Raw genomic sequence first — 72,089 nt, 5'->3', positions numbered from 1 at the left:
GTACGGACTGGAACCGAAGGGGCTTTTAGGAGCCAATCGTCCAGGTAAGGAATTATGGTCAGCCCTTGAAGCCTCAAAGCTGCCACCACCGAAACCACCACCTTGGTGAAGGTGATAGAAGCAAAGGAAATCCCGAAGGATAAGGCGACGAACTGAAGGTGCCTGAGGACCCCCGAGACCTGGACCGCAATCCTGAGATACCTTCGGGAAACAGGATGGATGGGGATATGAAGATATGCATCCTTGAGGTCCAGGATAGCCATCACATCTCCTGGGTTGAGAACGTGGATCACAGACCTAATAGTTTCCATGCGAAACTTTGCCTTCCTTATAAATCGATTGAAAAATCTCAAATCGATGATCATCCGGAGATCTCCAGATTTTTGGGGTACTAGAAAAACTGGAGAATAGATCGCTAAGCCCCGCTCTCCTGCCGGAACCTCCTCCAGAGCACCCTTTAGGATGTAGTCCTGGATATAGGCCTCCAGAATCTCCTGTTTGGCGGGAAGTAAGTGCTGATTGATGACAAATCGGTCTGGGGGAGGAGACTTGAGATTTATAAGGTAGCCCTCGGTTATGACTTTTAGGACCCATGGGTCCGGAATTTCCTGGTCACTAAATTCTTTGAAATGGGCGAGACGCCCCCCGACGGGCACAAGGGGCAAGGTACTTGAAAAACTTCCGGAAGTATGGCAGGAGTAGCGGGAATTAACCAAGAGCTTCTGGGAAGCCCATAGTCAGGAGGGCTTAGCCTCCCTAGCAACTCTGCGAGGGCACTTCGAATTTCTTCGCTGTGCCCCCAGTCTCTACGTGCTCTGGCTTGTTGGCCCGATCTACCGCCACGATCTTGTCTACCCAGTCCCCGAAAGGGCTGCTGGGGAAGACTCTTCCCTTTCTTATCAGAGAGGCCCTCCATAATTTTGTCTAACTCTGATCCGAACAGGCGGTCCGGCTCAAAGGGGAGACTGCACAGGTTATATTTCGATGCATTTTCCGCGACCCATGGTTTAAGCCATAAGGGCCTGTGGGCTGCGGAGACTAGGGCCATAGACTTGGCTGCCAACTTCAGTTGTAACTGTGCAGTGTCGCACAAAAAGTCAGTCGCTAATTTGCCGTTTTTAAATGCGGCCAGGATGTTGTCCCGAGAAACCCTCTGATCAACATCCGTCTGAATTTGATTTAGACGGGAACGGAGGAAGGACGAAACTTCCGTGGCTGCGATAGCGGTAGACGCAGAGGCTGCAGCAACAGAGTATCCTCTTCTTAATGTGCACTCTGCCCTCCTATCAAGGGGGTCTTGCAGACTAGACCCATCGTCTGCTGGGACCAGAGTGCGTTTGGACAATTTGGCAATAGCCATGTCCACCTTGGGAATGAAACCCCACGATTGCACCAAGGAGCTAGCCATGGGAAACATGGTCCTGAATTTCTTAGTCAGAACTGGACCCTTCTCAGGCTTCTTCCATTCCATCCGCATAATGGTAAGAAGGGTCTCATCCACCTTAAAGACATGCTGTGCCCGACCAGCAGGATCGGAAGACTACCCAGGGTCAACATCATGGTCCCCCGACTTGATGGATTTTAACAATTTCTGTGTTTTTTCTGGAGGAAAAAAACATGATGTTAACTCCTCTTCATCCGAAGAGAAAGAGAGCAAGGAAATTGCAGCGGGTCTCTCAACGGGCGCGGAGGTATCCATGGAGGCCTGAGTAGGAGCAGGAAGCCTCTCATCCAGCAGGTTAACCACGCCTTTGATCAATTTGTCCACATATCCCTTGACCCACCTGGTACATCCCTTGCATGGTGGGTTCCGTGGCCGACTGGGATCTACGGCAACCCTCGCATCTTGAATAGGAACAATTGTCGTCCAGCGGCGTGCTGCAGACAAAACAGGCCAGGTGTTTCCTCTTAGAGGCTGATTTACGGGACTCTGGGTCCTTAGGTGAAGCCATCGATTGCAAAAAACAAAGAATTAGTAAATTCTGACAAGGAAAAAAACATCAAAGAAAGGGATGTAGGCATAAGCCCACCGAAGTGGCGCGGCAGGAAGAAAACCGAAATGGAGTCAGCAGGACGCGAAGTACCGAGTACTAACAGGGCTCTGGGAGCTAGCTTAAAAAGCGTGTGCTGCCAGAGGAAGAATGAGAGCAAAGTGGCTGCTTAAATAGGCAGAGCTCCGCCGGAGAGGCCAACGTCACTTCCGGTGATGGCGGCGCCCAGGCAGAGACCGGAGCGCCGCATTCAAGAAATCCGCCGCTGGAAGAAAGGGGAAGGAAGGAAGGTAAATAGTAACAAGAGCCCCGCATTAGTAAAATAAGCGGGGCTATGCAGTATGAAAGAAACAAAAGAAAAAAATCTTCCCCCAAAGGAGGAGGGGGAACCGCCAGTCCACCTGTCCGGAGGACAGAAAGAACACAGTGGGCTGGGGGGTGTCCTCTCCTTTTGTAGAGGTGTAAATCTTTATTATTGGTTCTTGGCCTCATTAAAATTCTGCCGGTCCTACTAGTCCACGGGGGGTAGTTAACCCCATCTGTGCTGCTGGTAGGACGTAAGGGAACAAGTAGTAAGGGGCAGATGGAAATGAGTATAGCTGCAGTGTCAGACAACACAGTGTTTATTTGTGGTCTGTTACCATGGGGACAGATAAGTCTTTAGAGGCGTTGTAAATATAAACCTGCAGGATATTTTATATGAAGACTATTTGCAAAGTAACTTACTTGTTTTAAAAATGTTAGATACAAACTATAAAACAACTGGTTGCAAAGTTGTTATTCTTAGTTCATTTCACTTTCTTGCACTAACCATGATATGGCTGCAGGATTGGTGTCTAGTTAGTGAGGGTTTAATCTTTGGGCCGTCCATCTATTAGGAGAATGAGAGCCCGTGATCCCCATTTGCTGATGTAAGGTAACCACCAGAAGCTACTTGTTTCAGTAGCTTTAACAGTATGGCCAGAAAGTCAAGTTTCTGCATGCAGTTTTGGAAGCCAAGATCAGAAGTGGATCATAAAAGGAGAGAACAGATCCAAGTTCTTCTCTTTTTTAATTTATTCCAGGTCTTGGCTTCCAAAACTGCGTACAGAAACCTGGCCGTACCCTAAGGGCAGGGGAGGGCTGGGAACCTAAAGTGGCCCTGGAAAAAAAAAAAAAAGTGGCCTCATGTTGTAGGCGGGTCCTTATTGACAGAAAGTGGGAGAACAGAAGTAGGTGGGGCCAGCAATACCATAGTGCAGGACAAACTAGTACCCCAGGACAACCAAATACCACAGAGCAGCACAATATATGGCCCTAGCAGAAGCAGTATACCACAGTGCAGCACAAAATACTGCCATCCACCCCACAGTATGAAGATGTATTATCGTCCTGAGGACGGCAATATCATTGAATTCAGAAGGGCACCTGTGGCCACTGGCCAGCTGCATAAGTGCCTGATGCTCCTACATTAGTTAGGTACCATTATGTACCTTGCTGATGGCCAAGAGGATTAAGTGGCTGCTTGGGCATTGGCCCACCAGGAGATTTCCCTGTAGGGTTTATGGCCAATCAGCCCATGCCTAAGAGTGCCTGCACATGGTGCAGATTCATGTGCAGAAAACCTGCACCAAAACCTTGCAGATTTGGTGCGTTGTTTGGTGCAGATTTTAGTGTGGATTTTTTTGTTTGTGTAAGGGTACTTTCACACTAGTGTTATTCTTTTCCGGCATTGAGTTCCATCCTAAGGGCTCTATACCGGAAAAGAACTGATCAGTTTTATCCTAATGCATTCTGAATGGAGAGCAATCCGTTCATGATGCATCAGGATGTCTTCAGTTCAGTCTTTTTGTCTTTTCAGAACGGAGAGTTTTATCTTCGTCCAAAATTCCGGAACACTTGTCGGAATGCTGGATCCGGCATTTTTTCCAACTGAAATGCATTAATGCCGAATCCGGCAAAACTAATCTGTTTTTGCCGTCTGCACATGCTCAGACCGCAAAAAATGTGAAAAAAATAAATGCCGGATCCGTTTTTCCAGATGACACCGGAGAGACGGATCCGGAATTTCACTGCATTTGTCAGACGGATCAGGATCCTGATCCGTCTGACCAATGCCATCAGTTTGAATACGTTTTGACGGATCCGGCAGGCAGTTCTAGCAACGAAACTGCCTGCCGGAATCCTCCGCCGCAAGTGTGAAAATACCCTAAAAAACCCCTTTGAATTCTATGGGGAAAACCACTCTACAGAAGGTGTGGAATTGCACGAACAATCGACATGTTGCGGATTTTAAAATCAGTACAAGAGGTCAATTTCCGCACCTAAGGAAAAAAGCAAAGTGTGCATGAGATTTTTCAAGTCTCATTCACTTTGCTGGTACTGTAGTAGGGTCCATTCAGACATCCATAAGTGTTTTACCGTCCACAAATTGCGGATCCACAAAACATGGATTGCAGACCCGCTATGCAAAATTGCGGACCAAGAACTATGGATGTGTGAACCCTTATGCTGCAGTTTTTCCACAGAAAATCTGTGCAGAAAAGCCATGCATAATCCGCACTGTGTACAGGCACCCTTACAGGTGTTCATTTCTGTCCTCCTATGGGGGTTACACAAAGAGCAAAGCAAGCAGCACTTGGGGGGAGAAAGAATGCAAGTGCGACCTCCTCTTCATTGAAGCCAAGCGCAGGAATCGTAGTAATCAGTATCTATAGGGCTGATGGAAACAGCTGAATCTTGTACTCCAAATGTTAGACCCGCTGTCTTTGAGTGTATATATGTATGTATGTGTGTAAATCTGTATACTGACTGTTCATACAATTGTCACATAAAAGCTGGATAAAATAGACTTTCACTGAGAGCCTGCCCTACAATCCTTCCAATTCTGGAAGTATCCCTTTTTTTTGTATTTTAGCCAATGAACACTTGACCTTTATTTTGGCAGTCAATATCCTTTAGTAAGTGTTCCAGACCTATTGCTGAGAATACTTTTTAAGAATTTCATTCTTGTGATGCTTTAAAGATGTTTTTTTAATCTCGTGGAGGTCGCTTCAGCTGATAAATACTAAAGAAAACACCAAACAAGGAAACTGCACAAATAGGAAACAATTCTCCTTTTTTACATCCAAGTAAACAGTGATTCTCTGTTAGGGACACCAAATGCACTGCTATGGAAACACCCGATATATTAGACATTGTACTGACAGCTGAAATAATAGAAATATGCAGATAATAGAAAATTACTTAATTATGTCTACATTTACATAGTATTCTAATCGCTGTATATTCACGGTAATTGTGTGATTAACATTTAATCCAAATGTGCAGTGCTAATAGTTTCTTTATCAGTGAAACTATTGAAAGAAATGCTAAATGTACAAAATACACAATAGAACCCACCATTTATTCTTCCCTTACATGGTCAGTTTTTGGGCCAATTTCATAGGAACTCTCATTCACAATAATTGCCCTGTGTATATGTTACACCGATCATCTGGTAAATTAATAAAGGACCTCCAGGCACCCAGCACCTACATTTTTTGTCTGCAGCACACTGTCCTCTTTCCAAAAAACAACAAATCTATATGGAGACGACTGACGAATGATCGCAGTAGCAATAGTACATCCCCATACAGAAGGGGTGATATCTGCATGTAAATGCAGCTTTAATGAGTTGGCAAAGATCAGAAAAGAACAGTTCTTCCCAATCATTGCCCTTTGTATCACCCAATGTAAATGGGTCATTATTCATTAAAGAGAACTGGTCACCATGAAATGCAGTGCAATCTGCAGGCAGCATGTGATAGAGCAGAAGGAGCTGAGCAGAATGATATATAGTTTTCTGGGAAATACGTTTTCACCATGTACACAGATCCCTCTGGTTTGTTTCCATCCTGTATGTAGCATTTCCTGTTGGTGTATCCAACCTACCCCATGATGCTCTTCTCTTTCCTCTTCCACAGCTCCAGCACCGCCCCCGACAATGCAATGCTAATTTATAGCTCCTCCCACCCTAATAGTTACATAGACACCCCCTATCGCTGCCCCAGTTGGCACTTTGACATGTCCATGGATATGACATCACAGGAAATAAGAGCTGCATGGACATGGTCATGTGATCACAGCCCAGAAAGGGAGATAGGAGCCATAAAGGCAAATAAACATAACAAAATACAGCTACCTTCATAAATGATTATTTTAAAGGATGTTGATGCAACCTAGAAGCCCTTTAAGTAAAACAAATAATCCATACCCCAGCTTGCCATAAATGTCCCAAAAACTGTTTATAAATGCCTCTTCCAGAATCCACACCATGGCACCTAAAAAACGGACACAACTGTATGTGAAAGAAGCGGAAGGATTCTGTCACAGTTTTTTTGCATTGCCTTTATTTGTCAAAAAATGCATCGAAAAGTGTTTTTTGTTGTTGTTGTTTTTGCGGCAGTTTTGACCAAATAGTGTGTTTGAGCACATACAATTTGAATGTTTTTTTGTTTTGTTTTTTGGGAGCCATGCGTTTTTTATATAGAAAAGTATGTACTTCCTGTAATGTCACTTTCTATCTAGAGCAGTATAGAAAAAATACAAAAGATGTCATCCAAAAACACCATTAAAAATGCAAAACATTACTAATGGATTTCAAAGGAACAAAAACACCAGCAAATGAGGAAAAAACACGATACCCGCAGAATGCTGCGATTTAAAAAAAAATACAGAAGGCACACGGCCGCACTGACGGGGAACAGCAATCACGCTGAACCCGATCATTTAACCCCTCAGATGCTGCTATCAACATTGATCTGTGAGGCAAGGCAGAGGGATGTGGGGCTCCGATCGGTTACCATGGCAGCCTGAACACTTCTGAAGCTTACCAGGCTGCCATTGTAGGCTCCCTGCTAAGCTGTGCACGAAGCACAGCTCAGCATGGAGCACGTCAATATCCTATTCGCCCTAATAGCTCTCTATTAGGCCCCTTTCACACGGGCGAGAATTCCGTGCGAGTGCAATGCGTGAGGTGAACTCATTGCACCCGCACTTATCTTCATTCAGCAGGACCTGCGCTCACAACACGTGAGCGCAATTACGTCATCAAAGGTCCTTTGGCAGGTCCTGAAAGAAGAAGAAAGAAGATGATGCTGGCTGCGCGAACAACAGGATAAGGTGAGTTAATTTTTTTTTAAAATTTAACCCCTAAAGCCACAATTTAGTAAGCATTCTGTATTAAGAATGCTATTATTTTCCCTTATAACCATGTTATAAGGGAAAATAATAAAATATACAGAACACCTAACCCAAACCCAAACTTCAGTGAAGAAGTCCGGGTTCGGGTCTGGGTACCACATCGGAACGCAATCGCAGTCAAAACTGACTGCAATTGCGTACCTACTCGCACGATTTTCCTTGATCGCAGATGCAACGCATCTGGACCTAATCCGGACACGCTCGTCTGCAAGGGGCCTTTGGGTGAACAGGACAAGGGATCAAAAGATCTCGGGTTCTAGCCCCCTAAAGGGGGTTAAAGGTTATTATTGTAAAAAAATAAAGTTTAAATTACTCCCCTTTCCCAATTTGTCATATAAAAATATATTAACAATAAAAAATTTAGATCCAAAAGTGTCTGAACTATTAAAATATTTTGAAAAAATTTATGTGCGGTGAATGCTGTAACGGAAAAAAAATGAAAACCACATGATTTGCCATTTTTTTGGTCACCTTTCCCTCCCCCCAAAAAATGGAATAACAGTGAAAAAAAAGTCGTACGTACTACAGAAATGGTACTAATAAAAATTATAGTTCGTTCTGCAAAAAACAAGCCCTTGTACAGCTCTCTACACTGAAGTATAAGAAAGTTATGGCTGTCAGAAAATGGCAATGCAAAGAAAATGTGTATTTTTTTTAAAAAGTTTATATTTTTTTTAAAGTAGTAAAACAAAAATAAAACTATACAAATTTGATAATGCCATACTCGTATTGAGCCTCAGAATATGGATGTCATTTTTAGCGCACAGTGAACGCATTGATGCAAAAACCCCAAAAACCTTGGCGGAATTGTGTTTTTTTTTTTAAATTTAACCCCACAATTTTTTCCCGCTTTCCAATAACAGACAAGGTAAATTAAATGCCTTTAAAATATACAACTTAGGGACCATTCACACGGCCGTTCAGCCGTTCCTTGCATTGGGGGACGCAATTTGAATGGGTCAGTGATCTGTCCACGGCGAGAAAAAATAGAACATGGTCTATTTTTTTGCAGTGCAGAGGCACAGAGAGGAAACCCCCATGGAAGCACTCCATTTCGCACCGACCTTCCGGATTGCGGACCCATTAAAGTGATGCGTTGGTGCAAGCGGCTATTGCCCGCATTTTGCGAGCCGCAATACGGGCACAGCCGAAGAACAGCCATGTGAATGAGCACTTATCCTGCAAGTGGCTATATGGACGAAAATTTAAAAAAGTTATGGCTATTGGAACGTGGAGAGGAAAAAATAAAAATGCAAAACAAAAAATGGGCCCGATACTTAAGGGGTTGAAGGGATTGTCCCATTTATAAGATGACTCCCCCAGTGCCCCCAAATGTGATAAAATAATAAAAGAATATATACTCACAACTTCTAGCGTTGCAGCTCCAATCGTCACCTCTGGTTCAGTTTACAGGCTCAATCCCTTGAAGTGTTAAAAATACAATGACTAATGCAAATGAAAAAAAACTATTTCAGTAGAGCAAATCCACATGCAGATCTGCTGGCCAGTCTCTAGCAGAAATCTATGTCCAGGAGTGGGAAATATGGCCTAGTACTTTGTTTCTGTTTAGGCCTCTTGCACACGAACATATTTTCTTTCCGTGTCCGTTCCGTTTTTTTTGCAGACCGTATACGGAACCATTCATTTCAATGGGTCCGCAAAAAAAACGGAAGGTACTCCGTGTGCATTCCGTATCCGTATGTCCGTATTTCCGTTCCGCCAGAAAATAGAACATGTCCTATTATTGTCCGCATTACGGACAAGGATAGTACTGTTCTCCAAGGGGCCAGCTGTTCCGTTCCGCAAAATATGGAATGCACACGGACGTCATCTGTATTTTTTGCGGATCCGTTTTTTGCGGACCGCAAAATACATACCGTCATGTGCAAGAGGCCTTAGGATCAACTCTTGGTTTAGGTAAAAAAGAACAGCTTGCAACTGTGTCAAGAAAACTGCATTGTGTGAAAAAGGCTTTCGCTTAGCATAGAATAGGACTAAACACTGTGCTTACAATAATGAAAACAGACTGAAATAAGCTGCCATATGAGTCTATTCTCATTACCTTGTAAAACATCAAGGAAATTGAATTGTCAACTGGGATGTCATGATGCCTCATCAGACATTGGTACTTAGGCTACATGCACACGTACACACTGTCAGTTTTTCATGGCCTTTTAGCATCAGTGTGTGCATCCATTTTCTGGCCGTGTGTCCGTTTTTAATGTCCGTTTTGCATCAGTTATTTCTAGACCCACCCTTCTGAGAACACCCACAGAATGGTAGGCCCCCAGCTAAAATAATGTTCCCCATCGTGTAGGATTTTTTTTTAATGCTGCCCCCAGCTTTAATAATGCCCCCATGTAGGCCCCTAGCTTAAATTATTTCCCCCATAGTGTAAGAATTTTTTTTTTTTTACTGTCCCCAGCTTTAATAATAATGCCCCCAATGTAGTCCCCCATCTTAAATAATGTCTCCCATAGTGTAGGAATAATTTTTTTCATGTCCCCAGGTTTAATAATGCCCCCAATGTAGGGCCCCCTCTTGAATAATTTCCCCCGTGGTTTAAATAATGCCCCATAATGGCCAACCACAGTTTTGTTTTGTTTTTGTTGATTTTACCTCACCTTATTCACTTGCTCGCGCTGCAGAAGTCTCTTCTCTCTTCACTGAACGGGACCTGCCGAAGGAGCGCGATGATGTCACTGCGTGCTCCCAAGTGGTTGCGTGCTCCCACGTGGTTACGTCACCACGCATTTCGTAGGTCCTGCTCAATGAAAGAAGAGACTGCCGCACCGTGCACCGTGTACCTGTTTTTAACGGTCGTTAGACGGGTGCACTCCTGTTAATCGGCCGTTAAAAACGGTCCCATTGATTTCAATGGGTCCGTCTGACCGTGAAAACCGCCAAAAATAGGACATGTCCTATTTATGGATGTACGCTATTCCCTGGCCATTAAAGAACGACCATGTTAATAGTCCCATAGACTTTCATTGGTGCCACTGTCGTGTGCATGAGGCCTTAGGCTACTTTCACACTAGCGTTTTTGCTGGATCCGGCAGGGTTCAGCAAAAACGCTTCTGTTACTGATAATACAACCATCTGCATCCGTTATGAACTGATCCGGTTGTATTATCTTTAACATTGCCAAGACGGATCCGTCGTGAACTCCATTGAAAGTCAATGGGGAACGGATTCGTTTTCTATTGTGTCAGATAGTATCAAAGAAAACTGATCCGTTCCCATTGACTTACATTGTGACTCATGACGGATCCATCTTGCTCCGCATCCCAGGATGGAATGCAAACCGCAGCATGCTGCGGTTTGCTCTCCGGTATGAGAACAGAACGGAATGCTTTTTGGAGCATTCCGTTCTGTTCAGTTACGTTTTGTCCCCATTGACAATGAATGGGGACAAAAAGGAAGCATTTTTTCCCGGTATTGAGACCCTATGACGGATCTCAATACTTAAAAATATTAACAGTAATATTAAAAATATTTATTTTTAACCTCTTAAGGACATAGGGCGTACAGGTACGCCCTTGTGCCCTGGTACTTAAGGACACAGGGCGTACATGTACGCCCTGTGTATTTTCGATCACTGCCGTGCAGCTGGCAGTGATCGGAACCCGGTGCCTGCTCAAATCATTGAGCAGGCACCTAGGCTAAATGCGCGGGGGGGTCCCATGACCCCCCCATGTCGGCGATCGCGGCAAACCGCAGGTCAATTCAGACCTGCGGTTTGCTGCGATTTCTGCAGTTTCTGGTCCCCGCGGTCCCTGACCGCGGGGATCAGATACTTTATATGCCTAAAAAAACGTTTTATTCACCCCCCCCCCTGCACCCCCGAATGATTTTATGGTGGCGGGAGGTGCAGGGGGAGGGTTGCGGGCGGTGTGGGCGGTGCGGGAGGCGGGCGGTGCGGCAGGCGGGATCGCGATCCCCCGCCCGCCTCCCCTTGTATAATCGTTGGTTTCTAGTGGGTATACCAGGGTGCCAGCACATTGCTGGCACCCTGGTATAAACGGCCGACATCTGCGATGCGATGTCAGCCGTTTAACCCTTTCCATACAGCGGTCCGTACGCTGGAAAAGGTTAACAGCGCAGGGAGCTCCTTCCCTCTCCCATCGGGGGGCTGCTGTGCCTTTGCAGCCCCCCGATGGAGAGGGAGAGAGCCCCCAGACAGCCGCCCGAGAGATCCCCTCCTTACCCTTCCCCGTCTGCGAAGTTCTGAGCAGACGGGGAAGGTTCCCATGGCAACAGGATGCCTCTCAGGCGTCCTGCTGTCCATGGTGCTGAACAGATCTGTGCTAAAAGGCATAGATCTGTTCAGTGTAAGTAAAATACAGTGCAGTACAATATATATTGTACTGTACTGTATTATACAGACATCAGACCCACTGGATCTTCAAGAACCAAGTGGGTCTGGGTCAAAAAAAAAGTGAAAAAAAGTGAAAAAAAAAGGAAAAATCAAAAAACACATTTATCACTGATAAAAAATGAAAAAAATAAAATTCCCTACACATGTTTGGTATCGCCGCGTCCGTAACGACCTGATCTATAAAACGGTCATGTTACTTTACCCGAACAGTGAACACCATAAAAATAAAAAATAAAAAACTATGATGAAATTGAAATTTTGCCCACCTTACTTCCCAAAAAAGGTAATAAAAGTGATCAAAAAAGTCGCATGTACGCCAAAATTGTAACAATCAAACCGTCATCTCATCCCGCAAAAATCATACCCTACCCAAGATAATCGCCCAAAAACTGAAAAAACTATGGCTCTTAGACTATGAAAACACTAAAACATGATTTTTTTTGTTTCAAAAATGAAATCATTGTGTAAAACTTACATAAATAAAAAAAAAGTATACATATTAGGTATCGCCGCGTCCGTATCGCCCGGCTCTATAAAAATATCACATGATCTAACCCCTCAGATGACCACCGTAAAAAAATAAAAATAAAAACGGTGTAAAAAAAGCCATTTTTTGTCATCTTACGTCACAAAAAGTGTAATAGCAAGCAATCAAAAAGTCATATGCACCCCAAAATAGATGCCAATCAAACCGCCATCTCATCCCGCAAAAAATGAGACCCTACTTAAGATAATCTCCCAAAAACTGAAAAAACTATGGCTCTTAGACTATGGAGACACTAAAACATTTTTTTTGTTTTAAAAATGAAATCATTGTGTAAAACTTACATAAATAAAAAAAATTGTATACATATTGAGTATCGCCTCGTCCGTGACAACCTGCTCTATAAAATTACCACATGATCTAACCTGTCAGATGAATGTTGTAAATAACAAAAAAAAAACGGTGCCAAAAAAGCTATTTCTTGTTACCTTGCCGCACAAAAAGTGTAATATAGAGCAACCAAAAATCATATGTACCCTAAACTAGTACCAACAAAACTGCCAACCTATCCCGTAGTTTCTAAAATGGGGTCACTTTTTTGGAGTTTCTACTCTACGGGTGCATCAGGGGGGCTTCAAATGGGACATGGTGTAAAAAAAAACTGTCCAGCAAAACCTGCCTTCCAAAAACCGTATGGCATTCCTTTCCTTCTGCGCCCTGCCGTGTGCCCGTACAGTAGTTTACGGCCACATATGGGGTGTTTCTGTAAACTACAGAATTAGGGCCATAAATAATGAGTTTTGTTTGGCTGTTAACCCTTGCTTTGTAACTGGAAAAAAATATTAAAATGGAAAATCTGCCAAAAAAGTGAAATTTTGAAATTGTATCTCTATTTTCCATTAAATCTTGTGCAACACCTAAAGGGTTAACAAAGTTTGTAAAATCAGTTTTGAATACCTTGAGGGGTGTAGTTTCTTAGATGGGGTCACTTTTATGGAGTTTATAATCTAGGGGTGCATCAGGGGGGCTTCAAATGGGACATGGTGTCAAAAAACCAGTCCAGCAAAATCTGGCTTCCAAAAATCGTATGGCATTCCTTTCCTTCTGCGCCCTGCCGTGTGCCTGTACAGTAGTTTACGGCCACATATGGGGTGTTTCTGTAAACTACAGAATTAGGGCCATAAATAATGAGTTTTGTTTGTCTGTTAACCCTTGCTTTGTAACTGGAAAAAAATATTAAAATGGAAAATCTGCCAAAAAAGTGAAATTTTGAAATTGTATCTCTATTTTCCATTAAATCTTGTGCAACACCTAAAGGGTTAACAAAGTTTGTAAAATCAGTTTTGAATACCTTGAGGGGTGTAGTTTCTTAGATGGGGTCACTTTTATGGAGTTTATTATCTAGGGGTGCATCAGGGGGGCTTCAAATGGGACATGGTGCCAAAAAAACAGTCCAGCAAAATCAGCCCTCCAAAAACCAAACGGCGCACCTTTCACTCTACGCCCCGCTGTGTGCCCGTACAGTAGTTTACGGCCACATATGGGGTGTTTCTGTAAACAGCAGAGTCAGGGCAATAAAGATACAGTCTTGTTTGGCTGTTAACCCTTGCTTTGTTAGTGGAAAAAATGGGTTAAAATGGAAAATTAGGCAAAAAAATGAAATTCTCAAATTTCATTGCCATTTGCCAATAACTCTTGTGCAACACCTAAAGGGTTAACGACGTATGTAAAATCAGTTTTGAATACCTTGAGGGGTGTAGTTTCTTAGATGGGGTCACTTTTAGGGAGTTTCTCCTCTAGGGGTGCATCAGGGGGCTTCAAATGGGACATGGTGTAAATAAACCAGTCCATAAAAATCAGCCTTCCAAAAACCAAACGGCGCACCTTTCCCTCTACGCCCCGCTGTGTGGCCGTACAGTAGTTTACGGCCACATATTGGGTGTTTCTGTAAACGGCAGAGTCAGGGCAATAAAGATACAGTCTTGTTTGGCTGTTAACCCTTGGTTTGTTAGTGGAAAAAATGGGTTAAAATGAAAAATTAGACAAAAAAATGAAATTCTCAAATTTCCTCCCCATTTGCCAATAACTCTTGTGCAACACCTAAAGGGTTAACAACGTATGCAAAATCAGTTTTGAATACCTTGAGGGGTGTAGTTTCTTAGATGGGGTCATTTTTGGGTGGTTTCTATAATGTAAGCCTCGCAAAGTGACTTGAGACCTGAACTGGTCCCTAAAAATTGAGTTTTTGTAAATTTCTGAAAAATTTCAAGATTTGCTTCTAAACTTCTAAGCCTTATAACATCCCCAAAAAATAAAATATCATTCCCAAAACAATTCAAACATGAAGTAGACATATGGGGAATGTAAAGTCATCACAATTTTTGGGGGTATTACTATGTATTACAGAGGTAGAGAAACTGAAACTTTGAATTTTGCTAATTTTTCCAAATTTTTGTTAAATTAGGTATTTTTTGGTGCAAAAAAAATTATTTTTTTGACTCCATTTTACCAGTGTCATGAAGTACAATATGTGACGAAAAAACAATCTCAGAACGGCCTGGATAAGTCAAAGCGTTTTAAAGTTATCAGCACTTAAAGGGACTCTGGTCAGATTTTCAAAAAATGGCCTGGTCCTAAGGCGTAAAAAGGCTGTGTCCTTAAGGGGTTAATATTTTAAAAATAGTAAAAATATTAATATTAAAGTAGCCTTTATTTTATGCAGCTTGATTATAGCCGTACTTGTAAAACATTAATGTCTTGTCATATGCTTGCAAGCTGTCCTGAAGGTTCGGAGCTACAGCTACATGAACTCCATATATGATAATCATCATGATGCATGCTTGTCTCTGTTACATCCTAAAAAGAACACGTCATCTCTGCTGACATGTCTGGTTTAGGCTGGGTTCACACGGGCGTTGCGGGAAAAGGTGCGGGTGCGTTACGGGAACACCCGCGATCTTTCAAATTTAATGTGGATAAGTGCAAGATAATGCACCTGGGGCGTAAAAACCCAAGGGCAGAATATAGAATATTTGACACAGTCCTGACCTCAGTATCTGAGGAAAGGGATTTAGGAGTAATTATTTCAGAAGACTTAAAGGTGGGAAGACAATGTAATAGAGCAGCACGAAATGCCAGCAGAATGCTTGGATGTATAGGGAGAGGTATAAGCAGTAGAAAGAGTGAAGTGCTTATGCCGCTGTACAGAACACTGGTGAGACCTCACTTGGAGTATTGTGCGCAGTACTGGAGGCCATATCTCCAGAAGGATATAGATACTCTAGAGAGAGTTCAGAGAAGAGCTACTAAACTAGTACATGGATTGCAGGATAAAACTTACCAGGAAAGGTTAAAGGACCTTAATATGTATAGCTTGGAAGAAAGAAGAGACAGAGGGGATATGATAGAAACTTTTAAATACATAAAGGGAATCAACTCGGTAAAGGAAGAGAGCATATTTAAAAGAAGAAAAACTACCACAAGAGGACACAGTTTTAAATTAGAGGGGCAAAGGTTTAAAAGTAATATAAGGAAGTATTACTTTACTGAGAGAGTAGTGGATGCATGGAATAGCCTTCCTGCAGAAGTGGTAGCTGCAAATACAGTGAAGGGGTTTAAGCATGCATGGGATAGGCATAAGGCCATCCTTCATATAAGATAGGGCCGGGGGCTATCCATAGTATTCAGTATATTGGGCAGACTAGATGGGCCAAATGGTTCTTATCTGCCGACACATTCTATGTTTCTATGTTTCTATGTTTCTATGAGTGCAAAACATTGTAATGCGTTTTGCACTCGCGTGAGAAAAATCGTGCATGTTTGGTACCCAAACCCGAACTTCTTCACAGAAGTTCGGGTTTGGGATCAGTGTTCTGTAGATTGTATTATTTTCCCTTATAACATGGTTATAAGGGAAAATAATAGCATTCTGAATACAGAATGCATAGTAAAACAGCGCTGGAGGGGTTAATTTTTTTTTTTTATAATTTAACTCACCTTAGTCCACTTGATCGCGCAGACCGTCATCTCCTTCTGTCTCCTTTGCTGAACAGGACCTGTGGTGAGCATTCATTACATGAACAGGACCTTTGGTGATGTCACTCCGGTCATCACATGATCCATCACCATGGTAAAAGATCATGTGATGGATCATGTGATGACCAGAGTGATGTCACCAAAGGTCCTTTTCATGTAATGAATGCTCACCACAGGTCCTGTTCAGCAAAGGAGACAGAAGGAGATGCCGGTCTGCGTGATCAAGTGGACTAAGGTGAGTTAAATTATTATTATTTTTTAACCCCTCCAGCGCTGTTTTACTATGCATTCTGTATTCAGAATGCTATTATTTTCCCTTATAACCATGTTATAAGGGAAAATAATAATGATCGGGTCTCCATCCCGATCGTCTCCTAGCAATCGTGCGTGAAAATCGCACCGCATCCGCACTTGCTTGCGGATGCTTGCGATTTTCACGCAACCCCATTCACTTCTATGGGGCCTGCGTTGGGTGAAAAACGAAGAATATAGAGCATGCTGCGATTTTCACGCAACGCACAAGTGATGCGTGAAAATCACCACTCATCTGAACAGCCCCATGAAATGAATGGGTCGGGTTTAAGTGCGGGTGCAATGCATTCACCTACCGCATTGCACCCACGCAGAAATCTCGCCCGTGTGAACGCAGCCTTAGGCTGGTTTCACACGGGCGTTGCGGGAAAATGTGCGGGTGCGTTGCGGGAACACCCGTGATTTTTCCCGTGATACATTGTAATGCGTTTTGCACTCGCGTGAGAAAAATCGCGCATGTTTGGTACCCAAACCCGAACTTCTTCACAGAAGTTCGGGCTTGGGATCGGTGTTCTGTAGATTGTATTATTTTCCCTTATAACATGGTTATAAGGAAAAATAATAGCATTCTGAATACAGAATGCAAAGTAAAACATCGCTGGAGGGGTTAAAATAATAATAATAATTTAACTCACCTTAGTCCACTTGATAGCGCAGCCGACATCTCCTTCTGTATTCTTTCTTTAGGACCTGGGTAAAGGACCTTTGATGACGTCACTCCGGTCATCACATGATCCATCACCATGGTAAAAGATCATGTGACGTACCATGTGATGACCGAAGTGACGTCATCAAAGGTCCTTTACCCAGGTCCTAAAGAAAGAATACAGAAGGAGATGCCAGCTGCGCTATCAAGTAGACTAAGGTGAGTTAAATAATTTTTTATTTTTTTTAACCCCTCCAGCGCTAGTTTACTATGCATTCTGTATTCAGAATGCTATTATTTTCCCTTATAACTATGTTATAAGGGAAAATAATAATAATGATCGGGTCTCCATCCCGATCATCTCCTAGCAACCGTGCGTGAAAATCGCACCGCATCCGCACTTGCTTGCGGATGCTTGCAATTTTCAGGCAACCCCATTCACTTCTATGGGGCCTGCGTTGCGTTAAAAACGCAGAATATAGAGCATGCTGCGATTTTCACGCAACGCACAAGTGATGCGTGAAAATCACCGCTCATGTGAACAGCCCCATAGAAATGAATGGGTTGGTATTCAGTGCGGATGCAATGCGTTCAACTCGCGCATCGCATCCGCGCGGAATACTCGCTCGTGTGAAAGGGGCCTTAGTAAATGCATGTGTTCCCCATGAAATAACAAGTCTGGAGCATTTTTCTTATAACTTTGCATTATTCTGTTCCTCTGTTAGGCTGGGTTCACACGGGCGTGACAGATTGGCTTAGGATGCGTTCAGGGTGCGTTCAGTGAAACTCGCACCATTTTGCAAGCAAATTCAGTCAATTTTGTCTGCGATTGCGTTCAGTTTTTCAGTTTTTTCCGCGCGGGTGTAATGCGTTTTGATGTGTTTTTCACGCGCGTGATAAAAAACTGAAGGTTTACAAACAACATCTCTTAGCAACCATCAGTGAAAAACGCATCGCACCAGCACTTGCTTGCGGATGCAATGCATTTTTCACGAAGCCCCATTCACTTCTATGGGGCCAGGGCTGCGTGAAAAACGCAGAATATAGACCATGCTGCGATTTTCACACAACGCAGAAGTGATGCGTGAAAAACAACGCTCATGTACACAGCCCCATTGAAATGAATGGGAAAAAAAAGTTGAAAATACTCCAGACATAAAAAGTGGTTGCAAAAATATCCAAACAATGCAATACCTACGCGTTTCTTTCAACTTCCGTGCCCTTACTCATGGCGGTAGACTGAAATTGCCCAAAACGCATAGGTGTAGTTTGGATCTTTTTGCAACCACTTGTTATGTATTGAATTTCTTAAATAAAGTACAGATTTATGGCTCCTGAAACGCTGGACTATTTTCTGGATTCTGTAGTGTCCGTGCAGCACAGTTCCTGGGAGCACAAAGACGAGACAGCTGGCTACAAACTCTTTTATAATATGTAGGAATAAATTAACAACTGGGTGTTACCATTCACATTGTCAAAGTGGTGTGTCCCTACACAGTCTGGCATCGTCATCCCTGATAGGACATTATCAGACTGTGTATGGACACTCCTCCAGCTGTTAATACCCAGTTGTCAATTTATTCATATATTTCTAGGAAGAATAATAGAGGAACGTACGAACACACAGTTCTAAGAAAAGATGCTCAGGGTTGTTATTTCATGGGGGTTTGCACGTATTTACTAACATGGACATGTCAAGAGCTGTGACGGTTCCCCTTTAAGTCTGACCGGAGATATATATGAAGAATACAGAAGACATAAGTACTCTTTCCTTTCTAAATAGAGAACACCAGAAAATAGTATCCAGATTTCCGCATTATGATTTATATCTGTAGTGAAGGAATGACTACTCCACCTACTACTTGCCATGCACGTGCTAGAAGTCATGGCAGAGCAAAGTTTAAAAATACCAGACTCTCATCACGTAAATTATAACCTTTGAGGCAACACTGTGCCATTATAGCTTTTTATAGACTGTACTATGATTCAATTATACGCCTATGCTTGGCATCATATAAATGTGTGACTATTATAATACTGTAAAAGCTGGTCACATAATAAAGCATTCCAAAAGAAAAATGAAAGTTGCTAATTATTTTCAATGACACGTTTGGTCACGCTTTCTCGCATATCTCTATGACATTTACAGAACTTTCACACTCCGTGGCCTACCACACTGTTTTTAGCACATGCAGTCTTTTGTTTGAAAGCCCAGGGTGGCTGCCCTTCAGTGGCATACATTCAATGAAGGCAGACTGCAACTGCAACAGGACCAGGCGGTAGGGGGTCCTGGTGCTGAGATCCTTCTTCTCCTTCCGATGTGAAAACACTGAATTTCCATGCAGCCACCACTAGGGGAGCTCAGTGCTAACAGATGATTACAGCTTCAATTTCAGTCAATCGTACTAGCATAAATTCCCATGCACTGAGCTCCCCCTAGTGGTGGCTGCTGGCAGCCAGCTTTGTAACTGATGGGAAGCAGGAGATTTATCAGTCTATTTATGCTTGTTTTCTAGCATGAATACATTAAGAAATATGGGGGTCATAATGAGCGCCATATTTATGAACCACTGTTCCACTTTACTGACAAAAAAGTCAGATAAAATGGGTAAGGCCAAGGGTGATTTTTTTTAATTCAAATTTCATTCACTTAAAGAAAAAAAAGTAGATTCATCAAAAATCTAGAGCACTGAGCAGTGATTGACATATGCATACTAAGGAACAGGGTGGGGCAGGGGGTCAATGCTAAGTTTTGCTATGGGGCTCTATGAGATCTGTGAACTCCCCTGCTGCCCTTACTTTTGTTGCATATGTACATGATTCTTCCACAGTGATTTCAACTTCTTCCCCTGTTGTTACGCTGAGCAGTGGGGGACACGAGAACACTGGCATGGATATACCATAAGGCCTCTTTCACACTACCGCATTTTTTCCGTTTTGCGGGGCGTTTTTTGCGTTCCGTATACGGTCCGTATACGGATCCATTCATTTCAGGGGTTCCGCAAAAAAAAACGGAATGTACTCCGTATGCATTCCGTTTCCGTATTTCCGTTTTTCCTTCCGTTGAAAGATAGAACATGTCCTATATTTGGCCGCAAATCACGTTCCGTGGCTCCATTAAAGTCAATGGGTCCGCAAAAAAAACGGAACACATACGGAAATGCATCCGTATGTCTTCCGTATCAGTTCCGTTTTTTGCGGAACCATCAATTGAAAATGTTATGCCCAGCCCAATTTTCTCTATGTAATTACTGTATACTGTATATGCTGAACGGAAAAACGGAACCGAAACGGAAACACAACGGAAACAAAAAAAAACTGAAAAACGGATCCGTGAAAATCGACATACTGTAGTGTGAAAGAGGCCTAAGTCTTTCTCATCACAATAATAGGACGCATGGTCTGTAAAAGTAAAAGTGAGAGTCAGTGGCGTACATAGAGAAGTAAGGGCCCCATAGCAAGAATCAAACCAGGCCCCCCACACAGGACAGAATGGTTTCTGCCTAAACCCTTTTCAATGACCCTTGGGCCAATTTTTTACTGCCTCGTTTGCTAAAAGTTGTTCCTTTAGAGAATAGAGTCGTGACCAAGTTTTCCACCCCAGTAGAAGAGGGGATGATCCCAACTGGGCCCCCTCTTGCCCTGGACCCCATAGCAGTCGCATGGTCTGCCGCTATGGTAGTTAAGCCCATGGTGAGAGCCATATGTGCATAGTCTGCATAAAAGCACACAGAGTTCCTTGTGTGTGGCCCAGGATAATGCCTCTGTATAGTACTTTATTAGAGTATGACCCCATAGAGCGGCTGGCCGCATGTGGTCAAGCCACGCCCACCCACAGCAACCAATGGCCACACAATTTTTGTGTGAAAAATCGTGCAGCCATTGGCTGCTGCAGGGGTGGGTGTGGCTTGGCTGCATGAGGTCAGCCATACCTTGGGATTACACCTTTACAGAGATACTCAATCTGCACAGGAATGTCTCAATAATACGGAATACCATGGCGCATGTCACACATTTTTACGTGGTGAAGTAAGGCAACATAGATGTCTATTGGTGCAATATTACATGTTAAAACTTGGAAATGTTATTGAACTGTAATGTGCTTGTATGCATGAGCCTTAAAGGGGTTGTCCGAGATAAATACAGCGGCAGCGCAGCCCCTTTCACAGCTAATCATGGGGTGATGAATGCTGGACGCATGATAACTCCTTTAAAGGGGTTTTCAATCACCTTCTCACTTTCCCTCAATTTCAGTGCTGCCATTCTGGTTTTTGTTTCTGGGGTTGATAGTGAAGTCATCCCTAACAACCCCATGTGATCTTTGCAGCCAATCACTGGCCTGAGCAGTCACGTGGGGGTTACAGAGACGTCATTGCTGCACAGAGACCTGTGATGTATCAGTGATGTCCCTAACGACCAGACGCGACCACTCAGACCAGTGAATGACTCACATATGGTAGTCAAGGACGTCATCACTGCAGCACCAGAAAGCAGCAGCAATGTGTCAGTTTGGGATTGGACAGGTGGGTACGGCTACGCCCACATCAGTGTTTGGTAAATCCAGTAGTCTGTATCGGCAAGTCATCAGACTACCAGAATGAATGCATCCGGTATAACAGGACATTGTCGTGGCCTGCAAGATCCCTATTCATTATAATGGGATCCTTCAGGAGTCCAGCAAGTACTCCGGCTTTCTGCCGAAAAAAAAAAAAAAAATGCTACATGCAGTGGCCTTTTTCCAGCAAAAAGCAAGCATTCATGCCGGAAACCTGCCGAAAACCCAACATATCCCATTATAGTGAATGATTTAGAATTACCGGATACGGTAATTCCAGTAGTCTGTTCCTCTGCTGGAAAAGACTACCAGATTTACTGAGCACAGATATGAACCTAGCCTTAGCCTTTTTTTTTGTCATCTTTTTTAAAAAAATCCCTGCTTTCAACTTAAATTTTGTGGTCTACTCGGGAAAACCCCTTTAAATGGTGAAATTAATAATTGTACCCTCATCTTTACTATGCAAATAATTTCGTAATAATCTTTTTGAAAACATGAAATATTTTACTGCTGTATAGATATATAGATATGAGATAAATAGATATGAAATGGATAGATAGATAGATAGATAGATAAATAGATAGTGAGATAGATATGAGAGAGATATGATAGATAGATAGATAGATAGATAGATAGATAGATAGATAGATAGATAGATAGATAGATAGATATGAGATGGATAGATAATAGACAGACAGGAGATAGATAGAGATCTAGATAGATAGATTTGAGATAGATAGACAGATAGATATGAGACAGATAGATATGAGATAGATAGATAGATAGATAGATAGATAGATAGATAGATAGATAGATAGATAGATAGATAGATAGATAATAGACAGACAGGGGATATATAGATAGATATGAGCTAGATAGATTTGAGATAGATAGACAGATAGATATGGATAGATAGATATGGATAGATAGATAGATATGGATAGATAGATAGATATGGATAGATAGATAGATAGATAGATAGATAGATATGGATAGATAGATAGATAGATAGATAGATAGATAGATAGATAGATATGGATAGATAGACAGATAGATAGATAGACAGATATTAGATAGATAGATGGATAGATATGGATAGATATAGATGGATATAGATAGATATGAGACAGATAGATAGATAGATAGATAGATAGATAGATAGATAGATAGATAGATAGATAGATAGATAGATAGATATGGATAGATAGAAAGATAGACAGGAGATATATAGATAGATATGAGCTAGATAGATTTTAGATAGATAGATAGATAGAGATAGATAGAAGGATAGATAGATAGATAGATAGATAGATAGATAGATAGATAGATAGATAAATATGAGCTAGATAGACAGATATGAGATAGATATGTGCCAGCAGTGCGACCAGGAGGCCGTGGAGGATGAGGCTCATTTCCTGCTGCAGTGCCCCAAATACTCAGCAGTGAGGGAGACTCACTTCAGGAGACTGTCTGATCTCTGCCCAGACTTCACCTCCATGGAGGAGGAAGAGAGACTCTCCATACTGCTGGGGGAAGAGGAGAACACAGCGGCCACAGCAGCACAATATATTACTGCCTGCCATAGACTGAGAGGAGCCTGATATACCATAGACTCCTCTCCACCCTGGGCGTGTCCCCATCCCCCAAACCTACCCAATTATTTCCCACTTGCTTTGGCAATGCTAAAATGTATTTAGTCCTGCCAATAAAGCTGATTTGATTTGATTTAGATAGATAGATATGAGCTAGATAGACAGATATGAGATAGATATGAGATAGATATGAGATAGATAGATATATATGAGATAGATAGATAGATAGATAGATAGATAGATAGATAGATAGATAGATATGAGAGAGATAGATAGATATGAGAGAGAGAGAGAGAGGGAGAGAGAGAGAGAGATAGATAAGGTTTTGGAGCTAAGAGCCTCAGATGTATAACAAATACCGCAGTAATACACACATAATACTAATCAGACGTCCCCGCCTGGTTCTGCTGCATCTTTGTGTTGTGTTTGCCTTTGCACTGCCATCACAGATTTCCACCTGCCCATATATATCTCACTTTGTCAGGAGGCACTGCCTGCATAACTTTATCTTTTGCATTCTCCTGGCATTCCAGCACTGAGTGGGTTAAACTAGCAATCTGACAGTCTGTCACCACATGCCCCTAGAAGCATGAAGCTAAAGGGCAGTCAATTAACACAAGGTCTGCCCTATCCTCTAGTGCCCCCTCCTCCCTGCCAAGCCATGCCTAAGCCACCCCACCCTTTACCTGCCCCCTCACATCATCATCACCCTCCCCTGACATCTATCCCTGCAAAACCAGTGCCTGCATCCCAACCCCACATCTCCCCTGCAAAGTGCCTGTCTGCCTTCCCCTCCCTAGACAATGAGCACACATCCTGACAGGAGCAGGAGTCATCTGGAAGGCGTCTTGGGAGGTGACTGCAGAAGAGCTGTCACAGGTGGAGAGATGCTGGTGCTGGAGCTCATGTAGAGAAGGGAGGTGTCTTCTGGAAGCAGCTGCCCCTTTCCTTCCAGCTCCTCCACTCTAGCCCAGACTACTGCTGCTGCTGCTGCATTGGGATACACTGTATGACCCACTTACCCACATCGGAGGAGGCTACAGCTCGTCCCAGGGCCTGCCAGGTCCCCATGTGCTAAGCAAGAGACAGCAGGAGGTGGAAGCCATCCCCAGACAGCGCCCAGAGCCCTGTAAGTAAGATGGCCAGCATTCTGTGACTATGTGTGTGACCTCCTCCCTGCAGCCTGGAGCCTGCATTTGCTCCTTCTATTCATCTACACCAATCTCATTATCCAGTGATGGTTCTGTGCTGTGATTTACTTGTAGATGTGTATGGAGAGAGAGAAATGACAGAAATCTAATATCTATCTATCTACAGATGTAGCGGGGTTAACACATAAACTCAACTCAAATGTATTAATTCATTGCCTTCTCTAGAAACAAAAGTCATTGAAAAGCGATTGAAGGTGTTTGCTTAATGCATTTAGTTTAGATAACACGTCTTATAAAGCGTGTGTTAACTCTACTACATCTGTATCTATCCTGCTGTCATGTATTGTATTATCTGTCTGCCTATATATCATTCTATCTATCTATCTATCTATTCTGCTGTCAGGTATTGTATTTTTTGTCTGTCTATAATATCTATCTAACTATCTCTATCTATCTATCTATCTATCTATCTATCTAGCCTTCTGCCATCTATCCTTCTATCTATCCATCATCTACCCTATCTTCTATGTATCTATCTGTCCATCTATATTTCTATCCTGCTGCCATCTATCTATCTATCTTTTATCTATCTATCTATCTATCTATCTATCTATCTATCTATCTATCTATCATACATATGTAGACCATTACATAGCTCTTATCCTTATTGCTATGTGAGATAGAGAACCAGGCTTCTTCCATGTACATACTATGGAGGAGATGCATTATTAGTGTCCTCTCATGGCAGCAGTCTAGGGCATGTTACGGTTTATCTAAGGTGATTCTGATCTGCCATGGCATACAATGCTTTAAACATGTTGTCCAAAAATGTTACTTATGCCATAATGATAGGGTATCTGAGATGCTGAATCATTTTCATTGACTACTAAGTGCCAGGACGATGTGTATTTGGCATTATGACTGCTCCTTGCCTTGAACACACTGCTCTTGGTTTGTCAGTAAAGTGGCATATACAATATGATTGGCATTACACTGTGGACTGTTAACATATGTAAAAATATTGGATCCCTGATTGCCTTTGTTATGTCTATGGTCGAGGATCTGCTTGGGGTAGTAACTGATGTACATAGCATTAGATATTAGCATGCTGTTTGGTGGAAGAATTTCTGTGATTTTATCTACTTTGCACATTGAGCTGAGGTGACAGTGACGCTCATGCATTGCAGATGTTGTAATGACTGTTTAAAGAGCTTCTGCAGGCTGAAAACAGAAGGCAAGGGTTTAGATCTTAGCAGAGCTTTTATCTACTTGCTGAATGGAGCACATGCCTGACAGGCTCCAACTGTCCAGATCTGATGATAGTTCTGTTTTTCTTAGCAAGCTTCAGCATTTTGAGCATTCAAGTGAAAACAGCGACCAATAAAAGGCAGCAGAGTAAAAGAATTCAGCGGCGAATAATGCTGATCCTTGCCATAATTATACTGCAGTGGAAAAGCAAAGGTTCTAGTCTGCTGACTAGATGACTGGCAATGTATGGCATACTGCAATGCGTTGTGCCCTGAACAGCTCAGTATACAGCTGTGCCCTTCACATCTTAATTATGCCACCCTGCATTTTGTAAGAAGGTGTCACTGTGGCTGCCATAGGCATCTTAGTAAGATGATAACATTATTACTTCTCATTTTACTGTACAAACATTGCTCATGAAAGGTGGTGTAATTATCTAGTCTGTGTTTACCAATGTATTAGTAACATTGCATCATTTTCCCAGCTAATAGCAATATAAACGCATAATAGTTACATGGAGGCACATTGCACCTTCCCAACACATCTTAAACTTACTGTATGATAGAATAAATAAAGACACTACAATGCTCCATTATGGGTTACCTTGAATAAATGAACACCACAATAAATTGCCCTAAATAATTAAATAAATATAATAAATTCCACATTAAATAAATAATTAAACCCATAACCATAATTAATTAATGAGAACTAAATCCACCCAGCTACACTGAGTGATTCTGCCCCCACTAACTCAGCAAAGCGACGAGGAACACATTTAGTTTTTATATAAAAAAGGGAGAGGGGGGTGGGGGGGTGGGGGGTGGCCCTCTTCTTCTTGAAACTGGCCCCGAACCTTTGAAGAACCTGCAATATAAAGGCGACAGTATTCCCGCCACAAACATGACAACAAATCCCAGGGCTGGATTTCTCCCCCAGCAACCAATCAGAAATGGATTTCCTGAGCCAGCATTTACAGCCAAACTGGAACCAACCGGTTACCTCAGCACCTCAGCCACAATTCAGGCATCTCTGAAAATTAAAAGAGCAGGAAAAAAAAAAAGGGGGGGGGGAGGCAATACCACAAATATAGGAGGTGCCTGTGCCCCCATGTGTCGCCCAAGCTAAACGCTCTGGAGGACTAACCATTCACTATATATAGATGTTTTTTTTTCTTCCCAGACCACAAGCATGTATGGGTTAAAGCCAATTGGCATAAAGCTTGGGTTGTAGGCAGTTGGCATAATGCTTGAGCTGTAACCAAGTGGCATAAATTTGGGTTGTATCCAACCATCATAAAGCTTGGGTTGTACACAATTGGCATAAAACTTGGGTTGTAGCCAATTTTCATAAAGCTTGGGTTGTAAGTAACCAATTTGCACAAAACTTGGGTTATAGCCAATTGGCATAAATCTTGGGTTGTAACCTATTGTTGTAAAGCTAGGGTTGTAAGTAACCAATAGGCATAAATCTTGGTTTGTGAAAAGCAGAGAAACTTGTGGATGGCTACATGTATATGACCAATAAAGTAAATATAATAACTTATTTCAGAGATATCTGTTGAGGAAGCAACCTATTCCTGGACCTCTATGCATTGCTCAAGATCTTATAGGTCTCTTTAGTGGCCATGAACAGTGAATACATGTTTTAGATTTATCCTTCCACTTCCAACTGGATATGCATGCGCACTTCGCTCGACGATGCCATTACCTGTAGTCCACACGGGCGCAGACTACAGTGTGTAGTGCGCACGCGCAGGATTTCGAACAGGCTCAGGGATTACGTCAGCGCGCCGGCTCTGGAATATATTATATTAGAGGCGGCGCTGGACTTAGGAAGTCGGCGCTGGGCACTGGACCGAGGGGTGCGGCTGGGCACCAAGTTAGGAAAGGACATCCCCTTGGGCACCTTATGTAAGTCATTAGCATATCACTAAAATCGATTTTATAAAGAAATAAAACAAGACTATTAAATAATAAGGGCATCATTTAATACATCTCAGGGAGACCTACAAGTAGATATGTTTTACTGTAGGGGGTAAAATGTGGTGACAGAAACCCTTTAAGTTCACTCCTGGTTTTGGCCTTCAAAACTGCATTAGGAAACCTGAACCTATGGCCGTACCCTCTGAGACAGTTGTCTTTGGCAGTTGCTAGGTCCCTGTCCTACACAGAAATTTGGACCTCTCAGTATTTTAAAAAATATGTGTGTGATGTGGCCACAACACGGGTGATTTTTAATATGGCCATCTGATACCAGCTTAAGAAAACATTTAAAGAAATAGCTGTAGACAGTGGATCAGTATGCCCAGACTCAAAAATGCTTGTTCACATTCGCCAACCATAGACGTAGCGCTGAAACACCCTATTCACCCTATGAAATACAGTAACTTCCTCTCGTATCTGCAGAGTGTTGTTTTGTAATAACAGTTGGCAGACATTAGTCTGTATGCCTTTTATCATTAGGCCGGTGACTTCATGGGTACTATAAACATGTTAATGCAATTATACATGTAATTATTTATTGTGGTAGGAGGGAGGAGTAGGTGTGTGCTGCTGCTAAACAAAAGGGCGGAAGGTAGAAGATGGATTTTAATAATTGTTCATTTACATAGTAACGCTCATCGTCTGAATATTTGCAGTTAATGATATGAGACATAAGAAATGTCTCATCAATGCAAAGACACATGAAAGTTCCCATAATGTGTTTTTATATCACTACTTTCAAAAGATGACACCCAGGCGTGAATTTAATTAAATTAAGTGTTCTTGCAATAATGTGCATAAAGAGCAATTTCCTGAAAGGAGTTGCCCAGCCACATCATTTTTTTTTTAAACAACCGGTCTCTGTTCACCCGCTTCCAGCGATGATGTGTTGGTATGACATGTGACCACTGCAGTGAGTCCACGCCTGCTGCGGTGACATCAGGTCTGTCGACATGTCACCAATGTGGCCACATATTGTGTAGACATGTCATCGCTGGAGCCAGGATTGGTACGGAAGCAGCAGACGATTGGTATGGAGAGTATCACTTTTCTGTTGTTTTATAGCTTTTTAACCTGTTTGTATAACATTGAATGTGGATTGGCATCCCCTTTATATATAAAGCCATACAGCTTATAGACAGGTGTCATATGAGAATAACATCACAGGGCAGAATGGAATTAACATTCTCTACGTGGTGTGAATCTATATGCAGATTGCAGGTTGCCTTTTACAGCAGCCTGTACTCTTTTTTTTTGGAGCAGCAGGTTCTGACTGTCCTAATACAATCAAATCCAGAATTGGAAGGACAGCGGAACTATTATCAATTAAATTCCATCTATTAATGGGATAATTTAGCTATTTTGGGGGATAGCTCTTTATGCATCGACAGGTAGTCTTGTCCTAGTGCAGGCTTCAACTGAAAACTGTTAGAAGACAGCACAGACAAAGGGGGGTTTGTAGGGCATCAAGAACTTTCAGATTTGACCAAAAGATCTGGAGCTAAAAATTGTAAACACCATCAGAAAGTATTATTTTACTGAAAGAGTAAGGCAGATGTGGTTGGAAAATACAGTAAGTGAATATATACATGCACGGAATATCCTATGTTAAAAATAAAAAAGCAAATATAAGTCATCTAGAGGAACCATGTTGTCTTTTTCTGCCGTCGTTCTGCTATGTTTCTACCAGAACTGAACATCTGTAGATTGTAACATTTGCGTAAATCAATGCTGTTTTGTCAAAGTTCAAATAGTCACCAGCATCACTGCAATAATTAAAGCTTTCATGCCTTTATGTGGTGTAAAACATATCGAGTCACATGAAGAAGCACAACAATCATGTGCCAAGCATCACGTAGAAAACATCCCATCAGTAGATGACATCCTCTCTACTGCTTGGTTTATGCAATGCCATAAGCTATTTTTTAAGGCACCAATACCCAACTTATTTGGCAGTCCAACGATGGTAGAACAACTGCGTTTTCTTGAATGATTTCACAGTAATCCACTGATGATGCTTATGTCCACCCATGGATTTTATATGGTCTGACAATTTCTGGATGCTATTGTTTCCTATTATCCATCTATCATGGTTAGAGAACTTTCAGTCTTCAGTTTCGAGCACAGTTATGTGTCATAATGGCTTTTTTTGGTGGGAGGAGGGGCTAATTTATCTAAGCCAATAAGTATTTTGGGCAAATATTGGTAGGTTAGTGAATACCAGTAAAATAATATGTAGAGTATAGCTGTATGTGCATTGTGTTGTGTTCACATACTACTGAAACCAAGGACACATGACGGCACCTGTCACCCAACCTTTATCTCACGATCTACAATATTCTGCTGGGCTCACGGTTCATAGGATGACATTGTTTTTCAGTAAACACGGAGCTTTGTGACCATAACACGGGATTTCCTGACGGATGTTGTTTACTTTAAACAACATCCTGGAGGAACGCTGTGAATGGGAAGTGAGGCTGACGTATCTGAGCCAGCCGGTGACAATGGAATCACACTCACGTCCTTCCTGATTTTACATGTATTATACAAGACCAGCTCTTACCGTCTGCTCCTATATATTGTAACATGGGTGCTATTGTTATATTGATAAATTATTTTTCTATGTCTATGTGGCTCTTCTGATATAAATTTTTATATGCATCATGCGTCATTTTTATGGATATAATGTTTGAGGTATAAATAAAAGCCTGCCATTCAATATGCTTGTTGGGGGGATAGGCCATCATTATCAGATCAGTGGGGTCTCTGACACTCCACGTTCCTGCCGTTCAGTGCTTCCATTCTCTACCATGGGACCATCACTGTGGTTACAAGATCAATCCCCTACGCAATGGACGGAGCTATATAATGATGAATAAGGTGCTTGTAGGTCGTGTGATTGGCTAATATGCTAACACGGCAAGCATAATTTGCATTGGTAGCAGGAAAGTTTTTACTAGTGTTCAGTTTCCCTTGTACTATTAAAGGGGCTCTTTTGATGGCCAAACTTCAAGATTACCTTCTGCACAATGAAGAAGCCATGTTTCTCCTGTGAGCCTTGTGTCCACAAGGACAAGAAACTGTGTCTGTTACTTGAACTTGTCCATTTCAGCCCCGTTCAAGCATATGGAATGATGGAGTGACCTGCAGTCCCAAAAACAAAGCGGCTTATACAGATGGGCCACCAGGGGCGGATTGGCCATAGACCTTACAGGGATGTTACCTCACGGTCAGCCAGTGGATGTTTTTGAGGATGTATTTTGTACTGCTGGCAGTATTTTGTGATGGACTGTGGTATTTGGCTCTGTTGGGGTGGTATAATGTGCGACAGTATGGTTTTGCTAGCCCTAACTCCTTGCTTGTGTTGGCCCAGCCATCCATCAATTTGGACCCGACTACACAACGGGTCCACTTTTAGTATTTTTTCCAAGGCCACTTTAAGTTCCTAGTCTGCCCCTGTGGGCCACTGTGCCTGAGTAAATAGTGTAGTTTGCCTTAACCAAGAAGGGTGATCAGCAAAGCCCCTTTGTTTTGCTTATTGCTGGGGCTCTTGGGGTTTTCACTCCACCTAACCCATTCTAAAAGCCCTTTTCCCTAGTCAGATTACCCAGCCAATTATAGAGAACAAACATACATGCGATCCCTCATTCCTGATAATTGCCACATGTTAATGTGCAGCTGATCACCCAGTAGATGAGCAAAATTATTCATCACCAGTCCATCGCCCTCTCTAAATAGGGATGCACTTCCTGCAAACAATAAATCTGTATGGGGATGAACTATTGTAGTAGTGATCATTCATCCCCATAAGGAGGGGATAATTGCTGTCTCTAAATAAAGCTTAAACAACCTAGCCCGACTATTTCCATACAAATACGTCAACAGAAAGTTGCTGCTTACAATGGCCTGTACCCCGTTCAAAAGCCACCATACACAGTAGTGTTTTTTTCTGCTGAACCTGACAAAAATGGCAGGTTTGGCCAACAGTCTAATATGTGTGAAGAGCTCTCGGGGGGGAAAAAAGGATTCGTAGAAGTGAATATTTTCACCCGTCCTTTTATAACTCTGGGAGTTATGCTACCGCCAGAGGTGTCTGGCAGCGGCTTTCTCCTGTCTTCTCATTGAATACACATATACATGTGGCCAAATCGAACGTGAATACGTATGGGGAAGTCGGGAGAGATAGCTGTTGAATGTCTATGGCAGCTTTAAGGAAAAGCAGTTATGGGCAATCATACAACAGCTTGAGTCTGCTGAAGGTCTAATGTGTAGAAATCTGAGTCTCACTTCCTTCTGGGATTCACATCCCCACCTATCCCTTGGTTAAACTTGATGGACTTATGTCTTTTTTCAACCGTATCAACTATGTAATTATGGAAATGAGGACTATATTACATTATTGCATAACTACTGCTTGTACTTTTAGAGTACTTTCACACTAGCGTTAAAGTTTTCCGGTATTGAGTTTCTGTCATAGGGGCTCAGTACCGGAAAAAAAAACTCTTTAGTTTTGTCCCAATGCATTCTTAATGGAAAGCAATCCGTTCAGTATGCATCAGGATGTCCTCAGTTCAGTCCCTTTTACGGTATTTGGCCAGAGAAAATACCGCAGCATGCTGCGGTATTTTCTCCCGCCATAATTCCGGAACACTTGCCTGCCGGATTCTTCTAATGCTAGTGTAAAAGTACCCTTACGGTTCTAATTTGAAGGAGGTTTGATGTATCTGTTGGTGAACCTACCTTTCACTTTCTCACTATTATACAGACGTGGTGAACTATTGTGCAAGGTTTAACCTTGTTCTATTTGTCATTAATGTTTGGAAATCTAGCAAGCCAGGTCCTAATCGTTAAGTGTTACTTATATAGGGGCAACACCTGGTATTTGTTAATGTTACAAAGCCCATGAGTGAAGGGTCTAGCTAAATCGTTGCGTGTAAAGCTATTATATAAGGAAATTTCACTGGCCACACTTCAGCTATAACACAGTATAACATATCTTGGCTGTGTTACATTGGACATGCTACATTTTCTGTTTGGGACGTTTGCTTGGCTTATCATACATCAAATCTGAGTTTCATTATTTCTTTTTGCAGTGGAGGAATAATGGACTTAATAGTTTATATACATTTTCTAGAAAGTTCTTAATATTCCTGGATTCCTTTCAATTTTTTCTGACAGGATACCTCAAATATAAGTGTACATTTTATCCTCTCGATTTGCTTCAGTTGGATAGCTGAAGCTGAGGTATGTGTGATTGATGGCGAATAAGCTATAGCACTTCATTGGACAATCATATGTTCGATGGGTTTTCCGTGGCTGAGTTTGGCTTATGTACCACCTAACATCATTTAGAATTTGATTATAGTTATGGCATATGTTGGAGACCATTTTTATTAAGTGGTCTACCACTAACTGTGTACAAAAAGATTTATTATGCCAAAAATGTATTTGATTCTGGGATTTTCCTACAATGAATTGAAAAATTGAAAAAAGAAAATCTGATGCAGGGTGAAACATTTTAGACTCTGCGTATTAAAGTATTCCTGAGTGCTCAGGTATACACATGGCTGCTTACTAATAGAGGACAAAGGACTACAGTAGTTGGTTTTGTAGTTGATCCATATTTAATGCTATTGATGATTACCAGAACTGGGGCACCACCATAGGGGGTGCAGTACATGGGGTAGCACCCTGAGAGGGCTCTAAGTCCCTTTGTCCCATAAAACTAACTTAAATTCTGTGATTACTTTGTGAACTGTGTTACAGATTTTAAATCGCCTCTGTAACAAAGCGTAGAGTGCCCCTTAGTCATAAATGAGACTAATGTATGCTCATTACTCTGCTGCCTATCTAGCATTAAAGGGGTTTTCAGACACTGAAATGCCCCACCTATATGCCTCGGCTCCTCACACACAATTTACTTACCTGGCTATCTGACACCCGCATCCTTCCTGGTCCCCTCACAGCCACCACTGAGTGGCCCGGGCATATAGGGGGGGCATTTCAAGGGATGACCCTTTAAGCTGTTATTGAGTGAGAGGGACAGCTGGCAGCTATGAGTTTGTAAATGCAAATGGGAAAAGTGCCATTGGCAGAACTGCACCCACAAATAGTTTTCTTACCCATAATAGAATACAGTAAAGTCTGTAGAATGTATGCAGCAGGTCCCACTGTGCCACTGAAGGAATTTGACTGAGGGTGTTGTCAAGGTGGTCCCCTGGTATTCACTCCTGTACAGGGATTTGGACTTCAGGAGTAGTCTCCGTTCCGAGGTTGCACAGTAATGGCTACCTTTGCAGCTACTACCCATGCTAGGAACCTGTTGGTAGGTACTCTCCCATAGGGAAAGGTGCCATATGTACACCAGGGAGATGGGAGCTGGGGAGATGTTGGCAGATAAGTTCTACCAGAATTATAAATAACTACTTAAAATGTAACCGAGGGGTTGATTGGTTGATAAGAAGCACAATATTCATGATTTCTCCACTGCTTAAAGTCATAACACAGTTTGTGCCAGAATTTTAGGCTAGGTTCACACTAAGTTCAGGCATTACGCGTAGCAAGCATATTTGAAAGGTTTCCTGGATGTAAGCAACAACTATATGCTTACACCTGACATTGGATTTTTTATGAGCATTTTTGGGAGACTTTTTATTGACATATTTTTACATACATTCTTTTCATTCATGAAAAAACACCACACCTACAGCTTACTGGGGTTTAAAAAAAATGCCACTGACCTATATTACATACCTAAAGTGAAGGAAAATGGCCACAAAAACACAATTTCTATTACATTTTATATTTCCTTATGTTAAAATGTTGCAAAAAGATTGTTTTTTTTTCCACAAAAACAAACAAAAAAAACCCCATAGAGTTTATTTGTCAGGATTGGTGTTTCTAACACCAGTTTTGATCTACTAAGGGTACTTTCACACTAGCGTTATTCTTTTCCAGTATTGATTTCCATCCTAGGGGCTCAATACCGGAAAAAAAACTGATCAGTTTTATCCTAATGCATTCTGAATAGAGAGCAATCCGTTCAGTATGCATCAGGATGCAGGATGTCTTCAGTTCAGTCACTCTTGCGGTATTTTGCCGGAGAAAATGCTGCAGCATACTACGGTATTTTCTCCGTCCAAAATTCCAGAACACTTGCCGGAATGCTGTATCCGGAATTATTTTCCATTAAAATGCATTAATGCCGGATCCGGCACCAAGTGTTCCGGCAAAACGGATCCGGTTTTCTGGTCTGCGCATGCGCAGGCCTTTAAAAATGCAAAAAACATAAATACCGGATCTGTTTTTTCCGGATGACACACCGGAGTGACGGATCCGGTGTTTCAATACATTTGTTAGACGGATCCGCATCCGGATCCGTCTAAAAATACTATCCTTTTGCACACGGATTTCCGGATTCGGCAGGCAGGTTTGGCGACGGAACTGCCTGCCGGATCTTCACAACGCAAGTGTGAAAGTACCCTTAGCAATCAATTTACTGCCTGAAAAAGGAACGCTTAAAAATACTTTAATTTAATTAATCAATTTGTTAAAACTAATGTGTGGCTGACGACCCATATATTACAATCTGGCTCAAGTGTGAGAGGGAGGTTATTGTCTCTTTACTCATATACGATCAAACCTTCCTTAACACACCAATAATTGTTGCTTAGTGTGGAGGATATATATAAACAGATACATATTATCACTCAAATGTTGTATGAGTCGAAACTATGTATCCCCATGTAACATTACACTCTCCATCTATCACATCCTAGGTTGTATCTTCCTTAGGGTACTTTCACATTTGCGGCAGAGTGATCCGGCAATCCGTTCCGTCGCTGGAACTGCCTGCCGGATCCGGCAATCTGCATGCAAACTGACACAAATGCATTGCAAGAACGGATCCGTCTGTCCGTTTGTCATACGGACAAACAGATCAGTTTCTATTTTTTTTAAACATTTTTAAAGGTCTGCAAAAGGACGGATGCGGCATTGCGGTATTTTTAATGCCGTATCCGGCACTAATACATTCCTATGGAAAAAAATGCCATATCCAGCATTCAGGCAAGTGTTAAATTTTTTGGGCCGGAGATAAAACCGCAGCATGCTACGGTATTATCTCCGTCCTGAACAGTCAAAAAGACTGAACTGAAGACATCCTGATGCATCCTGAAAGGATTGCTCTCCATTCAGAATGCATGGGGATAAAACTGATCAATTCTTTTTCGGTATAGAGCCCCTAGGACGGAACTCTATGCCGCTAGTGTGAAAGTGCCCTTAGTCTGCTGTAGGAGCATGGAGGAAAACTTTGGGATGATTTATTGCACAGTGAATGTTTTACGGGGTATTGTTATAACCCCCAGTATTTTTCACTACTTAGCAATAATATGAGATGTACCAAAATTAAGGTATAGATGGCTCTTAATAATTTTAGTGCACCTCGACTTCACATGCACATGGCTGTATCCAATTATTCTTCTGCAACAAATGGATCCTTGAGAAACGGGTAGCTTCTGCAAGTATACTATATTTTTTATAACTGCCACCCATAGAAAGGACTATTCTCATCCTCAAAAACTAAAGATCATAGGGTCTGCTGTGAGATTCATGGATCGGGCACATTAATCTGTTAAAAAAACGGATGTGTGAATGTCCCCATTAACTGGTATGGGTCAATGTACAGTCGTGGCCAAAAGTTTTGAGAATTACATAAATATTGGAAATTGGAAAAGTTGCTGCTTAAGTTTTTATAATAGCAATTTGCATATACTCCAGAATGTTATGAAGAGTGATCAGATGAATTGCATAGTCCTTCTTTGCCATGAAAATTAACTTACGGTAATCCCCAAAAAAAACTTTCCACTGCATTTCATTGCTGTCATTAAAGGACCTGCTGAGATCATTTCAGTAATCGTCTTGTTAACTTAGGTGAGAATGTTGATGAGCACAAGGCTGGAGATCATTATGTCAGGCTGATTGGGTTAAAATGGCAGACTTGACCTGTTAAAAGGAGGGTGATGCTTGAAATCATTGTTCTTCCATTGTTAACCATGGTGACCTGCAAAGAAACGCGTGCTTAAAAATTGCTTCACAGGCAAGGATATTGTGGCTACTAAGATTGCACCTCAATCAACAATTTATAGGATCATCAAGAACTTCAAGGAAAGAGGTTCAATTCTTGTTAAGAAGGCTTCAGGGTGTCCAAGAAAGTCCAGCAAGCGCCAGGATCGTCTCCTAAAGAGGAGTCAGCTGCGGGATCAGAGTGCCACCAGTGCAGAGCTTGCTCAGGAATGGCAGCAGGCAGGTGTGAGCGCATCTGCACGCGCAGTGAGGCGAAGACTTTTGGAAGATGGCCTGGTGTCAAGAAGGCCAGCAAAGAAGCCACTTCTCTCCAAAAAAAACATCAGGGACAGATTGATCTTCTGCAGAAAGTATGGTGAATGGACTGCTGAGGACTGGGGCAAAGTCATATTCTCCGATGAAGCCTCTTTCCGATTGTTTGGGGCATCTGGAAAAAGGCTTGTCCGGAGAAGAAAAGGTGAGTGCTACCATCAGTCCTGTGTCATGCCAACAGTAAAGCATCCTGAGACCATTCATGTGTGGGGTTGCTTCTCATCCAAGGGAGTGGGCTCACTCACAATTTTGCCCAAAAACACAGCCATGAATAAAGAATGGTACCAAAACACCCTCCAACAGCAACTTCTTCCAACAATCCAACAACAGTTTGGTGAAGAACAATGCATTTTCCAGCACGATGGAGCACCGTGCCATAAGGCAAAAGTGATAACTAAGTGGCTCGGGGACCAAAACAGTGACATTTTGGGTCCATGGCCTGGAAACTCCCCAGATCTTAATCCCATTGAGAACTTGTGGTCAATCCTCAAGAGGAGGGTGGACAAACAAAAAAAACACTAATTCTGACAAACTCCAAGAAGTGATTATGAAAGAATGCGTTGCTATCAGTCAGGAATTGGCCCAGAAGTTGATTGAGAGCATGCCCAGTCGAATTGCAGAGGTCCTGAAAAAGAAGGGCCAACACTGCAAATACTGACTCTTTGCATAAATGTCATGTAATTGTTGATAAAAGCCTTTGAAATGTATGAAGTGCGTGTAATTATATTTCACTACATCACAGAAATAACTGAAACAAAGATCTAAAAGCAATTTAGCAGCAAACTTTGTGAAAACTAATATTTTTGTCATTCTCAAAACTTTTGGCCACGACTGTACTACTGTATCTATTTAAAAAAACCTCACTGAAGAAAAACATGGTCGTATGCATGCACCCTTAACATAGCACAATAAAAGCTACTACATCCTCCAAAAACGTATTTTCCAAAACTACTGTCTTGTTTTATTCCACAGCTCTTGTGGTTCCATTGTAATAAAAGTGTCTGCTATCAATGGTTGTAATATTTCCACTGGGAGCTGCTTGACAAACAGGAAACTGACTCTATATAAATATCTTCATATCACGCAAGATTTAGAAGTTTGAGTGGAGTACATGATAGTATGCAGCTCTTGAGTGCTTAACTAGTGGAAATGGACTCTGTAGAGTATAATTGGCTGCTGAACTACTGATAAAATACATATGCTGTGAGATACAAGTGCTATTTGCAGTTTAAGGAGGCCAAAGGCAGTCAAGTAATGCTCTATTTTACACTGAACAAGACAAATAAAGCAATCAAGTCATCTCGCCCCCTCTCCTGATAATATAAAATAGTGCTACTAAGTGAATAAAATGTATTGGCCATGACATCTAAGGAAGCTAAGGGTAACATTTCTCACCCATGACTCTTGTCAGTAAATTCTTTTGTCTCTATTAGCTTTTGTAATATTACATAGGGCCTAGTTTTAAGATCGTGGAATCAAAACCTACTGCTGAAGAACAAATAAAATGTTCTGGGATTTAAAGGGGGGAGGACACAGATCGAGCAACATTCTTCATAGAAACAATGAAAACAGGACTGCAGAATCTCTGACAAGAGATTATTACAACTCCATGTAGATGTATAGACTATTCCCAATCATTGAGCGTTCTGTTCAGATATTTGTGGTGGTGCTAATAGGAAAAGGCGCATACACAACAGTAGTTTAAGAAGAAGGGAGACACATGACTGCAGGATCAGACTACACCGTTTTTTTTGTAGTCTGTAACAATGGAGATACATAAGTCTACATGGGAGCTGCATACACAAAACTTTAGGATATCTTTAATCAAAACTGTTCGCAAAGTTGTCTATTCCAGCAATGGATATTGTACATTTTAAACAGACTGAATGTTACAATTACTTATGAAATTCTCATACCAGCATTGGTGTGCAGCTCCGTTTGACTCTAATGGCTTGTTCACATCTGCTTTGGAAGCTCCGTTCAGGGCTTCCAATGCAGATTCCATCAAGAAGCCCGGAAAAAAAGGACTTTCTTGTCTGGTAAAAAAAAAACTGGTTCCCAAATGTTTCCATTGCAGTCAATAGAGTTTGTTCAGCCCCATTCATTTTATCTATGTGCCGAAATATATAGTGGTGGTGTGAACTCACCCGTATTATAATGTATTTGGTATATTTCACTGTATTTATTAACATCATCTTACTGTACAGTAATAATATAGAATTAAAATGCCTCCCTCTTTAAAAGTTGTGCAATTCATGGACACCTGCATCAAGTTTAACTAGCGGTGATGCATACATTGTACAGTCACTTGTTTTAAAAGCTAAAAAAGTTTACTCTGTATATTAATCTTTACAACATTCATACATGCTTTTTAGAAGAGTGACATTTGTATTAGATTCATACCTCAAACATTTGCTTTTTCACAGTTGACAAGTTGTAACACTAGATCGAAGGTGTTGTCCAGTTAAGATGACAAGTGCCCATATGCCTGTCTTGGATCCATGCTCCTAACCTGTATCAAAAAGAGCAAAGGGTGGCTGCTCTGGAGGCTTCAGCAAACTATGCAGCCTTATAGCTTCAACCATCTGTTTCATCTGTTTAATTTGTAGGACCTACTCTGATCAGTTTACCACCAGCAGGTCCTCATTTAGAGGTTAGGTTGCCCAAAGACAGTGCCTTTAAAGTGGCAGCCAAACTGTGCCTAAGATCAGGTATAGTTGTGAATGCAAGATCACAATAACTTCACCTCAGCACTATGTGCAAAGCCAGTTTCCACCTGACCTACAGCATGTCCTGATCATTGTATTGACATTGAGCAAATTGATAACTATTAGTGTTGGTTGAGCACCAAAGTGCTCGAGTAGAACACCTCGGGATGCTCGGGTGCTTGGTAGAGCACAATGGAAGTAAATGGGAGAACCCGAGCATTAAACCAGGCACCACCTGCTCTGAAGAGGGAAGGGTGTTTGGTTCACAGAAAAAGGTCAGAAATTGATGGAAACACCACTGAAATGGTTCGGGAACAGCATGGGGAGGATGTCTGGATGCATCTTGGACTCCCAGGTTGCTGCTGGGAACGATGTTGTCCGAGTAGTACGCCAATTTTACCGACTGACAATAATACGCACAAAACGGAAGATAAAATTGATTTTAGAGGAAAAATTGTTAGGAAACATTCTTTCCTGTATATTTACTTGTATATAACATGGAAGTGCTACCTAAAATTACAAGGAAGAGGCACTTCAATACAACTGTATATCACATAAAGGAGGGCTTCATTCACATTGTGGTACAATTGTTCAGGTAGTGGGACTCCTACACTCATAAAGCCTATGCAGTAAGTGAAAGGACTGCCAAAAATTACAAGGAACCAGCACTACAATACACCCTTTATTACACATAAAGGATGGCATCATACACACCCATGAAAAATTGTGATTGATGGCCTGCTGGTGACCATCAAAAACTATTGGAGCAAGGGCCTGCTGATCTGTCCATCTAAAACATTAGGGGCGAGGGCCTGCTGCTGAGCTGACCCTCTAAAACATTAAGGGTGAGTGCCTGCTGGTGATCTGACCATCTAAAACATAAGGGGCGAGGGCCTGCTGCTGATGTGACCATCTAAAACATTAGGGGTGAGGGCCTGCTGCTGAGCTGACCCTCTAAAACTTTAGGGGCGAGTGCTTGCTGCTGATCTGACCATCTAAAACCTTAGGGGCGAGTTTCTGCTGCTGATCTGACCATCTAAAACATTAGGGATGAGGGTCTGCTGCTGAGCTGACCATCTAAAACATTAGGGGTGAGGGTCTGCTGCTGAGATGACCATCTAAAACATTAGGGTTGAGGGTCTGCTGCTGAGATGACCATCTAAAACATTAGGGTTGAGGGTCTGCTGCTGAGCTGACCATCTAAAACATTAGGGGCGATTGTCTGCTGCTGATCTGACCATCTAAACCATTAGGGGCGAGGGCCTGCTGGTGACCCTCTAAAACATTAAGAACAAGGGCCTGCTGGTGACCCTCAAAAACATTATGGGCGAGGGTCTGCTTGTGACCCACCAAAACATTATGGTTGAGGGCCTGCTGGTGACCTCAAAAACATTATGGTTGAGGGCCTGCTGGTGACCCTCAAAAACATTATGGTTGAGGGCCTGCTGGTGACCCTCAAAAACATTATGGTTGAGGGCCTGCTGGTGACCCTCAAAAATATTATGGGCGAGGGCCTGCTGGTGACCCTCTAAAACATTATGGGTGAGGACCTGCTGCTGAGCTGACCCTCTAAAACATTAGAAGCGAGGGCAGCCTAATAAGCATGTTGATATGATTGAGGAGGAGGACAAGAAATGGGAGATTGAATCATATACCCTTCTTAGTGGTGGAAAGGGTGCATGGGAATACAGTGTATTCAATATACCATAAAAGCCACATTTAGAGTGTCTTTATGTTCAGCCACTTTCCTCTGGTGGAGTAGAGAAGTTATGGTCAATCCAGGCCTTGTCCATTTTTATAAGAGTCAACCGGTCAGCATTTTCAGTTGACAGGCGGATGCACTTATCAGTTATTATGCCCCCAGCAGCACTAAACCAAAATGCTGGCGGTGGGGCAGGCCAGCACCTCCAAGGCGTAGAGCGCCAGTTCGTGCCACGTGTCCAGCTTGGACACCCAATAGTTGTAAGGCACAGAGGGATCACTGAGGAGGCTGAGACGTTCTGCTACGTACTCCTTCACCATCTTCCAAAATTTTTCCCTCCCTGTGACACTAGGCAGCGCATCAGGTTGAGGCTGCTGGCGGAGTGTCATAAAACTGTCCCAGGCCTTGGACAGTGTTGCCCTACCTCTGTTGGAACTGCTGTGTGTTCCCCTCATCTCCCTTCCTCGGTTGGCCAAGGAACTACGTAATCTACAACCATCGTTGTCAGCTGGAAATTTTTGGAGCAATTTTTCCACAAGGACCTTCTGGTATTGCACCATATTGCTCGTCCTCTCCACCACAGGAATGGGAGATGAGAAGTTCTATTTGTAGCAGGGGTCGAGAAGGGTGAACAACCAGTAATCGATGTTGGCAAAAATGCATACAACACGAGGGTCACGGGAAAGGCAGCCTAACATAAAGTCAGCCATGTGTGCCAGAGTCCCAACAGACAAGACTTTGCTGTCCTCATCAGGAGGAAGACTCTCAATCTTCTCATCCTCTTACTCCTCTTCTACCCATACACGCTGAACAGATGGAATAAAACTTCCATAGTATTACCCTCTGTAGCGGAGGCAACCGTCTCCTGCTCCTCCTCATCATCCAATTTGCGCTGAGAAGACGAACTGAGGGTGGTCTGGCTATCACCCTGTGTACTGTCTTCCCCCATTTCCACCTCTTCCACATGCAAAGTGTCCGCCTTAATTGTGAGCAGCGAGCGTTTGAGTAGACACAGAAGTGGAATGGTTATGCTGATAATAGCGTTATCGCCGCTCACCATCTGTGTCGATTCCTCAAAGTTGCTTAGAACCTCCCATGCCCACATGACATCCATGCCCACTCGTCGCTTGTGAAGAGGAGAAGCTGACTGGAAAGGCGACTATCATGTTGCAGCTGGTTTTCCACTACTGCGTCTGCTGCTCACAAAGCCTGACCAACACGTCGCACAACAGTCGGTGAGCTGGCAATTGCAAGCCTTGCTGCAGCATTGCCAGACCGGCAGAAGCTGTCGATGACTTGCGGAAATAAGCACACACGCGGCGCACCTTCACCAGTAGCTCAGGAAAATTGGGATAGGTTTTGAGAAACCGCTGAACCACTAGGTTGAACACGTGGGCTAGGCATGGTATGTGTGTGAGCTTGCTGAGCTCCAAAGCCACCTCCAAGCTACGGCCATTATCAGACGCAACCATGCCTGGTTCTAGGTTGAGTGGCAAGAGCCACAGCTCACTGAATGAATGTCACTGATATTTAGGATGTGCACTAATTAAACAGGAGGTAGAGCGCAAGTAATGTCGCTGTCGCCACCGCCTAATAAAATATTACACTGAATGAATGTCACTGATATTTAGGATGTGCACACGTTAAACAGGAGGTATAGCGCAAGTAATGTCGCTGACACCACCGCCTAATAAAAAATTACACTGAATGAATGTCACTGATATTTAGGATGGGCAAACGTTATACAGGAGGTATAGCGCAAGTAATGTCGCTGTCACCACCAGCTAATAAAAAATTACACTGAATGAATGTCACTGATATTTAGGATGCGCACACATTAAACAGGAGGTGTAGCGCAAGTAATGTTGCTGCCACCACCGCCTAATAAAAAATTACACTGAATGAATGTCACTGATATTCGGGATGCGGACTTGTTAAACAGGAGGTATAGCGCAAGTAATGTCGCTGTCACAACCGCCTAATAAAAAATTACACTGAATTAATGTGATGATATTTATGTTGCACAAACGTTATACAGGAGGTATAGCGCAAGTAATGTCGCTGTCACCAGCGGCTAATAAAAAATTACACTGAATTAATGTCACTGATATTTAGAATGGGCAAACGTTATACAGGCGATGTAGCGCAGGTAACGTCGCTGGCGCCAGCAGCAAAAAAATTAGACTGAATGTCACTGATATTTCGGATACGCAAACGTTATACAGGAGATGTAGCGCAGGTAATGTAACTGTCCGCAGCGGACATCGTCTACGGAAAAATTATACTGGATGTCACAGATATTTTTAGGCTGCGCACACGTTAGACAGGAGTTGTAGCGCAGATAATGTCACTGTCTGCAGCGGCCAAACAATTGCAAGCTATTTAGCGCAGGTTGTTCTAAAAATATATATTGCTGTCAGATACAACAATAGCCCTTAAAAGGACTTTTGGGTCTCTAACAAGTTTTAGCAATTTAGTGGAGGTTGCGCTAAAAATATATATTGCTGCCGCACACAAAAATAGCCCTTAAAAGGATTTTTGGGTCTATAACAAGTATGAAAGCTAAAATATTACTATTTCACTCTTTACACTATCTCTCCCTTCTGCTCTCCAGCTCTCCCTGACTAAGACTGATGCGTTTCGGCCAGCCAATCACTGTAATGCCAGTAGCCATCATGGCTACGGCAGTACAGTGAATAGCAGTACTTACCTGCACGTTTATTGGCTGCATAGCAGCCAACAAACATGCGGGGAGGAGACTTGAGCATCTCGCTCGAGCACACGCGGTATTCGGCCGAACACCGTGATGTGCCGAGCATCGTGATGCTCGAGTATAATTAGTGTTCAGCCCAGCATGCTCGCCCAACACTAATAACTATGTCTAAAACATATTTTGTTTGTGTAGAAACATTTTGGCTTTTATACTGGGCTATAAAATATTAGGTTTTGGTCTGGTGCTATTGTTTAGTTGTGTGTTCCACAGCTTTGTTCTGCCAAGTTTGAAAGGAATTATGAGGGTGTTATGCTGGGGATTATATTGGTTATTGCAGCTAAGCTGTAAATTATACTTCCTTTGCTTGCTTTTGCAAGTGGTGTTCTTTTTCTTATGGAAACATAAATGCCGTATGTTATTACTAATCTTGTTATAAACCGGTAACTCTCTAAGAAGGATTGAACCATTACTGTTTTCTTTGTGACACTTTTTTTTTTTGCAATTATCTGTACTATTGTGTCTATTGTCTAAATTTTTCTGGTTTAAAGACAGATGATGATCAGCACAATGTAGTCAAATAGAGTTGAAGGTGTTTTGTCAAAAAGATTAACTTGCAAAAAGATCTTAAAATAACTATGCATTCCATTTGAGACACCTGAAACATACATATGAAAACATAAGAGCCTATGGCTGACAGATGGCACTCATACAGTGAGATCCGTCGGATGTATGGTTCGGGAAATCCTCCCAATGTCTACCACTGATAGAAACTATGTGAAAGCATCCTAAATGCCAGGAAACAAGGTAACACAACAATAAGGCAGCTGTGACTTTGGGTATCTTGAAGGGTCAGAGCAGGGACATACTGTAAGTATAGGAAATGCAGTTGTAGTTGCAAGCCTGAGTGAGCCTAAGAAGGCTCTTTACACCAAGACAGTTATAGTTGGGGGCCCAATTCTAGCTTTTTAATTTGGGCCCAGAAGTATCAAGTTGACACTCCTGTGCCCCAATGAAAGGTCAGACCCCCTTCTGATTGTACATCGGTGGCACAACCAAGCAATATGCCACTATTGTCTGTGAAGAGACACAGGCTCGGACTGGTCCACCAAAGTAGCCGAGGATTCTCCAGTCTGCCCAGGCTCTGATACTATAGTGGACCTGAAAGGCCCAGGAGAAAAAAATATATTTTTTAGCTGACTTTGGAGCTAATCACTTGCCACTAGGGTCTATGTAGTTGATTCAAAACATATTAAACTGTATTGATAATATAAGGGTTGCGCCAAAGAATGATTTCCTCTAGGCGGACCCAATCCAACACTGATGAGAAACCCTTTAGATTGGTAAGATATAATTGATGACAATCACATATGGCACTTTTTGTAGTATCCTTAGGGATTGTCAGATTTCCACAGATCCTGGGTGACAATTTTAATGTACCATGGAATGCATGCCATTAGTGGTTGTATCCCAACATCTGCTACTCAAGCGACCAAGATAACCCAGAAACAGCTGAATTAAATGTAAAAGGAGCTTTAGTTTTTAGGTGCATTGAATACATGGTTGCCATTATATTAGTCTTTCAAAAATTTCAATGGAAAAGGGAAAACGATGACTCAGAGAAAGTTATTCCTTTATTGGTAGTGTGCTGGTCATCATTAAACACTTCCTGAAGTTGAAGGAAGTGGTTTTAATGCTAGTTTTGTGATGGAATTACAGTGCAGGAGCGCTCTGTTGGTCACTTCCTGGCTTCTCTCCATAAAGTAATGTGAGGCTTTCACAAAGGGTATCACAAATTGTCATCATTAACCTATTCAGGAAGTCTGGCAAATTTTGTAGCTACAGTCATATCCTTAAAGAATTATTTCCTTAACTTTTTTAAAGCAAATAGATGATTTGAACCCTCAAAATCCAGAATTAGTGACATATACATTACATTTCTCTTTGAGAAAGTTTTCCAAGAATATTCCTTTGGACCATTTCTTTGGATAGGCCCTTAATTTGTGATTATTGGGAATCTGAAACTAGGGATCCTCACCAATCAGCAGAACAAAATGGCTTTACCTCTTTTCCACGGTGGTTGAGTCTTCAATGGCACCTTACATGAAGCTGTGCCTAGTACTATAGATCAACCACATTCTTTCTGTTGATTGGTGAGGATCCAAGGAATTAGACCCCAAAGAATAACACTTTGACAGAATATGCTAAGAATAAGCCATTTATTGTTATTCCTGGAAAGGTGGTCTTAGGCGAATATAGTTAGGCTCCATTTAGATGTCCGCACTTTGGGTCCGGATCCGTTCTGCAATTATGCAAAACAGGTGCGGACCTATTCATTTTCAATGGGGACGGAAAAGATGAATGCATTTCCAGTCCGTAGCCCCGAACTACCGGTCCCCGGCTCTGCAGAAAAATTGAACATGTCCTATACTTGTCCGCAGCTGCGGACAATAATAGGCATTTCTATTGGGGTGCCGGACCGGTGTTTTGCGGATCCGCAAAACACTTCGGATGTGTGAATGGACCCTTAGATTGATTGGTTGCTAGGACCTGGTGTTTGTAGTGGTAATGCAACTCCCAACTGATAACTTCAGCTTTGGGGTGGATATTCTGTATACTCATGACCACCACACATAATTGTGACAATAAATATATCAGTGTCCTATCTACAGCCTATTTATGCCTACATGTCAATATGTGACATGGCCAAAGTGGGGAAACCCCTTCTGTGCAATGGAAACCCCCTTTAATTTATTTAATTTAATTTATTCAAATTTACAGTTATCTTATTTCTATGGCTATCTTCTATATATTTCTGCTTAATAAAAATATTGGAAAAAGACAGCTCCTAGAATACCATGCAGGATATCTTCAAGCCCTTTAAGGGCTTGTTCACATCACCGTTATGGATTCCATAATTGTTTTCCATTGTAACATGGTTGTAACGGAAGCCATAAGACGGAAGTCAAAACGGAAGCCTTTAAGAGGCATTCCGTTTTGATCCATCATAATAGAAGTCTATGGGCAATCATAACGGATCCGTCTGGTTTCCGTTATGCAAGACGGAAAACAAAGTCCTGTTGACATGACTTTTGTTCCGTTCTCCATAACGGAAACCAGACGGATCCGTTAAGCTTCCCCATAGACTTCTATTAAGAAGGAAAGCAAAACGGAAGTCCTTTTAAAGGCTTCCATTTTGCATTCTGTCATAATACAAGCCTATAGATAGGCAGCATAGCGGATCCGTCCTGGTTTCCGTTATGCAGGTATGGACTCCTGCATAATGGAAACCAGACGGATCCGTTATGCTGCCCATAGACTTCTATTATGAAGGATCAAAACGGAATGCCTCTTAAAGGCTTCTGTTTTGACTTCCGTGTTATAGATTCCGTTTTTTTTCCGTTATAACCATGTTATAACGGGAAACAATGACGGAATCCATAACAGAGAAGTGAACAATCCCTAACCTATATTAGGCAATACACTTAGAACCCTTATGGCTGAGAAACAGAAAAATTATCTGTAACAAATATTCATACAAATGCTCGCCCCCATGATTCCCTGTGTAAAGGGACCACCAAACGAACTAGGCAAGCACTGCTGGGTAACGCTTTGCCTTGTGTATACAAGGATGCACTGCTGACAAACAATGAAATTGTGTTAGCGATTGTTCATATCCCTATGGAGGGATGATCACTGCATGGGAATGCAGCTGAAAGAGTGATGATCATGAACAAACGTTTCACTCGCTATCGATGCCCTGTGCTTTAGCTTTCATTTACTTTAGTTCGTGTGCCATAATAGAGCGTTCAGAGTTTTTTCAATTTTAAAATGAATGAATTAGAGAGATGAAAACTAGAATATGACTCATTTCCTTGTTGTATTTAAAAGAAAGCAGCAACTGAAGTTCTATTTGTCTACTTGCCAGAATTTACAGTCATTGTTATTCCAGAGACATTGCTGACATCTGCCAAGTGAAGTTATTAAAACATTTTTATTATTTGAATCACCGGCTGTATAGCTACAACATCATAATTAACCATATAAAGGATAGTTTGCTGCATTCTTGGAATTAACTTGCCAATTAACAGCACGCACAACTTGTCAAAAACTATAATTAGACATTGCAGAAACTTCAGCTCCTTATTGCAGACATTTATAACTTAAGCGGAAATTTATAAAACTGCCACATGAAAATGTACCGCACAAAAAACCGAAAATGTACCGCACATAAATATTTTACATATACTGTATATGCACAATTTTTTGTGACATAATATATTACATATTTCATTCATTCTTAATACATACAGTATTGCATGGTATACAATGCAGTGATAATGCATACATATAACGGTATATGAAAAGAAACCAGAAAAATTCATTGAAGTCCCATTTACCCATTTTTAGCAGCGTTTTGGTGTCCGTCTGGTGAAACTGAGCCAAACGGATCCGTCCTGGCACACAATGTAAGTCAATTGGGACGGATCCGTTTTCACTGACAAAATCTGGCACAATAGAAAACGTATCCGTCCTCCATTGACTTTCATTGGTGTTCAAGACGGATCCGTCTTGGCTATGTTAAAGATAATACAAACAAATCCGTTCTGAAGGGAAGCAGGTGGTTGTATTATGTGAAAGGATCCGTCCATGACGGATCCGCACAAAACGCAAGTGTGAAATTAGCCTTATTTATCATGCTATTTATGCCGAAAAATGAATGCAGAAAAATTTATAGCATAAAACCTCAGTGGCAGTATTGCTATATTTTTCAACCCTACCTGAATTTTATGCACTATGCACCTCAACATCTCCGTTATGTAAATTTAAGTGGTCTCCACTTCATGGGTGAGTTGCTGTGGTTCCTATGGCCATGGAAAACCAATGCCATGAAATTCCGGATGCACAATTTTTGTGCTGATGTCACGGCCAGAGGAGGTTTGGAACTCTGCAGTTATTGAGTCAGCAGAGCATTGATGACTTTTATGCACTATGCACCTCAGCAACCCCTGGTCTGTAAACTTAAGTGGTCTCCACTTTGTGGCTGAGTTGCTGTGGTTCCTAAATGCTTCCACTTTACAATTATACCACTCTCAGTTGATCATGGAATAAGGTATCTAGGAGGGAAGAAAGTTCAAAAACTGACTTGTGGCAACAGTGGCATCACCTGGTTAACCAAGGATGCTGCTAAAGCCAGTGAATTGTAATAGTTATTTCAGAGTGAATACATTTCCCAATACAAACCAAGACTACATATGTGCCTATACACACATACTTATTATATAATTCTACAAGTTCCTTCCGTTATAGGGAGTATCTTCCCACTTGGCCTATCTGCCGAACTCGTGACTCATGAAGAATACTTTCTGTATATTTTAAGAGGCAACAAGCCATGAAACAGCCATCTAATTGCTGTATATTCACATTAAATATCCATTCATCTTGTCATGTGTGATCCTTGTTAATCAGGACTTGCACACATTCAACCAGAAAACTGCCCAGGGATATTCAGTAACATTATCTTGATGTCTGCAAATAGCAGTTGTTACAGAAGCATCCACCAGTCATCTCTATATCTATGCAGATAGTGGAGCAAACAGCTGTGTCATAGACATTCTTCAATCATCTCTTTATCCGGGCAGGAAGCCTGGCGTTGTCACTTGATGTCGGTGTAGATTTATTTTCACTGAGATCATTGGACCGCTGTGGGGCAAAATGTTAAAATACAATAATACTTCTGTTTCATAAATCTGACCATATAATATGCCCTAAAGTGTTACTGTCATTACTTTTTTTATTACATTAATAAATTCTTTAGCTTATAATGAACAATTTAATACTTTACTGTAATAGGGTTTCGTAACAGGGGTTGTATGTATGGACTGATTTAATACATAAATTCCTGCTGTTCAAGACTGCCACTAGGGGGAGCAAGCTGAATATGGATTTATTCAACACCCTTTGAACCCAAAGATCCCCCATGGAACTTTATCCTCCAGAGATTTATGTCTTGAATGTATCAACTATATTTTTTTAATTAATTTTGCCAGATACTGATACATAGTCTTCCCCTCTCCTATGTCTTTATTTTTGAATGGTAGATTTTCAATTCTATTTTGTGTACATGATTATGAAGGGAGCCATCTGTTTACAGCATTCAGAGATATGTTTTATAGTAGCCACATGGACCAGCGGAACCTGTAGTCTGGAGGTGACTCGTTGAATCCTATCATACAGTTTTCTAGACATGTTCTGTGACCTGTGCAGAAGTCATTGTGCAGGGAGGGGGAGGAGGTGAGCTGTGATCATCATCTATTGTGAATGGTGGATACTGTGTTATCTATAATGAATGTTGTTGTAGAAGGAGTCAGTGTGAACGTGGAGGACAGTTTACTGTGGGGATCAGTTATGCCTGTAAAATCCTTTTTGTTTTTGAAGTCAGAATATGCTCACAGATCACATGTGTCAGATTTAACACAGATTTGGCTCAGATTATGAGTTTTAATCTGCGACAAGTCCAACAACAGTCCATATTCCATAAATGTGAATGAGGTTTTCTTCAACTTCATTTACATGCCACTGTAAATTTTCTGGTTGAATTTTAGCTGTGCTACAGAAAAAAATCTGCAAAAATAAGCATGCTACTTATTTTGGGTGGAAGGACAGAGGATTAGCCCTATTGAATAACCACAGACCAGTGATAGTGCAGATCCGCTGTAAACTTTTTAGCATATTCATGGCAGAGATCAGATTATAAGCCTCTTTTATGAAATATGCAAATATGATCCATGTGAACAGACTTGCTGCACCATGGCTAAATTGCATATGTTTGAGGAGGATTTCGAGAATAAAAATTGCCAACACCCCAGTGATGATATGGGTCAATCCATCTCTTGTTAGTTTCCTCTAATATCATTTATCGTATATAATGTTTCTTCTGGAAAAGGTACAGTAGATGGGAACATCATGATTTTAGATCATAATGTTCTTCAGACCGACAATGGCAAATGCAGGGCCGCCATTCTGGTGTGTTTTTCCTTAAAGGGGTTATCCCATGACTAATGTAAAAAATTAGACATCAGAAATCAGACATCATATAGTACATGACGACCTCTTTATAACAAAGCTAGAACCAGCCCTGTACCTCACATGGATCCAGAGATCTCCCTATTCATTGCTTTTCTTGATTTATATCAAGCTGACAGCTCAAGGGGAGTGTCTTTTCTGCTGCAACTAAGGGGGTGTGCCTCAGCTCTTCCTATCACAACTCAGGAGGCAGTTGAAGGATGAAACTGAGCATGTGCGGCCTTTTCAATGAGCAGGTCAAATAAATAAGAAAAAACAAACTGTAGGTGGCGCTATACAGATACATTTTTTTTAAATAATTTAGTGGCTATGCAAAATTTTTAATTAAAGGCAATTACAAAAGTATTCAGATCCAAGTGCTGGTTTTAAAACTGTACAATATTTTTCGTGGACAACCCCTTTAATGCTTTGTAAGTTAACAAATCTTTTATATACAGTATAAGTGCTTTTGTCTCTTTAGTGTGTGATAGTACTCTCACAGTATAATATTATATAGATATGTGTGACTTTATGCAGATTTGGATATGACATATAATGAAAGGTACCAGATCTTGTATAATCTCGAGGAATTGTTTCTAGATATTAAATTGCTCTTATTCTATATAATTTATCAGTATGTTTATAACCTGTTGTAAGAACGCATGAAGAATGTGCAATGTTCTGGTCAATGTCCATTAAATCTGAAAGAAACATATATTATGCTCCCAGCCAGCATTATCATACACTCCCAGAATCCTCTTTTCTGATGATTTAGCACTTGCAGCACTGGGATAAATCTTCAGCATCGCTTCATTTCACAGTCTCTTTCCTCCCATTTTTCAAAGCTGTTTTCATAGCAGCAAAATGATGACTTTGGAGAGCAACATTGCAAAAATTTTCAGCCATCAGCGTTTCTCTTAATCTTTTTATTTCTGCAAGAACAAATAATTATGTAATAGCTTTAGGTCCAATAAATACATTGAATAACACTGCTGGAAATTCAGTTATGGTGCTATAGGGTGCAAGGAAACAGGATTTAAAGTATTTTTGTAATGTCATAAAACGTATAAGAATGTAGAAAATTTTAGTTTTTTGGCATAAGCTAAAACTGTAGCTTAAAATTTGACGTGAAATGGGGTCAGCAAAACTGAATGTCATTAACACGAAATACTTAGACCACATGTAAATTAGTTTGTAATGAAACGAACACTCCGGGAAAAATTGATACTCTGTGGTATGGCTAGTTGAGGGCATGATCGGGAGGAGCATGATACAGGGATTTAAAGAGAACCTGTCACCACAGGAATGCACTGCAGGCAGCATATTACAGAGCAGGGGGAGCTGAGCAGATTTATGTCCAGTTTTGTGGGTAAAGATTCAATAAAACTTGTTATTTATCCATAAAAATCTTTGCTCTTTCTGAGATCAGTAGCCCAGTGGGTAGTCCTATCAGTGATCGACAACTATCTATGTATACCTACTACTGGAAAGGCTGCCAATCACTGATAAGACTGCCCACTTGGGCTGCTGTGCTGAGCTCAGAAAGAGCAGAGATTTCAATGAATAAATTGCAAGTTTTATGTGTCCCATAAAACTATATATCAATCTGCTCAGCTCCTCTTGCTCTAGAACATGCACTGCATTATCATGGACACAGTTTCTCTTTAAAGAACAACAAAGAGAGAAGTCATTTCCTGGAATAATCTTTAAGTTATTAATGTCTCAATAAGACAACCCTGTATACCCTTTTTGTCAGGGAGGGGCTACCTTTCATGTGCCCTATTAAAGAGCATCCCGGGTAGTCTAAAATTCCGAATTGTATTGTATTGTATTGTTGTCACTTCATTGTGCTGAATTCATTTTATGACATATCCTTATAGGGCTCATAGCTCTGTACACATCTGGGTTTATGTGGGATTATATGTTACCGTCTGAAGGCCTACAGTATATTTGCTCTGTATTGGCATATGCTGATCATCTGTAGTACCAGTTTTTATGTTCTAGTCATCCATTTGAAGATATTCAATATAAAAAACTGACGTTTTCTAATAATACACATGTCATAATAACCACCAAACCCTTAAAGGGGTTATCCAACCCCTATAATGCCCGGCCCTCTCATACAGGTTGTACTTACCTTGCTCCCCGTCACCCGCGTGACTTCTGATGCCCACACTGCCGCCACTGCATCTCCACTGCACTCTCTATTCTGTAATATGTTTGGTAAGGGGCTTACAGCTGGGCAGTAGTACTTTAATAATATTAAATTGCATTTTTCAAGCTGCTTGGCCCCCTGCAATAGAGGGAATTCTACTTTTTAGTTTTCCACTTCAAATAGTAATTCTTAAATGATACTAGAAAAGAAAATATATGGGTGTTGTTAAGTGTCACCAAATGAAAAAGCATTAGAAATATCTGTGTGTTCATGCATTTACACAAGAGCACAGTAAAGGTTAGATCAAGCCGACATTGAACATCTCATTGAAATGCTAGATTTAGCGCTTGTTACGCAAAAAGCCTTTTAAGTCATTTAGATTTTTACTGGGGAGCCTTAGAGGGTGTAATTATATGGAGATATAATTGTCATTGCCAGTATCTGCTCATCATTTAAGTGGATTGCAAATTACCCTCCTCAGTAATATAAAGGAGACAAGAAGAATCAACCAGATTGCTGTCTCATACACATGGTATGTAGGGGAATCTGGATTGTAGTATGGATGCACACGGCAGAGTTCTAACTAGGTATTGCTTCAGCTCAGGCAAATATTTTGTTTGCTGCCTTAGCCCTGTGTCTAAATACTTTGACCAGAGTGGCTTATTGGTAACCACTGGCACCCATGATGACCAGCTCAGCAGCCAGTAAAGCCCCTGCTGTGTGGCATTATGTGATGTCTCTATGCATCTCTGTGAGGCTCAGTGTTCTCCACCAATGTCTATGAAGAACAACCTCCATGTGTCTCCATATGAAAATCTGAGGAGAATGTACAGTAGGTTCACCAGGGGCTTATAGATTGCTATTAGGATGATTACAATGTTGATCCTAAATATGCTGCTGTGCATGAGGTATACTGAATAACAGTCTCACTCTTGAAGTACTGTCTAATATAAAATGAAACTTTCACATGTAGCGTGTTGGCTGTCTAGAACTGCACCCCATTCATCATAGAGGCTCAGGCTGGATGTAAATGTAGTAAAGCGCTAGACGTTTTTGTCTAACTCTATACCAAAAATGCCCCAATTTGTGACACTTGTTAGATAGGTTTTAGACACAGACACATACATCTGGATCATTGTTTTGTTAAACTTGAATCAAGTTACCAGAAAAGGGAATTTGGAATTTATGGTTTATTAAAACAAAATCTTCAAAAACAGATCCTAAAGAAAAAAAATGACCTGTAGGAGCAGAACAGAATGTTAATTGAAATAGTAGTGTAGTAGTGAAGTCATAAAGAGGCTAACATGACCTTGCTGTCCCATTTTCTTTCATGTGGTTTAGTGGAGGAAATCTATTTCACAAAGTAAAGTTGCAGAGTGGAACCATCAGATCTTTCACTAATTGATGTGTTGAAAGAAAATGAATGACCTGTGAAAAATGTGTTATTGATGCATTGTTTTCTATGTTTTGTAGGTTCCCATAATTTGGGGGAAAAAACACATCACGCATACTATTTATTGCTGGCAATTGTGTTTAGAAGACCTCAAGCTTGTCCAGAAGTCTGAGATTATCAGAAATTCAATTACAACTTTAGAATGTTGCTGAGATTATCTACAAGAATGTGACTGTTCTGCCGAAACATAAACTTTAAATTGGTTCATTTTATTCTGTATTGTTACCTTAGACCTAATCGAGATGCCTGCTAAGACACCCATTTACCTAAAGGCTGGAAACAACAAGAAGGGTAAAAAATTTAAACTGAGAGACGTGTTGTCCTCAGACTTGATCAGCCCACCATTAGGAGATTTTCGGCACACCATACACATTGGAAAAGATGGACAACATGATGTCTTTGGTGATATCTCTTTTCTACAAGGTAACTATGAACTGTTGCCAGGAAACCAAGGAAGACAAAGAAACAGTCATTTGAATGGACACAATGAGTTTTTGAGGGCAAACAGCACTTGTGACTCAATGTTTTCTGACACATCTTCACCCGTTCTTAAAAATGCTATTTCTTTGCCGACAATTGGTGGCTCACAAGCTTTGGTCTTGCCCTTGTTATCTGCAGTGACTTTTAACTCTAAAAGAGACTCTTACAGCCCTTCAAAGTCACCCACACTCAGTTGTGAGCCTGTGTTAGAGGAAAAGTTGATGGAAAAGTGTGAGCCTTATGAAAGTGAGCATCAATTCGACCGTGGAAGCTCATGGAAAGTCAGTGGCTCTGCATCTTGCTCCACAAACGGAAGGTCAAGCCATTCATCTAGTCTCTCTGAACAGTATAGTGATTGGCAAGGGCTTGACTTGTTTGAAGATAGCCATAGTCCTTGTGAAATTGAGAACACTGATTTAAAACCAGAGAAATCTCTTTCTGACTTGGCAGGATCTTTCCTAACTCTGCAGCTTGACTTGGGCCCTTCTCTTCTGGATGAGGTGCTTCATGTAATGGACAAGAACAAACCATAAAACTGTTAACTTCCAGCATTCTTCAGACACATGGTACCTATACAATATTCATCAGTTTTGATCTACATTTTGGATAGATTTTCACAGGGCACGTTTTCCATGATTAGTAGCAATATTGGAGTGAAGGATTCCGTTTTTGTTCTTAATATGAAACTAATGTAAATATGAACGCTAACCTTCCATTTTTAATGTATTATTTGAAAGTTTTTGGTCATGCTATGAATAATACATGTGGATCATGGCTGTAAAGTTACATATCCACTAGCCTGAGATACATCTGTAGATTTTCAGTTTCTCAGTAAACCATATCTTTTTCATATTCTAGTCTGAGATCTCATAATATTTTGGACTATGCTATTATAAGGACATCTTTAGGTCTTAACAAGATGTTCCCCAGGTTTGTACAACAATCTTTTTACAAACATGTTACATGGTTGGGGATGGTTCACTATCTGTATACAAGAGGCAGACGTTTCATTTTACTTAATTTGTATTTTTCTATTCATGTCAATGAATTTTGCATTTTATTATCTATTTCAATTGCCAATTCAGCTTTAGCAAGAAGTGTTATTAAATTTCCTTTCACTTAAAGGATTATTTGATGCCAAGCTTTAAACTACATGAACCGTTGCAATGACCATAAGTTATTTCTGTTTCACTATCCTTTTATGTGCCTTTGCATTTTAACTGCAACATTTGTATTTTTAGACATGGCATCACCATTTGTATTGCTTGTAGATTTTTCATTGCAGGTCTATTGTGTATTTTTTGTGAGTGTTCAAACAAATGTGCATCTTTTTTCTTACCTTAGTCCTACAAATGCTTAAAGCTTCTATGTTACATTTGTAAATGAAGCATTAGTTTAACACATTGATACAATACCTACAATAAATAGTTAACAGCTTGGTTGGAAGTCAGTATTTATAGATTTTAGCTAGTAAAAGGGAAACTAAACTCTAATTTATAGTTGGAAACAAAATTACATTATTTTATATAAGTTACATATTTTACTCATTGCAGGTGTCTGTATATGGGATCAAATGTGTTACCATGCCAATGTTATGTTGCTTTATTTTTCTTTTCTATGTATCTCACTTAACTAGGAGAGTTACGAGGGCCATATATTTTAGTGTTGAGTTTCCCTTTATGAATACAACCAATAGTATGTACAGTAGCTCATCTGCAATACCGTAACCAGTGTTTGTTGGATTTACCCTGCCACTTTATGAACACAAAAGAAAAGCACTTGTAATTTTGTTTGCATTAAGTTTTAAATGCATTTCTTATATTTTGGAAATGTTAAATATTAAAGGTAAATAAATTGACTTTACATAAAATGTAAAAAAAATCTGCAGCCTACTTATTTCATATGGTGGTATTGTATTGCTCTGTAAGCAGACTTATTACACTACATACAGATGTAGCAGGGTTAACACACAAACTTTTAAGTCTACTTTCACACTCGCGTGTTGGCTTTCCGTTTGTGAGATCCATTCAGGGCTCTCACAAGCGGTCCAAAACGGATCAGTTTGCATTCTAATGCATTCTGAAAGGAAAAGGATCCGCTCAGAATGCATCAGTTTGCATTAGTTCAGTCTCCATTCCGCTTTGTAGACGGACACCAAAACGCTGCTTGCAGCGTTTTGGTGTCCATCTGATGAAACTGAGCCAAACTGATCCATCCTGGCACACAATGTAAGTCAATGGGGACGGATCCGTTTTCACTGACACAATCAGGCACAATAGAAAACAGATCCGACCTCCATTGACTTTCAATGGTGTTCAAGACGGATCCGTCTTGGCTATGTTAAAGATAATACAAACTGATCCGTTCTGAACGGATGCAGACGGTTATATTATCTGAACGGATCCGTCCATAACTCATCGCGTTATCTTGAAACAAAAGCCATTGAAAAGCAATTTAAGGTGTTTGCTTAACGCATTTAGTTTAGATAACACGTCTCATAAAGCATGTGTGTTAACTCTACCACATCTGTAGCATGATAGGTGATCAATATCTGATCAGTGGGGCTCCAATTCCAGTAAAATCCACTGATCAAGTGTTTGAAGAGGCTGAAGAACTCCGATGAGCACCACTACCTATTCTTAGGCCAGTTACATGATGTGGCCTAGGCGCAGTTCAGTTTCATTGAATTAAATGGGGTTGAGCTGCGATACCAAGCACACCCATTATCCAATGGATGGCACTGTGCTTAGTAAGCTGCAAGGAGTCCTCAAACAGCGGATTAGCGGGGATTCAGAAAGCCGGACCACACCAATCGCATACTGATAACCTGTTCTCAGTGGCGTGCCTAGGGTGATTGGCACCCGGGGCGGGTCTTTTCTCTGGCACCCTTCCCCCCAATACTTGACCACATACCTCGTACATCCAGGGACATCTCCTGTCATGTAGACCTTCTCTTTCCTCTTCTCCGTTAGACAGACATGACAAATTCTTTCAGCCGCATCTCGTCTCTATAGAGTTTGCAACACAGACATGTTAGATTTCTAAATTTTTCCATCAACCTCCCCATCCTGGTGTCCCCACAGTGTCATCCTTCTGCCACCCCCAATACTGTTCCCGTTGTGCCCCCCCCCCCAATGCCCCAGGTACTATACTGCTGAAAAAATAGTGACATAATTGGGGTAATTTATCAAACTGGTGTAAAGTACAACTGGATTTCCAAAAGAGCTGTCAAAAATGAAAGGTGGAATCTGATTGGCTCCTATGGGCAACTAAGCAACACTGCCCCCCTCACAGTAGTTTCCCCCATACAGTAGTTTCCCCCACACAGTAGTGTCCCCCACACTGCCCCCACATAGTAATTTCCCCCACACAGTAGTGCCCCACACACGATAGTGTCCACCACACCGTAATTTCCCCCACACTGCCCCATACAGTAGTGTCCACCACACTGCCCTACACAGTAGTTTCCCCCACACTGCCCCATACTGTAGTTTCCCCCACACTGCCCCCACACAGTAGTTTTACCCCACACAGTAGTTTTACCCCACACAGTAGTTTCCCCCACACATTAGTTCCCCCCCACTGCCCCCACACAGTAGTTTCCTCCACACTGCCCCCACACAGTAATTTCACCACACTGCCCCCACACAGTAGTTTCCCCACACTGCCCCCCACACAGTAGTTTCCCCCACATTGCCCATATAGCAATTTGCCCCCATTATTGCCTCCACATAGTAATACCTCCCATAATAATCGGCCCCCACACAGTATCCCACCATATTCCCCCCCCCCCCACATGTCCTGTGTGCACCCCCTCATATCCCCCAAAGTTGGCACATAAAATAAAAAATAATAATTTTCCCCCACACAGTAACCCACCATATTTCTCCCCCACGTGTCCTCCTGTGTGCACCCCCCTGATGTCCTCCTGTGTGCACCCCCCTGATGTCCCCCAAAGTTGGCACATAAAAAAACAACAACAGAAAAAACAACTGAAAGTTAAATACTCACCTGTGCTTGCTCGCAGAGTCCTGGCACTGTGCTGCTGAGTCCCGGCACAAGCCCACACAATAAAATCATCCAGTGCAGTTTCTAGGTAAAATTTCTCTCAGGGCGAGGGTAAAAAAAAAAATCCCCCCCCCCTCAAAACTGCTCGATGAAATAAGTGTCTCCCCATTGTAAAAAATGTGTCACCACATTGCACGGACGGTCACAGTGACGCACCCAGTGACCCACTGTCCCACAGACTCAGGCTCTCACTCACAGCAGGCTTCTTTCTCAGGCAGGCGGTAACAGGAAGGCTCTGCGGGCGGCGGCGCGTGACGTACAGTGAGTGAGCGCCGCCGCCCGCAGAGCCTGCCTGTGGGGGGACATTATTTTTAATAAGGATCACTATGGACATTATTTAGAATGGAGGCTGCTGTGGGTGTCATTATAACTGTATAATGTCTGATAGGCCTAGTCCTGAGTTATATTACCCTGCCCTGTATAATATGTACCCTGATACCCCTTAGTTATATTACCCCGCTGGGGATCAGGGATGGGTACATTATTATACAGGGCATGGGCAGGGTAATATAACTCAGCTCAGGACTAGGCCTATCAGACATTATACAGTTATAATGAGTAATGACACCCACAGCAGCCTCCATTCTAAATAATATCCATAGTGATCCTTATTAAACTTAACACAGTGACAGTGGCCCCCATTTTCATGTCTCCCACAGTGGCCCCCGCCCCCATTGTAATTAGTGCTCCCCCCCACAGACCATCACTCGCCTCACAGCAGGCTTCTTTTCAGCATCAGCACTGCTCAGGGGCTCAGGGCGGGCGGTAACAGGCAGGCAGTGCGGCGCTCACTCACTCACTGTATGACATCACACGCCTAGTGGGAGGAGCAGGCGTGTGATGTCAGTAAGTGCCGCCCGCACGTACCGGAGCTGAGTGACTGGACTCGGTAGTACGTACGGGCACTGTCTGAAGAGTGAGAGGACTCGGCACTCGGGCGCAGGGCAGGCGAGATCTCAGAGGGAGGGAGCCAGGGCGCAAGGCAGAGAAACGACAAGAGGGCGCCCCTGCCGGCGCCCCCCTTATGACAGCACCCCGAGCGGCCGCCCGGCCCGCCCGCCCCTAGAAACGGCCCTGACGTCATCGCGCGCACCTGCGCCGGGATTTCACTACCTGGATTGATGAAAGCGCTCCTTGCTTCTGGGCCTGGCAGTGGCACCCCTGTGAGAGCCGGAACCCGGGGCAGATCGCCCCCACTCCCCCCTGGGCACTCCACTGCCTGTTCTGAGGATAGGTCATCAGTATAAAACATTCAGAAAACCCCTTTAAATTGGTTTTCCAGCTATAGAGAAGCATACTTACCTGCTCTGTGCCTGCTTCATTCTGCTTCCTTTAGTTCACCACTGTGTTCACTGGTCCCCGCTTATAAACTTCTGACATGCACCTGGTTTCATATGTGCTGCTGCAGCCAATGACTGGCCACAACACTAATGTGTTCCTCGAGCAGCACATCACTGGTTCACATTTTGCTTCAGGACATGTCACCAATGCAGTGGTACACATGACCCCCGTCCATGCTGGAAGTTTACAAGTGGGAATCAGTGTGCGGTGGACTGGAGGAGCCAAAACCAAGTTTCAGGGTAGAAGTAGGTTTGCATCCCTCCACAGGTCTGGCGGGTTGGGAGATCCAGCCAAAATTTGTTAAGACGTTGGAGAACCCCTTTAAGGCCTCCATACAAATAAAGGAAAAGTCTGCCAAATCTGCCGATTTTGATGGGACTAACTGCCAATCTTGTGTTATTGAGGCCTCCTGACTACCCCGACAAATGATATGGAGGAAAGGAAGGATCAAACATCAGTTCCTGATCCTATTGTTAGAGGAAATGAGTGGCCTCCAGGGGAGTCTGACAACAGATTACTCCACTGTCTCCATTGACAACCCATGCACGCTTGAACAAACAAGCATGCATGTGTATGGGGCGCTGGGAGTAATAGCTGCCAACTGAACATTTATCTATTAAATGTGTATGGGCAACTTTAGGCCATATAGCCTGTAAAGTTGGATCCTGTGCTTTCTCTTTATACTCTTTTTGTTATAGTATGTTTGCAGACTTCTTTTCCTTTTTACTCTTTGCTTTTTAGTCCCATTACAATTATATTATTCCTGCTTTTGCTTTCAGGGATAGACTGAACGTTTGCTTGCATGGGGCCCAGATATTAATACATATATCACATCCATATACTGTATATTACATATCTATATCTACAGCTTCCTGATCTTGTGCTGTATTTCAGACTTACTGTGTTATGTTAAGCTAACGCTTGGTCATTAGTTCAGACTGTCAGGCATGCGCCACTTGCAGTCTTTTCATGTCTAAAATAACTATGTGCCGTTTCCCATGGCATAGCATGCATAGGAACTGTCAAGACTAGATCCTAGTGAGTTCAATTATTTGAAACAGGTGTGAACAGAGAGGCCATCAAGAGAAAGACCACATAAATGACCCTTGTAAATTGACTTATCTTGTCTTTCATGAAATACCATACACTGCTCTGTAACTGAGAAGGTAAGAGATCGTTTTATGGACCAAGACCAGTATACAGTATTTGTGCAGCGTATTTGAACCATGCACTGAGCACATAGTTTGTGAAATAGTTAAAATGTTTCCTACTCATTACAGCCTTTCCTGTTTGACCCCATGTATTGCTGAGAACTTCAGAGAATTTGACCTTGGAGACAACAAAAGGCACATGATACCAACCATTCTTGGAAAGTTGCTAGAATATCTTGATTAATGAACCAAACTAATTCTTTGGAAAATCTAAAATATAACGATAGTACAAACGGGTAAATTTGCCAAATAGAATTCAGAATAAAGGGTAGCAAGAAAAGATTAGGCCTTATGCCCACAAACTTATCTTTCATGCATGTGCTAGTCGCATTTTTTGCGGGTAGCACACAAGTCACTTATTTATGTGGGGTCGTGCACACATCCGGATTCTTTGTGTATCCATGTGGCCGTTCCGCAAATGATAGAACATGTCCTATTCTGATCAATATGGCTGACTAGAATAGTCCTTTCTATTGATGGGATTGTGAAAAATTTGGAATGCATACAGAAGGTATTCATATTTTGCGTATTTATACAATGTTCAGTAATAGAAATATTTTGTGTGTAAAATAGCTTTTTTTATAGTGATCGTTCAATATATATAAAGTCCATTGCCAGATTGGCTGATATAAAGCTGACCCTGGCACTACCAGGCATTGCAAACAGGGGAATATGTTGGCACAATTTTTATTAATATAGACCATAGCAATTTATAACAGGCAAAATAAATAGCCAGCCATAGGGAAGGGTTGGGTAAAGTGTATCTCTCATTAGAACAAAAAAAAAATGACCCCCAATGACTGCACAATTGTTACTGACCACATCTGTCACCTGCAATTCTGTTTTCTTCTACTTTCTGCATCTCCGGGTACCATCTCTGCCATTTAAAAAGCATGCTGCTTCCACAGAGAGGGGTGGGATAATACTCCAGTGTCTCCCAGTATAACGGTCAGTGATTAAGCTGCCCTCACTTCCTATAATACTTGGGACCAGGCACCTCCATGACAAACCCTCTGAAGATGACTTCACGGGAGAGATGAGGACAGCCAGAAATTTCCGAAATGCAATCTGTCAGAACAGACGCTACTTCACTGGATGACAGGGGCGCAGAGAGGAGCCGAGAAAATCTGTATACCTAGAAACGAGAATGGTATATGATTTTATAGAGCAATGGACAACAGACAGCCTGCTTACTGGCAGAACACTTCGAAATTAAGAAAAAAAATTAACTTATAGTGACAATGACATAGGAATAGCGTGCAATAGAAAAGTAGGTCAGGAAGTGATAGAGTTAAAAATTCCAAGCCCCGCTACAGGTAGAGCCGATAGTGGCTGATCGTATGTTTAACTCGCCTTTTGAGCGCACTTCGTAGGGCCTACTCATTCGGCAGATTTTCTTGCAAAAAAATGTCTGCGACTGAAAAATCTGTTCTATTCAGCTAAATAGGTTATTTTTGCCGGAAGCACATGGACTTCTACTATTGCCCCATTCAGTTGAACACAGTGTCACAGGCAGGTAAGAAAAAGGGACCATGTACTACTTTTCTTTAGCTTATTCTTCAATATAAAGGATGGAGGGTGACGCGTTTCAGGGCTGTTCTCATCAGATTGGTCGAGGTCCAGCACCCCCACGGATCAGTTGCTTAGCTCTGCACGATTTTAACATCTGGCACAGTGGCATCCCAAAAGAGCTGATTGTGGGGGTGGCCCATCTGAGGTTGTGGACCTATCCTAAGAGATCGTTGCCCCGTGTAAAGGGACCATTAGTGACAACACTAGTAAATCCTCAATGTTTCCTGTATGCCAATTGTAGCAGAGATTGCTGGAGTCTGTGATGCTTGCTGTCTGCCCTGGAAGTTGGCACATGCGTGATGTGGCACTCTAGACGCCAAAACCTTGTGGTAGAAAGCTGTTATATGGTTGTGGATGGAAGCAGTATGACGTACTGTATTAATACATCATCATGATCTCATAGATACTCGATGGTTAGCTGCCAAACACATTTCAGAGCACGCTTGCTCCTTCTTCAGTGGCATTTATTATACGACTAAAGTCCTCCATGGAGATGTTACTTACGTATATAAGACCAAAGCATAGAACAAGATGTGGACCGGATCAAACTAACTCCATGTACATAGCACTATAATATATATTACACCCATGTTAAATAAATACATAAACTAAATATAATTATAAACATCATGTAAAGGACAACTAAACAAAATTTTAAACACAGAGAATGGAATAGAGAATAAAATAACAGTTTATCTGCATATTTCATTCATGTTGATTTGTCCATCTCGAATTTATGGGCCTGACACAATGGGTGTAATAAGTAGGATTACTTTACAAGAGTATGTCCACACGGTTGTATTAACATGCTGAAAAATTACATGCATAATCAGCATAAAAATTTTAAGGCATATCTACATTGTTTTATTTATGCAATTTTCCATTTGAAGGTGTTTCGGTGTGGATTTTGATGTGGGTTTTAAAGTGGTTTTCAGTCCTCCTATTGATTTCAGCGTGAATTTTCATGCAGACTCCACACCAAGAATGAACGTTTTTATTTCTGCTACGCAGATTATCAATTCACACATATAGAAAAGTGTAGTTTTTCCATTAACACAAATGATAGGCAGATTCAGGGCAGATTTGGTGTGGCTGTTGAAGCGTAAAACACATTCAAATATCCGCGTGGACAATCCGCCATGCTCCTTTCTCACTCCTCCTCCTCTCAATTCACTGCTCAAATCCATCTTCAGTGAAGATGGTCTGCCTGCTCACTGAAGGATTACATTACTTAGAAGTCTTTGGAAGATGAGAATAATGGGGTTTCTGGAGAGAGGCAGAGAGATTGACACAGAGATTGGAGCTTATTTGTAAGTAACTGCTGGATTCACATCTAAACTGCTTATTTCTGCTGTATACTATCCTTTGTAATGTCTGCTGCTTCTTCGTTTGTGGTACAGAGAGTAACAGGATCTTCTGTTTCTCCATGTCTTGTGTATGGGCAGACATGATTTTAGCTAGTCTCCACCCACTAGCTGGGGTCGGCCGTAGTGTTTTGTGGTCGGCAAAGTGCGAATCCGCCAAACACGGATACCAGATGTATGTCTTCCGCATTTTGCGGACCGCACATGGCCAGCACTATGCTAGAAATTACTTTCAGAATAGGACTTGCTTTATCTTTCTTGACTGTGGAACGGAGTTGCGGATGCGGACAGTAGTGCTGTCCACATCTTTTGCAGCCCCAATGAAATGAATGGGTTCGTACCCGTTCCGCAAAATTGTCTGAATGAGCCTTTACAGTCATTGCTGAGGGAAATTGCTAAAAAGCACCTGAGACCAGAAATAGTGTTATTCCGCATATACACACATGGCAGCTTATTCTAAAAAATTACCTTAAACAACAGCTACGTTTTCAGGATTTACTTCTGCTCCACAGTCTGTCTCCACCCATGTTTTAGAGTGAAATAAATAGGAGGGGAGGTTCAGAGATTCATAAAACAGTAGATCTTTTATTTAGAAAGCTAAACACATTAAAATCAATTCAGCCTACATGATTCGAGTGTACAAGCTTGAGTGTACAAGCTACTTGATATAAATAATCCACTGAGGAAGGAGCCGGAACTCCGAAATGCGTATGGCGGTTTATGTCACTTTGTTACATACGGTGTTGAAATGTCGACTTTCTCCCAATGAAAGATATTTTAACCTTCAAAGCAACCGGCTTGTTGAGTGCGGCAACAAAGGATTTACCCGGCAAACAGTAGGAGATAGAAAGGGGAGTCACTTATTACCTCCCACACTCTGACACGTGCTCCTACAAGAGAACGCTGAGCGACATTCATATCATCTTCAACTACCTACAAAGAAGATAAGTAAAGGTAGGGGTAAGTGCATAGCCCCGAAAACCTTTTACAGCTGGTTGAAAAAGTAAGCGCTATTAACTCTTGGATTACTTTAAAATATTTAACTAAGTGGTGTTCGCTACCCTTATATTTATAAATGACGAATCGATATAGTGGAGCCCCAACATCGCCATTTATTGTCTCCCCCATATAATTTTGCACTCAAGTTCTTCTGGACATATTAATTCCCATATTTGGACTGTTGACCATATAATTATGAAGATCGATCAGTAATCATGTTTATAAAGACAAAGTAATGATCATGTTTATACTTTTTTGATACTTTTTTTCCAAGTATCTGTATTGTGGGGGTCCAACACCTGGGACCCCGCTGATCAGCTCTTTGAGAAGACACTGGCACTTGCAGTAGCACTGCGGCCTTCTCTCAGCTCACAAGCACAGCACCATGCATTGTATAGCAGCTGTGCTTGGTATCGTAGCTCAGCCCCATTCACTTCAATGTCGCTGAGCTGCGCCTAGGCTATGTGACCTAGGCAAAGCTGAGATAAGGCCGCGGCACTACTGCAAGTGCCAGTGCCTTCTCAAATGACTGGGAGTCAGAACCCCACCAATCATATACTGATGACCTATCCCTGGGCGGCGTTCTACACGTCTGTATAGTCAGTTTAGAGGTTTTATTCTGGTGAAAGGTCCTCTTTAAGTACAGATTTGGATTGCTTGTCAAGTTCTCTATCAGATACATATGTCACGTGCACCACTTCCAATTTGAAAATTTCCAGGATAGCATCTTGTTGGACACTGCCCCTCACAGATTTGCCCCCTTGCCTTTAGCAACATGTCACACACACATGATGGCATTCCCAACTACCGTTTTCCATTTATTCAGGTGTCTCCATACATTTGGACCACCCTGTATAATGAACCATCCTTGTATCACATATTTTTAGTTTTACTTTTAACCTTGTGTTGTATAAAAAAGGCTATTACTGTTTATAAACGGTAAAGCTTAACTAGATGCTACATTCACTGTAAAGCCTAACTAGATACTACAGAGACAACTTAAAGGAGTATTTTTATATTGATGGCCTATCCTTAGATAGGTCCATCAATATAAGATCGCCGTGGTCCATTTCCGAGCAACTCTACCAGCTGTTGTGCAGTGCTCTGGTGCCCGAAATAGGCGCCTGAATTAAACAGCTCCGTCTACTGTGTACTGAATGTAGCTGGTTACTGCAGCATTGCTCTCATTGAAATGAATGGGAACTACTGAAAAACAGCTGATTGTAAGGGGTTTTGGGAGTCAAACCCCATGCAACACTGTCTTTTCCTGAAGGTCCAACATTCTTCTTCCTTACGATAATGGATCATAAGCTTTGAGCATACAAGCAAAAATATTTGCTCATCTAAAGCTGGCACATTCCAGTACTATGAATTGATTATTTCTTCTGCAAATTTCAGGAGAATTGCTGATGCTCTTCGTAGCATTGCCTCAGTAACAGAGGTACAAATACTGAACCTACTATAAATATCACACAGGTCTTCTACTACTTCTACTCATTTTGACTGCAAGGTCCATTTACAAAAAATACAAATAATAAGAATAACACACCTAAAAAAAGTAGTTTTACTGATGGTTTTCTAGTTGATCTACAGTAAAAAAAAAAAAAAAAAAACACACACAAAAGGCAAAATAAAATTATTAAGACTTCTAAAGGATTCTAGAGTAGTAGTTTTGTCTAAATAGTTCAATGTTAAAGATTGAGGTTTCTTAAAAGGGTTCTACCACCTCATTTTGACCTAATTAGCTCTCAGACACTAGCGATCTGCTAGTGTCTGATCTACCTAACAATGCTATTCTCAGACCTGTGGTGTGGATCCGTTTCACAAAAAAAAAAAAACTTTTATTATTATGCTAATGAGCCTCTAGGTGCTATGGGGGAGTCTTTTCAGCACCTAGAGGCTCGGTCCTACTCACATTGTAAGCCCGCGCCCGCTCGTCCGTGGCAGAAGTGGTGCATGTGCTGATGGACTGACTTCACCCTTTTGGTCCCCCATCACTTGTGGTCCACAGGGGGACCAAAGCAGCAGGGACATGATATTTGATGCTTTGAACGGAGTTGCTTGGAAGAGGTGAGTGTGTTTTTTTTATATATATGCACACGTTTCGGCCCTGATTTAATCTTGAGTTAAAGATATTATTACAAAGATTTATGTTATAAAATAGCCTATAATATACTGTTTTTATACTACAAGTGTTGGATCACCAAACAGCACTAGTACAGTATCTATAATGCAGGATTATATAATGACATCATGGAAATTTTTCAGTAAGTACCTCAGCTCTAAGGCAAGATGTGTTTCTGCTATTTAGATTCTGAAGAATGTGTATACATTGAGAGATTAAATTGTAAAAGTTCTGTATATCCTAATGTCTCCAGACATACATGCTGCCAGCTTGGCCTCAAGTGTTTATAAGTTATGAAGTACAGTGACATATTCTCAGACTTGCAAAGTGACTTCTAGAGTTTCTACATTTATATAAAAAGTAGACTATGTTCTGTTATATCCCTCATGAGCTCCCTACATGACTTTTCCCTAATATGTTAGTTTGTCAAAGTTTGAATGTGAAGAGAAAAACTAAGAAAACAATATAACATTCATTCTGGAATGGCTGCTCTTGTCTACTAAAAACAAGTAACACTGTATGGCGGACTTTCTGAAGATAGTGCGCATCCATTGGCACTAGATATAAACATATTCTCCAAACTTTGATTTGGCTCCGATTCGATTCAGTCCAATAATGTGGCGATATATTGCAATATAGTATCAGTTGATCCTCTCACATGAAGGGGGTTAAAATACGTGAAGTAGTAGAATCAGCAAGGTTTGGTATGTATCCACCTCGGGTTAAATGGTGATGTGCATACACCTCTAGTTCAGTTTGTTAGTGTCATTAATTAATTAATTAATCGACAGGTGTGTTTGTCACCCTGCAGGAAATACCCACACTGTTCCAGGACAGATTAGTAAAATGTGAAGCGGTCATATAATGAACTGTAAAATAGTCATAAAATAAGGCAATATGGCAGAAGGATTCGCAGTGTATTTGTGGAGTCCCACTTGTACCACGCTGCCTAAAACGCCTTTTTACCTTTCAGGATCGGCTTCTATTGCTGTAATATCCTTTGTGAACGGGCCCGTTCATATGGTCCTCAATTGACCAAGTTTATGATGAGTAATACTTCAGATGTTCGAAGGAAATCTCAAGGTGTATAGTACAGCCAGTGTCTGCAACACCAAGTAGTCGGTGGGATTCCAGAGGGATATCTTTCAATCTGCAATTCTTCAAACTGATGGTAACTGATGGTGTAACAAGCAGCCTGTTTAATACATACTGTACTGTTGGATTTTAAAAAAAACTGTCCAAGGTGCAGATGCCTTCTTCTCTGTCTACTGATCTGTAAAATAGGGGCAACCATTTTGATACATTGTGTGTGGGGAAATCACAAAAATTTCAGACTCATCACCTACTGTAAATTAGAACCTTTTTGGAAATTTGTAACAAATTCAATTTACGTAATCAATTTGCTCACTCTAAGTGCACGTATTTAAGCTCCATTACTTTGCATAGACACCACTACTGTATGTGACCGAACAATCGTTAGTTTAATTGTGCCCAATTAAACAGTTACTTTGTTTATACACTTGGAAATGACACAGGTTAATTAAGTCCAAGACGTATCTGTTTTATTTTACCATTCCAGTTTTTCTCCTACATCGCCCCCTCTCAAGGCATGCAGTCTCACACACACCCCATTGAGAAAGAGAAACTGCATCTGCACACCCCTTGCTTTTATCTTCCTGACTTCAATTTACAAAGGCAATTTTTTGGGATCCTGAAGGGTTGTCAAAACATTAACAGAGTGTGTGCAAGCAGGCATTATACTGTTGAAGTTGCGGAAGATTCCACCTTTTTCTAATTAGATGTATTCAAAAGTTTGCCCTAGAGATGGGCGAACCACTCAAGATTTGTTTCAGGTCTGGTTCGCCAATTTTTGTAAAAATTTTGGTTCGGGCTGATATCTTGGGCTGAGATGAAGTTGCTCCAATTGCCCTGAAAGTTGGTATATAATCCCTTCCCCTGAGGAAGCTGGGTATTCCCAGCGATACACATGGGGAAGTCTTTTTGACATAGGCCTACACACAAGTCTGGGATTTATGTGATTTGTATTTCATTTTTGCAGGTATTGTTTCATATTTATTGATGCTGCATAGAACTTTCCTGATGTATCGGTGAGCGAGGCACATAGACTTTCCCAACTGTATTTATTGCACAGGGTTTATAGGACCCCTGCACTTCTGTTTAAGATGAGCAATAGACAAGATGAGGCCTGCCTGAGATGTGGTATGTCACCAGAGGGGTTTGTGCACCTCATGTGAAATCGTCCCAGACTCTGACATTATTGAAGGGAAGCGATGTCGACTATAAATGATGTTTTTAAAGGGCTTCTGTCCAGCCCCACTAAACCGTTTTTTTTTTTTGTTTAATAATAATTGCCCTACACTGCGATCTCTGCATACATAAGTAAAATAATAATTTTCGTTCAGTAGAATTTGGATAAAACGCTATTTTTGATAATATGTAAATTACCTTGCTACCAGCAAGTAGGGCGGGCTACTTGCTGGTAGCAGCCGCATTCCTCCGACCCTAATGACGCCCCCTCCGCATTGTGATTGACAGGGCCAGGGAACGGAATCGTTCTCTGCTGGCCCTGCCTGTTTTCAATTAATATCTGGCGCCTGCGCCGCGGCCGTACGCTATCTTCAATCTGCGCAGGCGCACTGAGAGGCGCCACTCACTCGGCCGCTGCCATCCTCAATGCGCCTGCGCCGATGACGTCACATCTACACCCGGCGCAGGCGCATTGAGGAGCGAGCGGCCGAGGAGAGTGGCCGCCTCTCAGTGCGCCTGCGCAATTGAAGATAGGTACTGCCGCGGTGCAGGCGCCAGATATTGAATGAAAACAGGCAGGGCCAGCAGAGAACGATTATAAAAATAGCGTTTTAAATCAAAGTCTACTGAACAAAAATTATTATTTTACTTTATGTATGCAGAGATCGCAGTGTAGGATTATTATTAAACAAAAAAAAAAAACGGTTTAGTGGGCTGACAGAAGCCCTTTAAGATAAATCTGGATTTGACAGTATTGGTGTGTATTTTGGGATATGGTAGCGGAAATTCCTGTAAAAGCGGGGCAACGACTTTCTATCCTCCACCTCTTTTATCAGGCCCGTAAGCTTATTGCTTTCTACTGGATTGCCTCAGAACCGCCTACGATACGAGAATTTAAAGTGAAGGTAAATAGATATCTTCACCTAGAACGCTTTGTGTACCATAAAAGGGGGAAGATCCAGATGTGTACCATAAAAGGGGAAAATATCCAATGATATTTGGGATTTATAGATAGCAAAAATATAATTAACTCGTTCTGACTGAAAGATGATACCATACTTCATGAATGCTGAGTGGAGTGGGGGCTGGGGAGGTGATGCCCGCTGCATGTTCTGATAATGTCCAACATTGTGTGGACTATATATATATATATAATATATATAATTAATATAATACACTCACCTAAAGAATTATTAGGAACACCTGTTCTATTTCTCATTAATGCAATTATCTAGTCAATCAATCACATGGCAGTTGCTTTCAATGCATTTAGGGGGGTGCTCCTGGTCAAGACAATCTCCTGAACTCCAAACTGCATGTCAGAATGGGAAAGAAAGGTGATTTACGCAATTTTGAGCGTGGCATGGTTGTTGGTGCCAGACGGGCCGGTCTGAGTATTTCACAATCTGCTCAGTTACTGGGATTTTCACGCACAACCATTTCTAGGGTTTACAAAGAATGGGGGTGAAAAGGGAAAAACATCCAGTATGCGGCAGTCCTGTGGGCGAAAATGCCTTGTGGATGCTGGAGGTCAGAGGAGAATGGGCCGACTGATTCAAGCTGATAGAAGAGCAACGTTGGCTGAAATAACCACTAGTTACAACCGAGGTCTGCAGCAAAGCATTTGTGAAGCCACAACACGCACAACCTTGAGGCGGATGGGCTACAACAGCAGAAGACCCCACCGGGTACCACTCATCTCCATTACAAATAGGAAAAAGAGGCTACAATTTGCACGAGCTCACCAAAATTGGACTGTTGAAGACTGGAAAAATGTTACCTGGTCTGATGAGTCTCGATTTCTGTTGAGACATTCAAATGGTAGAGTCCGAATTTGGGGTAAACAGAATGAGAACATGTATCCATCCTCTG

At 41.7% G+C, this 72,089-nt stretch overlaps 1 protein-coding gene across 1 annotated transcript; it reads left to right on the top strand.

Annotated features, from left to right (window-relative positions):
- The first annotated feature begins 23,936 nt into the window (after positions 1–23,936).
- On the top strand, positions 23,937–57,132 carry CDC42EP3 (CDC42 effector protein 3). Its single transcript, XM_040429610.1, has 2 exons — positions 23,937–24,345; positions 54,810–57,132. The coding sequence occupies exon 2, from the start codon at positions 55,032–55,034 to the stop codon at positions 55,800–55,802; it is 771 nt and encodes a 256-aa protein (XP_040285544.1). The 5' UTR covers positions 23,937–24,345; positions 54,810–55,031; the 3' UTR covers positions 55,803–57,132.
- Positions 57,133–72,089: the final 14,957 nt, after the last annotated feature.

The sequence above is a fragment of the Bufo bufo genome, chromosome 4 (genome assembly GCF_905171765.1).
Source record: "Bufo bufo chromosome 4, aBufBuf1.1, whole genome shotgun sequence".
Classification (NCBI taxonomy): Eukaryota; Metazoa; Chordata; class Amphibia; order Anura; family Bufonidae; genus Bufo; species Bufo bufo.
Note: the sequence above shows the minus strand (reverse complement) of the source record. Positions and strands in the feature narration are given on the sequence as shown.

Bases quoted from the DNA above. Each gene is read 5' to 3' on its own strand.
- CDC42EP3 (XM_040429610.1), top strand. From the start codon at position 55,032: ATGCCTGCTAAGACACCCATTTACCTAAAGGCTGGAAACAACAAGAAG.